This window comes from Bidens hawaiensis, unplaced genomic scaffold (assembly GCF_021521415.1).
Source record: "Bidens hawaiensis isolate Kalapana, Puna unplaced genomic scaffold, B.hawaiensis_p1.1 tig00046853_1, whole genome shotgun sequence".
Lineage (NCBI taxonomy): Eukaryota > Viridiplantae > Streptophyta > Magnoliopsida > Asterales > Asteraceae > Bidens > Bidens hawaiensis.
This window is the reverse complement of record NW_027506005.1, coordinates 21,879-93,967: the sequence shown is the minus strand read 5'-3', so window position 1 is coordinate 93,967 and position 72,089 is coordinate 21,879. Positions and strand designations below refer to the sequence as shown.

Genomic DNA, 72,089 nt, shown 5'->3' with positions numbered 1-72,089 from the left:
GAAGATCATGTAAGGACATGTTAATCATATACTCTATAATACTCACAAACACATTCCCGATCACCATTCTCCTAACACTGTTAGAAACGTTACCCCTCTTCCCCGTGGGAATTGGTTTCAACATTGGCGCAATTCATGGGACATCTTGATCACATGTCTCATTCAAAACCTTGAAGAAGAATGGCTGATCAAAACCAAGATGAAACGTCGTTGCTGTTCCCTACAAGTTCGGGGAAGAGCAACGTGGTTATCAAACCAGGAGAAACAAGTACGATGAGGCAAGATATGGGGAATCAGCAAGATGCCGATGGCCCCGTGTTGATTGAAGATGAAACTGAACAAGACGATGCTGAGAAGAATGATCCCAAAGACGAAGGAAACGAGAAAGAAGGATGGCCCGAGTTCATAAGAACTCACAAGGATGCCATAAAAGCTTTCTTGGAAGAGCAAGAGAAAAAAGAAATACCGGAGGTCCATCGGGCTCGACTCTCATTCGAAACCCCAGGGCCGGACAAGAATGCAGACGACAGAGATGCTGCAGAAAAAGGTCCTAACTCGCTACTAGAATCCTTGGTGGCTCTCCTATCCGCAGCCAAGGGAAAGGAGAAGACTCATGGGGATCTTTTAGAAGCTCACTGCTGGCCCAAAGACACATCTGACGTTTCCAAGTTCACCATACGTATAGCTAAAGCCCCGTTACCCCCAAAATTACGGTACCCATCCACGGTAGATAAGTACGACGGTACACAAAAACCGGAAGACCGCCCACATGCTTTCAGAGGAGCAGGGCTCGTAAGTGGTTGCTCCATGCTTGTATGGTGCCTCATGTTCCCCCAAACGCTGACGGGAGGAGCTCGTGTTTGGTTTAACAATCTAGAGCCAGGGAGCATTGATGGCTATGAAGAGCTACGAGAAAAGTTCCTTCGGAACTTTAGTCAACAACGAAAGGCTATGAAGAACCCTAACGAGATCTTACACATTCAAATAAGGGATAACGAAAAGGTGGAACAGTTCATGGAAAGGTATGTGGCCGAAAGTATGAACATCAAGGGGGTCCCAAAGGTGATGAAAATGAGTGGGCTTATTAACGGGGTATGGTTCTCCCAGCTCACAGAGAAACTGGGGGAAGACTTCCCTACCACGTTTGACTAGCTCATGGACAGGGTCCGAGCTTTTGTCAGGGGGGAAAGACACGGGTTCTAAACTAAGAGAGTGGGAAGGAAAGAAGGGAGTCTTCAAGCTGGGAGGAGATGGAGGGAAACATGTATGGGGAGCCCCAGTCACTCGAGGGAGATCTTCTGGGAGGGAGCAAGATTTGCTCCCTACAGGCCACCCCCATCCCCGTCGTCCACCCTCTCCTACTACCCTCCACGTTTCCCTACATATTACCGACAAGAGAAGCCCCGACACAGGCCCCTCCTGGGCGAAAGGCAGGTTCCGGGGAGATGTGATGGTAGCTGACAAAACCAAGTATGCCCCGAGACCTGCTGGACCTTCAAAGCAACCGTACAAGCCCAACCTCCAGGGGTACTGGAATTATCACAAAAGCCAGGGGCATGCCATTGAAAACTGTGTACAGCTAAAGAGGCTATGGGAAGCTGCGTTGAAAGCAGGGGCAATTGCCGCTGCCCTCCAAGGAGTCCTCCTCTGTAACCACTTGGGTTTTTCACATACAACTTATATCTATAACCATACCCGTCGTAGGTTTGGGAAATTTATCACTGGAAAGTTTCGCGTTTATCGAGGAATTTCAATACAATTTATATTTATTTATTATATTTATTTAATATATATATATATATATAACTTTGGAAAAAGTACGTTTTCAACCCAAATATAAAGTTTAAGCCCATAATATTTCCATCTTTATTCTCTAGGGATTAATTTGCAAATTCTGCATATTATGTTCATAACCCATTTACCCAGACCCGAATCCATACCCATTTAACCATACCGTGACCCGTTTATCTAGCTTGAGCCTCAATTTTCGTTATAAACAAGGAATTAAATCAGGTTTGGATTGGTTCTTGTTATCTTCGGCCTAAACGACTCTTTTAATTAGGAACCCTACAGTTGGTATTCATACAAAATACTTATAAAAATATTTAAACTTGAAAACAGTTCATTCCATTGAAACAACCCATTTCAGAGTATAATTCAGCGAAAAACATAAATAATAAAATAAGTTCCCAAAACCCGGGAATTAAGCCCAAAACCAATTTAAATGTATTTGATAAAACTTTTAAAAATAAATGTTCAATATTTAAAACTTCCATCCACGTATGCCCTTCACCGTCCAAGTAGCTTCGTGCACGTTCAAGCGGTAAGGCATCCTCCTCCTAACCTGAAACTCACACTAACATGCACACAAAGTCAGCTTGAGTTGAGTGAGTTCAAATTTTAAATAAATAACATCAATAATTAATAATCATAATAGTCATTCCAAGATTTTAAAATATAAAAGGGATACATCAGTTAGGCCATCATCATCAATAAATAATCATCCTTATATATATACACACACACACACACATACATGTATATATAAGTATCTTTATAAGTACATCCCTATATATATATATATATAAACATCCAAGTAATAACATCAGGGTCGAGCACACATACAACCCAAACACGTAACATCTCATCCAACGTATGCAAACACGAAGTAGGCATACGTAAACATCCGTAGTCGATAACGACTACTAAACATCGCCAAATATTGGCCATACAATAATACATACATACATACTATAGTATCATCTCAAGGCCTACCCTATACAAGTAAGCCCATCAAAAACAGTTTAAACATTTCATCAAGCAAAATCGCTTAGGCATGCATGCTAGCCCAAAATCTTAAAAAGAGTAAAAGGGGGCATCATGAACTCACCTGACACAAGACACGTATTCACCACGAGCTAGATAATCCTTAAGTAATCCCAAAACTCAAACACTTGTCAGATTACATACAAACATTACAATCGACATCGAAATGACTCGTTTATCCTACGAGACGTTCTAACATGGTTCGGGTTACCTAGAGTCTCGACCTCATCAAACTAAATCACAACAGCCCCCGAGGCCTCACATTCACCAAAACGACCCTTAGATACTTCCGGGAATAAAGAATTCCCAAATTACCCCCGGAAGCACTAGGTGATACTAATACGGGCGTTTAAGGGTCGTTTAGGCAATTAACACCCAACTCAGCCCCGTGTGGACCCAATGTGATACTTTCACAGCCCACAAGTCCACACGGCACCACACGAGTCAAACGGGTTGGTAACTCGCAAGTACAACGCACCAACTATTCAATAAACGCAATTGCGCGTTGTGCCGACCCGTTTAAGTAACCGACAACCAATTCAGCCCCGTAACTTATAAAAATGAATTTCCAACATCCCGTACGCCAATCCAAGTTCCCCCGAGCTGAATTGGTCATTAATCACTTCAACCCTCGCGTTAAACGCAACAATCAACAATTCTAGTCAACCGAACGCAATCTATCAAACTACAACTAGTTGACCAATCTAACGAACACCAATGAACATGATTTTTAAGTATGATATACTAGACATACCTAGGAAGATTTTGGTGCAAAAACCTCACTTAAAACAGTCCCGGAAATGCTCAATTGGACAGCCACCCGGTTAGCCTAAAACAAGCCATTAATCGATCAATACGCGTGCTATAACGACCAATTAAGGTGTAAAAGATTTGGGGAATCGAAGAATTAACCTTTAATTGATGTTTTATGCTCACACCATGGCTGGAAAGAAGAAAATCGCAGGGGGGGGGGGGCTATGAAGCTGCCGATCGGACAAGGTAATAGGATTAGGGTTTTTTTTTATTTATTGTTATAATATAAAAATGTTTCATCCTAGCCCCTCAAACTTAAGAGATATGGCAACTTAAAAGGAAAGATTAGATAACTTAACATACTGGGAAGATGGTTGGGTCAACGAAACATGCCGGATAACTCCCGATAAATATACATACTCTACATGCTTTAAATCTTTAAACCGAAAAATTAGCGGGCGTTACAGTTCTTGTTATCTTCGGCCTAAACGACTCTTTTAATTAGGAAAACGAGATCATATATGATACGAATTGATTTATGAATAACCGAAATAACCTAAAATCGATTACATAAACCAGAATTGATCACAATTCAATTCCACGCGTCTACACCCTTCTACGACATGCGCCAACTGGCCCTATATTTAATTTGATTATCGGTAGCTCGTTATACTCTGTTCGTCGTCTCCTTCGGCCGACTCTGTCAACTCACAATTAACCATTGTTTAAACAGCGATACAGGTAATAAATTATACGTATAGGTTCGTCTTGATAAGCTGTACATTTGTAACATTTCGGATTTTTCAAACCCATATTCGTTTACGTTTAACCCGACTCGGGAATAATTTGGACCTTTATTATTAATAAAAATAAATATTTAGTTTCCTAATGTTCACTTTAGGCCCTTGTACTTCAATCAATGTTCAAAACCAAATTATACCAAAAACTAGTTCAAGTAATGTTCATTTAACAAAGTACAGGGACTAAACTTGTAAAATTGAAACATACACCCAAAGAGGGCCGGGGCGCTGCACGACCACCATGGGTGGTGGCCGCCGCGTGGCGCTATGGAACAACTGTTCAGATCATTTAAGCCTTAGTTCGTTTTCTAGTTCGTTTAAGGTATAAAATCGATTATATTAGGTATGTTTGAGTGAATTAAGGTCCAAGTAAACATCCTATAACTAAAATACAAGTTCTAATTCGTTTTCCCCTACCCAAGATCAGATCTTTGTGAATAAATAGTTGATTCTTTCCTTAAAACGTATTTACTTGCTTAAACGGGCCAAAAAGCCTATAATTAGTTCGGTTTAGCTGTTCCTATATAAACAAGTCATAATTCTCTGCTGTAACCTTTAACCTAACCATAATACACCTCCTCCAGCCGTCACCTACATCTGTTCATCCTCCAACCCTTTGGTTTTTGCATATTCGTTAAAGATTCAAGACTTGTTCGTTGACTTTGCTTGCTTTAGGATCTTTGACTTCCGTTTCTCATCAATCCTTTCACTTTCCGGGTAAGTTGTAAACTGTAAAATCATTCATACATATTCCCTAGTTGATAACCTTCAATCAGTTTCTGAGATTGAAGGGCATTGACTGGTCAATTGCTCTAAAATCCGATAAAGGGTAAAATAGTCAACAAGTTTGACTTTGTGTTTGCTCATGCTTCTGGTTGGATTCAATGTTCAGTCCAGAAGACTTTTATTCTCGGAACATAATTTTAAGGCTAGTTCCCAAAACCCGGCTTTCGACTCGCTGTTCGGATTCTGGTCAGTACCAGCTCGCTTAAACGTTTAATTCAACATAACTAGAGTTCTACTCATCCTTTTGGACTGATTCCAGTGGCATTAAGCTCGTTTTTATTTATAGTCTCATATCAAAAATTTTCATATTCTGATTCGTTATCTCGTTTGACGCGTATTGGAAGACTCGCTTATTCGTTAACTCGATTATCATATTTATTAATCACTTGCCTTTAATCTAAGGTGAGTTTTATCATTCCCCTATTTTAATCAATTTTTCATAAACGTTTTTGGGACATATGCACATATAATACTATACATACATATCTATATATACATACATATCAAAAATAGCAAACGTGTAATTGTGTGTGATTAATCAAATCTACTTGTTATGTGCTTATGTGATATTGTATTCATTCGTTTGACATATCCCCTTGGAGAGGGTTCTCATTCTATTGACCACCGCTCGATTCGCTTGGCAACGGTCTTATTCTTATTTGCTCATGTTTGATTACCAGCGCCCGATTCGCTTGGCAATGGTGTAATCGACAACTTACTTGCTTATGGTTTGGTTTCATTGCCGCATTTATTACGTTTTGCTTATGTATCATATTAACAATATTTTGGTGTCAAAACTTGGTGGTAAACTCACTCAACATGTTTGTTGACAAAACTCCATTTCCTACGCATATGTAGGTTGCCTGAGTTGAAGGATGGACACTTAGAAAGACCTTAGGATTATAATGAAGACATACATGGATTTAGACTTGTTGTATTTACTTATTTGAATCGTTTGGTTGTATTTGATTATTGTATGTATTATTTGAAAAAAATAATTAATTAGATATTGTCATTTATATTTATGATATTATCTTCGAGCTGTGAACAATCGGATCACGCCCAGGCATTTCCGCCTTAGGTTGGGGTGTGACAACATTAACCCTAACATTGAGTAAACAATGAACGGATTGGACGATTGCGTAATTAGGGTTTGTGATCAGATTTGGCTTCTAAATACTTATGTATATGTTATATTGTTTCCAGACCTTAAACAACTGACACACCAGCACAGCCGGCTGGTGTGTGTGTGTTAATTCGTTAGGCCGGCTAAAGGTCGCGGGTTCGAGTCCGGCCAGCATGTTATTTTTGGTATTTTTTTTATTGATGATTTTAATTTGATTTAATTATTTATAATATATTATAATTAATATTAAATATTAATTTAACAATATTTTCTTTAAAGCGACACTCTAAAGTTAAAACGTTTCGTGTCAAAAAATCTTGTTACAAGTTTTCATACACACACACACACACACACACACACATATCTTATTAATAATAATATATCATTATTATTTTATTAAAAACCGACGCTAATATTGATGATTCTCGTTGTAAAAACGTCTTTATAAATTTACTCATATTTATTAGATATATAATATAAATATATATGTGTGTGTGTATATATACACACACACACACGTATTATTTTATTTTTAAAGCAAAACTATAATAAACGTATTTAACATATTAAAAGTGTTAACTATATTTTTACCATCAGATTTCGTTAAGATTTCCAAAATACAAATTTTATGATAATTATATAATTATGTGTTTATTATTATAGAATATCTCAAACTAATTATTTGTAAGTTCGATTATACGTTAAACAATGATTTTTATAATTAAACGATAACAATAATCCGTAGAGATCAATCGTTTAATCCATAACATACTAATCATAATTGTAACTTAATCCACATCGGAATCCTAAATTCGTTATACGTACTACATCATTATTAATTCATTCATAATATTATATTATTTAATTAGGATTCTTGTCGATAATTCTCGAAGAGCGTGATTTCCACTTTCTTGTCGTATTCATTCCCGTTTGGCTTAATCGATCAGGTGAGTTTTATCATTCCCCTATTTTACTCAATTTTCACAAACGTTTTGGGGACATATGCGTATATCATACTATACATACATATCAAAAATAGCAAACGTGTAATCGTGTGTGATTAATCAAATCTACTTGTGTGCTTATTTGTGTTTGTATGCAATCGTTTGACATATCCCCTTGGAGAGGGTTCTCATTCTATTGACCACCACCCGATTCGCTTGGCAACGGTCTTATTCTTATTTGCTCATGGTTGATTACCGGTGCCCGATTCGCTTGGCAATGGTTTAATCAACAACTTACTTGCTTATGGTTTGATTTCATTGCCGCATTTATTATGTTTTGCGTATATATTATATTAACCTTATTTTATTGCAAAACTGGTGATAAACTCACTCAACATGTGTTGTTGACAAACTCTGTTTTCTACGCATATGCAGGTTGCTTGAGTGGAAGTTTGGACACTTAGAAAGACCTTAGGGTTTATTGAAGACAAACGTGAATTTAACTTGTTATATTTATTTATTTGAATTGTTTTGTTGTATTTGAATATTGTGTACACATTTGAAATAAAATAATTAAATAGATATTATCACATTTATATTATGATAGTATCTTCAAGCTGTGAGCAATCGGATCACGCCCCGACATTTCCGCCTTAGGTTGGGGTGTTACATCCTCGAAAATCATAGAGGAAGACGAATATAAACACTTTGCGGACATGATTAGGGGGCGAGAGGATGACCGGGAGGCAAGGAGAGAGCATCCATAGTGGGGAAAATAGGGGAATTCCCATCAAATCCCTCGTGGATGAACATGCCTATATCATTTTCGGGGCTAAGTAACGAAGATGCTAGAGAAATGCCACTGAACATATCAACTAGTGTAGTTGGACATCTTATAGGCGTGGAAGCTATGTATGAGCACTGTTTCTCTAGGCTCCAAAGGGAAGTCATGAGCCAATTGGAAGAAGACTTGTGCCCATTAATAGGGTTCTTAGGGGATGTTGTGAAACCTCTGGGCTCTCTAACCCTTCCTTTCAGAGGGGGGGGGGGGCTTGAAGAGCCTACCCATGAGATAGGCCTCATAGGTAGGCTCTGACCCAACAAAGCAATGGAAGCCCAATACAGAAGCTCAACAGAGAGGACATTCTAGAAGACCACTTAGAGGGTAATGGATTTGGAGGGAAACAGCCTCTCGTGCAACTGATCCGGTTAGTGGCCCTGTAGGTCCCAACGTGGGTGGATCTAACAATAGTCTTGGATCAACCGAGCTTAGTGCTAGCGGAGATCACACTAAGCCACCTAAGCGGTCTCGGATCTTGAGATGTTATTTTCGGATGGTCTGAGAGAAAGAAAGAGAGCCGAGAGAGAGAAGATAGAGAGTTTGCAAAAGGTTTTTGTATTGATCAACTGCTAACCACACTAACCACTCCCTACTACTTCTCATGGCATGCTTCCTATTTATAGGGAAGCATGCATGAGAAGTAAGTCACATCAAATGCCCAATGGGCTTTACAACAAAATTTCTCTTGGGCCTATTACATTCAATACTAACAACCAAAGCCCAATACATATAATAACAATACAAAAGACTAAAACAAAATGGGACTAACAATCTCCCTCTAGTCTTTAGTATTGAAACCCGTCGGTGTCGTAGACCAAGCATTCGTCCTCGGATAGTGGAAGTTCAACAAGTCTACGAACGAACTTGTTGAAAGCTTCAACTATCCGGTCTATATTCTGACGTCCCAAGTCCTCGATGGTTCCTAGTGGCTTGTTGTAGAGCTTCTTCACATCCTCAATGTGTAGACCCACAAGCTCATGCTCGTCAAACACTCGAATCTCGTGCATGTCACGGCAGTGGATGACGGCCTCACCGGTTTTATTATCAAAATCCCAGTCAATGAAATCTCGGAGAGTGTTGGGAAGATAAGGCTCGCCGTGATAAATCTCGTGACAGTCTTTCGGTGCCCTGTATCTCCACATGGTGCGAGGCTCTCTAGTAGCTGGATCTATCTCCTTTGGGTTCTTGTACTTGCGACCCTTATTCGGCTCGAAATCTTTGTAGTCCACCCTTGATTGACGATGGAGATAGTCTGGGACCCAGCTTTCTAACGTACTGCACCATGGCCTAGAGCTTGCCGGAGATAATTGATGTCAAGCTCTGGTAGCGACTTCAGCTCATGGTGGTTGAGATAGATCAGATCGCCGCTATATCGTCTGATGGCCCAGACACTATTCCTCTTATCATACTTCGCATAAACGATCAGCGAATCATCATGATAAGGGTAATTGAGCAAGCGGGCACACGCACGACTTGACACAATGTGCGTCTTTCTCTTCTTCTTAGGTGGTTCTTGTGTCAAGTCGGCTGCTGGAGTTGAGACGGTATCTGTTGCAGGTGCATCTGAAGCTTGAGCAGGAGGAGTATCTGGATTTGGCGAGTAGTTGATATCGTCATCTGCTTCTTTCATTGCCTCCTCCGTTGTTGTTATAAAATCTTCAAAGCTCATACCCGCCTCAATAAAAGCATCCACCATCCCTGTAACATTACCTGCAGAAAAAACATCTTCATATAAATCGTCAATCTGCGAGTCGTGCTCCCTCACTTTATTGGCAGAGTCTGGATCAGCAGGGTCTTGAATATCATGTTGAGATTGTGGAGGTGATTGAGTGTTATCTCCACCTCCACCTCCTGCTACCCCGCCCCCCTCCATCTCCTCCATTTCCGCCATCATAATCACCGTCGTCATCCTCATCAAAACTATCATGAACGTCATCATCGTCATCATCTTCTTCATCATCATCCTCATCATCTTCATCATCACCAACATCTTCCTTATCACCTTCCTTTCCACTACCACTAGACTGGCCGCCCTGTTGTACTAACCGACCAACAGTCGCCTCACCTTCAGATGCTACAGCCTGAACTCCTCGCATAGTCACAGATGGACCTGCGGTAGGCTGTGCACCACCGGCTTGAGAAGTCTCACCAGACTTTCTCCAAGCCCCAAACACTACGTCCAGCCTATCCTCCAGACCATGAATATCATCTTCATGAATGCCCAAAAGGTCTGAGGCCGCCTGGTACTTACTCATCATGTCTTCATTCGTCTTAAGTTGAAGCTCGTTTAGACGATCCTGTTTCTTGAGCTTCTCTTGAACTGCTTCCATCTTGGCTCTGAGTGTATCGAGAGAGGCGGATGAAGCAAGTTGATTTTCCAAACTTGTAACTTGGGAGATTGTAGCTTCCTGTTCAACATTCCATTTCCTAGTGGCATCCTCGATCTTCTTATTTAAACTTGATCTGAGGGCACTAGCACTTGGTAAGTCTCTTTCAAGTGTAGCCAATCTGTCTCCAAGCCTTGAATGATCTGCTCTCAAATTTGCATTATCAGAGGCTTCACGGTTCATAAGCAATTGCAGATTCTGGATTCGGGTGTGGAAGGTGTTGGTCAATAATCTCTGATTTTCAGCAAGTGCGTCGCTTGCTTCCTTTTGCTCTTCTAACACCCTTATCCTCTCCCTTAGAGCCGCCTTCTCTTCCTCATCCTTCACCGCCTTCTGTTTCATTTCTTTAATAAACTTGAGGAGCACAATTTCTCGCTCCGCCCTCTTAGAGTTGGATTCCTCCAGTGCGACTATCCTATCGAGAATAGGATCGGCGTACACTGGAGGAGTTGAAGACTTCCCTCGGGCTATGGGTTTGGGTGAGATGATTGTTGATGGTGGTGTGATGGACACTGTGGGTGGTGAGGTTGTTTGTAAAGGTAGGGTAATGGGTTGGGTAAGGATTGGTGAAGTTGTAGTTGTGGGTGGTGTTGGTCGTTTGGCAAGTGGTGTTGTGGATTGGGATGGTGATGTTATAACTGTTTGACTCCACAAGATTGTTGTTTGGATTGGTGAGCTGAAGACGGATGTAGTGAATATGGAGGAAGTTGTAAGTTTGGTGATAGGTTGAGTAGGTGGTGTTGTAACTTGGGAGGATTCTGGTTCGGTCTGGGTTAGTTGTTGTGGTGGTGAGGGTGGTGAGGATGGTATTTGGGGCAGGAATGTTGATATGGGTTGGTCTGTTGGTGAAGGTTCGGGTGAGGATTCTGGTGAGTCATGGAGTAGGGTTTTGGTTTTCTTGGCTTTGGTTTTCTTCCTGGTCTTTGGCTTCTTATAGGCAGGGATTTGGATTTTGGTTACATCTAATGCTTTGAGGGCTTGGGCTAGGGCTTCTTTGGTGATTTTAGGTTGGTCAGATGGTTTGTCTTGTGAGGGAATCTTGACAAGAAACTTGGTTGACTTCTGAGAGTCCCCAAGTTTCCTCAAACGCTTCAAAGGTGGCCGGTCTTCTTCTTCCTCCTCAAGCTTTATAACTCCTTGCCCTTCTCAGCCTTCTTCCCTTTTAAATCGTGTTTGGCTTTTGTGCGGTCCTCAGCCGGCTCGTCACTAGAATCGGCCTCAATCTCAGCATCCAACTCCTCAATCTCTTCACTTTCGACATCTTCATCACCCGCAGTCTCAGTTTCCTCAAATAACCCGAATTTAGGATCCGGTCTTGGTCCTTGATACTGATGTCCCCTGCCTTTGGTGCTGAGCAACACACCAAAGATTGATGTCTTGATTTCATGCACATGATATGGCTCGGGAAATGATTTCTTGTCTTTAGCTTTCTTTGACCTCGGCCTTGGAACATCTGGGATCAGATCATCCAGGAGCATTTGTATGAATCTCAGGTACATAAGCCATGTAGCTCCACTCCTGATATTCCCCAACATGCATAGGAATATCCTTCGAGAGTAATTGAACTTCTCTCGAGTCGTCAATGCAAACATAATGCGGACCCAGTCAGCACTCATGCTATCAAGCCCCCCACGTATATCTGCAAAGCAATGAATCACTATGTGAAAGAGAAATCTACAGTATGGTGGGAGATGCTTCTTCTCAAGGCTCTTCCACTCAGTATCATATCCCATACTTGCCACAAAGTCTTCCAACTTCTTCCTGTCTCCCTTTTCATACTTATAATCTGGCTCGTCAGCTATCTTCAATACCCGTCTAATATCAGCTTCAGTAATGATTAATTCCTTCCCGGCAACCTTTGTAGAAAAGGACAGAGAATCATCAGCAATCTTCCCAAATGCCCATAAATTCAAAATCCACTTGTAATATATAGCTGGGTCAGCTGAGATGGCATGTGCAAGGGGTGAAAGCTTGAGCCCCTTTACCATAGATGTGAATACTTTGTCCTTCTTAGCCTTTGGCAACTCGAGAGCACAGAACAGATTGTGACCCTGAAATTTAAACCATATGATCATGAGAATCATCATTAAGACACGAACAAAACAAATAAGTTATATATATATATATATATATAAGCTTTACATGTTACGTATTTTAATTAATTACTAGTAGCTGGTTAATTATATACATTTTAGATTTAATAAGTAGAAAAGTTAATTTAACATATAAGTTGCGTAGTCCAAAATGTACAAATATTAGGTCCAAAACAGTCCAAGTGTCCAAACAATCTAATTTTCTAAAACAGTCCAGTAGCTGTCATTGTTAAGGTTTTGAAAATTCTCCAAGTGTGACCTTTTCGCATGAAAATTTCGCATGGGGTCCAGTTTCGCTTAGCATGGTCATGCGAAGCTAAAGAGAGATCGTTTCGCTTCGCATGGACAAGCGAAGCAATACAGAGATCATTTCGCTTCGCATGGACAAGCGAAGCGAAAAAGAGATCATTTCGCTTCGCATGGACAAGCGAAGCGAAACAGAGATCATTTCGCTTCGTATGTTCATGCGAAGCGAAAACCTCTTATGCGAAAAAGTTCAACTTATCAATTTTTTGTTTCTTTTTCATCCATTGGTGTCGCCTAGCCCTGAATTGGGTTTCTGGAAAGTTTGAACCAGAAACCCCTTAGATTTACATGGTCAATTGAACCCTTGAACACATGAACAAGCCTAGATCTACAAACTGTACAACAAACAAACCTAAAACTAACAATTTTAATGATGATAAACCCGATCTAAGGTCCTAATATCATAATCTAAGCATGATAGCAACACTAATTATGAAGATCTATCCTAGATCTAGCCGACGGTTCATTTGAACCGCCGTCTTGATCCGTGAGAACCCAGAAACAAGGATGAATCGATGAACGGTGATGTTTATGAAGTTATACCGAGGGAGGATAATCAGGATTCAACGGCATATTTGATAATGGAAGGATGGATCGTTGAAGATTTGAAGAGAATTTAGGGTTTGAAGGTTTGAAGATGAGAGAGAAGAGAGAGAGAGTGAAAAGTAAAAATGTTTGGTGAATAGTGAAAGATATTTTGGTTTCCCATATATATAGGGTCAGTCTATCTCGCGATAAGGTCAAAACATCGTGAGTATTCATCGAAAATACACTCTCGATCCTCGGTCTTTAAAAATATTTGCTTTTTCAAACCCTGAAAAACATTTACCCATCGAATCCGAGCACTTGTTTACTTTTTATGATTTTCTTTTGTCAGTCTGTTACTGTTAAACTTTGCACTAACGATCTCTTGAACATATGCATAAAAATAAAATAAATAAAAGATAAAAATTAAAATTAAAAATAAAAATTTAAAATAAAAATAAAAATATTATATTATACAGGTACTGAATATTTTAGAAAACAAAAAAAAACAAAGTAAAATAAACTAAAATAAAAGAAAATTTAAAACATTTTGTAGTTAAAAGTATAATATTTAATTAATTTACATAGATCTATTCTTTAGTTAATTTACAAAGAACGATCGCGCAATGGAATCATATTGATTTGCAAGGCCCTAGATCGCGTTTCTATTTTGAAATTATTGTGATACAAGTTCATCATTGACTGCAGATATTGTCCTCCTTTTAACTTGACAAGTGTTTTGATGCCAGAGTGATACATTTGATGTTCGATTAGGCACGGTGCTTATGTGGTCCCCATTTAATCAGACATGTTACTGATTCCATCATATCTCAGGCTTACTTTGTGTTAACATATCACCTCAAATTGACTTAAACATTTCTTAGTTGATCACAGTATCCTTATTAACATACTTGACTTATTGTACACTGTACACATGACACTTTGTGCTTTGTACACTTGACTCGATCTAGAAAGATTAAAATAAAGCAGAAGTTCAAGCCATAACAATCAGGTCGGATAATACCATATTATCGTGCAGAGAAAGTCCAAGGCTTGAACAAAAGAAAGAAAATAAAACAAAGCAGAAGACTCAGGGCCTTAACAATCAGATCTTGTATGACTACAAACGTAGAAAGTCCAAAGCTTGAGTCGAAAATAAATGAAGAAATAAAGCAGAAGTTAAAATTCCTAAGACTGACTCCTTATCTGACTCTTTTTCTTTTGTTTTTCTGACTCTTTTGTTTCTTTTTCTTGCTTTTCTTGACTTTTTACTTGACTCTTTTCTTGACTCAATGAAAATTAAAATTGACACTGACTTTCATAAGACTACTGTGATTAGGTAAAGAGAGGCTTGGGTATGACATGTATAGTCACATTTTTGCCTTTATGAATATGACTTCACGGAATCATGCAACCGCTTCTTAAACGTATAGCCACTGGCAACGGCATTAGTTTAAGTTTATATCACCCGACACTTACTTGTTTGTCAAGCCTACCTACACATCTATGAATGATCTTGTAACCTTTTGTTCTACTCTTTTAATGCGCTAGAATCATTACATACCAACGTACTATCACTTTCCAAAGGGTCGGATCAAAATCTTAATTGAAAATTTTAAAATAACCGACTCCCTCTATGAAGGAGATCCCTCTAAGCGGGACAACACTTTTAAAGTTTTCTTAAGATTTTCTTAAATGGGAGTAAGGATGAAATTAATATTATATATAAAAATTAAAATCTTTTTGTTAATTCAAGTGACTTGATTTTTGTTTTACTAAAAGTAAATTTAAAACCTTTTTGGTGAGTTAAAGTTAACTCATTTTCTCCTTCTAAAATTGTGATATATTTGAAAAATATTTACAGTTTTAAAACCTAAAAGATAAGATTTATTCAAAAGAAATCATGCCCAATGACTCAACGAGAAACAAAAATCGAGCACGACTAAAAGCTTTGGTAAAGAGATCTGCAAAGTTATAGTCAGTATGGACCCTTTTTATATCGACAAGCTTACGATCATAACAATCACGAATAAAGTGTATTCGGATGTCAATGTGCTTGGTCTTTGAGTGCTGGACCGAGTTTTTAACAATTGCAACGGCCGCCTCATTATCACATTTAATCATGGATCCATAGAAATTCAAACCGTAATCCAGCAGCTGATGCTGGATCCAAATCACTTGAGAGCAGCAGCTGGATGCAGCAATGTACTTGGCTTCTGCTGTGGAGGTGGACACGGTGAATTGTTTCTTGCACTGCCATGAGATCAACCGATCTCTCAGGAATTGACATCCACCAGATGTTGACTTTCTGTCCAAGTTGCATCCCCCATAATCACTGTCGGTGTAAGCATGAAGTTCCAAGGGAGATTCCTTTGGATACCAAAGACCCAAACATGGTCTACCCTTCAAGTATCTGAAAATACGCTTGACAGCCGTCATGTGGAATTCTCTCGGGTCAAACTGATATCTGGCACACTGACAAACAGGGAACATGATGTTCGGTCTGCTTGCAGTGAGATACATCAAGGAACCAATCATTGACCTGTAAAGGTGTTGATCGACTGGTTTTCCCAATGGATCAGGAGCTAGAACAGGTCGCGTGGCGATTGGTGTCATGAAAGATGATGAGTCCTTGAAACCAAATTTCTGAACAATGTCTTGAACGTACTTTTCTTGGTGAATCAAAGTCCCGTCCTTCTTTTGCATAACCTTAGAGAACTCTTTGCACAGATCCTCATTCGTGGACCCGAAGATGATGTTATCGACATAAACTTGTACCAAAATCAAATCACCGTTGACCTTCTTGACAAAGAGAGTTTGATCGACGATTCCTCTCTTGTAACCATTCTTCACTAAATGATCAGCCAGTGTGGCATACCATGCACGAGGTGCTTGGTGAAGACCATAAAGTACTTTGTCAAGGCGGTAAACATAATCAGGATGAGTTGGATCTTCAAAGCCTGGAGGTTGACTGACATAGATTTCTTCTTTTACTTTCTCGTACAAGAAAGCAGTTTTCATGTCCATTTGATACACTTTGAAGTTCATGTACGAGGCGTATGCCAGAAAGATGCGAATTGCTTCTAGTATGGCTACCGGTGCATAGACTTCATCGTAATCAAGACCTTCACATTGCCAAAATCCTTATACAACAAGCCAGGCTTTATTTCTAATGATCACCCCCTTGTCATCCTTTTTATGTCGGAACACCCATTTCGTTCCGATCGGTTTTTTATTTTCTGGTTTCTTCGCTAGCCTCCAAACATTTAGCTTCTTGAACTGTAGCAGCTCTTCTTGCATGGCTTCTACCCAGGAATTATCTTTCAGTGCAACTTTGTAGTCCTTGAGTTCCACCTGTGAAATAAAACAAGCAAAAAGACATCTGTTAATGGTACCAGAGGTGCTGCGTGTTTGGATCCCAGCGGACGGATCACCAATGATGTTCTCAGTCGAATGTCGACGATGAATCGGTAACTGTGGAATTTTCTCGACATGCTCGACTGGTGTTGCTTCAAGTTGAATGGTCAGGCTCTCTATGGGATGGAAGACAGTGGTCGCAGGGACAGAAGCACTTGGTTGAGGATCAGTTTCATCTTCTTCTTGACGGACCAAGTGTTCTGGAGCAATGGGACCTTCCCATAGGTTGTCATAAAATGGGACAACAATGACTGGAACAGAAGTTGTGTTGGTGTTATCAGAAGTCTCATTCGGACTTGGTTCAACCTGCACATTTGACGCATCGACCTCCATTGCAGGACCTTGATTGTCTTTTTCTGAGGGAGGTGTGAGGACAAATTCCACCACACTTGGTTCTACAGGAGGTGGTTCTGCTTGATAGATTTGAACGATTTGATTGTTGTCAGCTGACACATATGAATCAGAATCTGAATCAGTCATGTCTTCAACAACTGGCATTTCAGTGGTGTCAGCAGAGGGCTGCTCATCATTGATCGGGGCTGGTTGATTAGCCACGGATTGTTCGTTGATTATGGGAGTGGCAGCAGCTATGTCAACATGTTCAAAATATTTCAAAACAGCATGAATCAGGATAGACTAATCATCAGCAGGTTGAACCGGTGGTGAAACAACGGGGGAAACCATTGGTACAGCGGGAGTCATGTACATTTCACGAAATTGCTTGAACAAACTTTCATAATCAAACATCCAGTCCGGACCATTGTGTGCATCAGTAGGGTTCAATTCTTGCCAATCAATGTTGAAAGACTCCAAGATTACTCTAGTTTTCTTGTTGTAGACCCGATAAGCACACTTGTCGGCGGCATAACCAACAAAATAGCACTCATCCGCCTTTTCAACAAACTTGGAGGTTGTTCCATTATGTGTTTGGAGTATGGTACAGGGAAATCGAAACGTTCTGAAGAAATTTACCCTTGGCTTTGTTCCATTGAAGACTTCATACGAAGTCTTGTTCAGTCTTTTGTTCAGAAGCACACGATTCTGGGTAAAGCAAGCAGCGTTGATAGCTTCACCCCAGAAAATCAATGGTAGTTTGGAATATGAGAGCATTGTTCTAGCGGCTTCAACCAACGTACGGTTCTTTCTTTCAGCCACCCCATTTTGTTCGGGAGTGTAAGGTGCGCTGAGTTGATGAACAATTCCCTTATTGTGACAGAATTCATTCACCACCTTGTTGCAGAACTCTATGCCGTTGTCACTTCTGATACACTTCACCTTCTTGTCAGTTTGATTCTCAACCAACACAATAAACCTGAGCAGAAACTGTGACGTCTCGTCCTTGTGCCTTAATAGAAATGTCCAACTGAAACGCGAAAAGTCATCAGTAATAACCAGACAATAGGCTTTTCGACCTATTGCCACTGGTTGAATTGGACTGAAAAGATCCATGTGCAACAACTGAAGAGTGGAATTTACCAAATTAACGGTTTTGGGTTTATGTGGGAGTTTGTGCTGTTTGCATTTAGAGCAAGATAAACATTTTTCAGCACAGTGAAAAGATTTTACTGGTAAACCCCTCACATGATCACCTTTAACCAACTTATTCAAGTTCTTAAAGTTGACGTGACCCAAACGTCGATGCCATAAGGATGAATCATTCTCCGAGGCCTTGGACATCAAGCAAGAAGCAGAACGCATGGAATAATTGCTTCTCATGTCCAGAATGTAGGCATCGTTGTGCCTCGGAGTACGCATCATAATCCACTCTTCAGGGACTTTAAAACCTGGTTTCAAAATGAGACATTCATTTTCTGTAAATAGGGTAGAGAATTTCTTATCACAGATCTGAGACACGCTGAGCAGGTTGTGGTTGAGCTGTTCCACCAGATTGACTTCGTCGAATGTCAAAGTACCATTCGAGACCTTCCCTTGTTTGGTTATCTCTCCTCCAATGTCACCGGCAAAAGAAACGTGACCACCGTTGAATGGTTTGATGTCGAACAACAGCGACTCGTCTCCTGTCATATGTCGGGTGCAGCCACTGTCTAAGTACCAAATACTGTTAACAGGCCGTCCAGGCTAACCCTACACATAGGAAGAATCAGTTAGTGGAGAGTTTCCTGAGACACACTTGTCTCGGGAAAGTTAAACACAAAATCACCAAGTTTAATTTTATGATTTCTGAAAATGTAATCCTTTGGTGAGTCAGAATCTGAAGAGCAATCCCTCGAGGAACTTGAATTACGATTTCCTCGGTTTTGGAAAGGTTTTCTGGATTGCCTTCGCTTAGGTTTGGACTTAACAACAAAGTCCTCGGTGTATTTCTTGTTGAAAACATTTGAAGGGCTCTTTGGCTTTTTAGCTTCCAAACCCTTTGCTAACCTTTTTCTTTCTCTTTGGGTTAGCCAAAATGGTTTCTTTGGTTTCTCACTTCTTTTGGATTTGAAATCCGGCTCACTGGCAGTGGAGTGAGTTTGGTTAGACATCTTCTTAGGTTGAGGGTCAACCTTAGGAAATGTCTGACCAAACTTACTATTTAAATCCTTTTGTTGTTTGTGCCAGTTCTTGCAATGTCTTTCAAGATGAGACGGATTTCTATAGACAAAGCAACACTTTCTTTGGTTGCATTTATGGACATCTTGCTCACTGAGATATGTGGGATAAGGTGATGTAATTGGGTTAACATGTTGGTGACCTCTGTCTGACTGATAATTGTAAGTATTTGAATGATGAGTTGCAAAATAATTTGATTGCCTAGGTTTCTGTCGAGAGTAGTAATAAGTACTATCAAATTGATCATAATATTGAGAACTATTGTTATAATTTGTATTTTGAGAAAATGAAGTTTTCTTAGGTGGTATATATTTACAGGAGGTGCTTGGTTTTTCATTTTCAAATTTTGATTTCTCTTTTGATAAGTTCTCAACATTATGATCAGTTGACGAACAACTCTTACTAGTCTGTTCATTAACCTTGACTTCAATGGTTTCATCAAAAACATTTTCGCATTCTGAATCAGAAGAAGAACTTTCACTTTCATTACAAATATTTGTACAACAGTTATCACTAGATGATTCACAAAACACAGCTTTTGATCCCGACATCAAGCTTCCTAACATTGATTCACACACTTTATTACAGACAGGATTGTTAATCGTTTTTGTTAGACCCACACAAGATACAAAGTGGGGTTCTAACTCTTCTTTTGGTTTACAACCCTGGTTAACCTTCCCACAATCACCACTTACATCACCTGCTACACAAGACACGTTGACGTTAGACTTATCAGATGATGGAATTTGAGCTTTTGATGGAGAGGCAGCATAAACAAATTTCACTGGTTTTGGTAGTTTACCAATACTATAGGCCATCTCTTCATCAGGAGAAGTATTATAGCTAAAATGGGGTAGGCAAGTGTAATTATCATTCATTGGTGGAGGCACCGCTGAATAATCATAACCTAGCCCCGTTTTGACTTTAGTACTTCTCTGAGCTCCGATAAGATCATCTAATTGTTCAGATGATGCTTCAAATCTTTCAACTTGTTTTTCTTTTTCCTTTTTGTCAGAAACTTCAAGTTTTAACTTTTCAATTTTATCTTTTAATTTATTTATTATGTCCTTGTAATAGATGACATTGTGCTCTCCTTGAAAGATTTTAAGCTTAAGATTTGCACCGTCATCGTGATGTGTTTTAATCTTTTCAACATATATCTTGTCAGCCTTTATATATTCAGCATTTAGTTGACGAAGTTTTGCATTTTCTTTCAAAACTTCGTCCTGAAGATATCTATAATATGTAACTTTATTCACGCAAGCTTGAGAGCAAAGATTTTTATTTACCTCATCAGAGGGAGATTCATCAGAACTTGCAGCAGTGGATGAGGATGCTCCTTCGTTTGTTATGAAAGCCATAACTGCCATGTTAAGAGGGTTCTGCAGCTCTTGAAATTGATCATCCCAATCCACACCAACTTGGACCTCCGATTGGGATACAAGGGCCTTTGAGTTTGAGCTTGAGTTGCCCTTGTGTGGATGACCTCCAATTCTTTGAGATGAGATGCTTGGCTTCTGCACCTCATGCTTTTTTCCTGCAGCCTTGCTGTTCTCTTCCTCTGTCACCTCAGTTACACGAATATCATTGGCAGGTTTTGACGGATTCGTGCATTCTCGAGAAAAATGACCCATCTCACCACAGTTGTAGCATCGTAGGTTTGACTTATCGAACCCGATCCTTTTTCTATCAAAATCATTGAAGCTATCCTTCCCATACGTCTTCATAAAGTTTGTGGCTCTTTGCATAGCCATTGCCATTTGATATTTGATATCCATCTTTTCAAGATCCTTTTGGTTGATATCTCTCAAATCTCCAGCCTCAAACTGTGGTGGCAACAAATTTCCTTGCATCAATTCTTCGTGACTTGACAGAAAAGCATGAACTATTGCGATGTTTGAGTCGTTCAGCAAGGGAAGAGCTTCACAGTAACTTGAAGGTTTGCTTGGTTGAGGTTTCGAGGATGAGGAAATCCCTTGAGGTTTTAATGCTTGGGCGACTGCCTTTTGAAATGAACTTGTACTTGAAGAGTCTGATGGATTGCTGGTTGAGATAAAAGCAGTTGGTTGTGCAGGCACACTCGGGGAGTACTTAGGAGTGGTCACGGGATAAACATTCTGTTGAGTCTTGCTTATGAAAGCAGTTGGCATTGAGGAAGCAGTACTCACTCCAACTTGACTCAGAGAACTTAGATGATTGTTCATTCTCATCTGCTCATCCATTTCAAATGACTTGATGGTGGATATCAAGTCAGTGTTTGACATCGTATTTAGATTAGTGGTTCTCTTAATTGTGACTGTATTGGTACTCCAGCTATATGGCAATGAATTCATCAACTTGTGGTTGACCTCAGCATTTGCAATGTTGACACTTGCAGCCCTAATTCTCACCATCAACTTCTCAAATCTCTTAACCAAATCCAAAACAGCTTCACCTTAACGATGATTAAACATATTGAACCCTTCCTTTAATAGGGCCTTCTTGTTTTCCCTAATTTCAGCACTGCCCTCAACTTTCTCAACAAGTGCTTCCCACAGACCCTTGGCACTTGTGTGTTCATGAAGAGTTTCAGTGATCTCATTTGAAAGGAAAACAGTTAAAATGAGATAGGCTTTCTTGTCTTGTGCTACCAGGTCCCTGTCAGCTTGATCATAGTTTTCAGGAGTCTTAAGTTGTTCCCCAGCATCAGTGCGAGTCACGAGAACATGAGGACCTTGTTCAAAACATCTCATCAAATCAGTCTCAGTCAATGAGATATAGTTCATGAATCTCCATTTGAAGTCTGCAAAGTTATCATCCAAGGTCATATACGTTGGTGGCTTTGTAAGTGTTCCCACTTGGTTTTCCAACAACAAATACCCCTTCAACAGCTCAGAATTCGTGCTTGTCATGATTTCAGTAATCTCAAACACTTAACAAACTTTAAACAACTTCAAATTTTAAGACAATTAACTTTTTCGCGCGAAACACCTTTTCAAGCGAAGCGAAAAAGTGGTTAGAAGCGAAGCGAAAAAAGTAAGCAAGCGAAGCGAAAAAGAAAAAAAAAATTATGCAAGCGAAGCGAAAAAGAAAAAAAAATATGCAAGCGAAGCGAAAAAGGTGTGAACAGCGAAGCGAAGCGAAAAAGTGAACAGTAAAGCGAAGAGAAAAAGTTCTATGCGAAGCGAAAAAGTTTCCAAGCGAAGCGAAAAAAATGAACAGTGATGCGAAGCGAAAAAGATTCTATGCGAAGCGAAAATGGTTCAAGCGAAGCGAAAAACTTTTAAGCTTCCAGAAGCAATCGTTCTTGGGATATGTTCCCCCTAACTTGTCAGTACAAGGTCAAAGGTTGGTACGCTGATTTTGATGCCATGAGAAGCGAAAATTTTAACTTGTTAATTTTAACACTTTTCAACAACCCGTAACACCAAAACTAATCACTTTTAAGCCTAAAACCTTTTAGATCTAAAACTTGAATACTTGTTATCTTCACCAAGAACACTTTCTAAGACTTTTATGAAGATTTTGCCCGATTCTTTTTGTATTTTTCTTGTTTTGTGGTTTTTGTGAACTTTCTTGTCAAGAACACTTGTTTTCTTCTTCTCAAGATCAAAACCCAAGGTTGTGATCCAAAACCCTCAACTAGTGAGCCGAAGCTCTGATACCAATTGTAGGTCCCAACGTGGGTGGATCTAACAATAGTCTTGGATCAACCGAGCTTAGTGCTAGCGGAAATCACACTAAGCCACCTAAGCGGTCTCGGATCTTGAGATGTTATTTTCGGATGGTTTGAGAGAAAGAAAGAGAGCCGAGAGAGAGAAGATAGAGAGTTTGCAAAAGGTTTTTGTATTGATCAACTGCTAACCACTCCCTACTACTTCTCATGGCATGCTTCCTATTTATAGAAAAGCATGCATGAGAAGTAAGTTACATCAAATGCCCAATGGGCTTTACAACTAAATTTCTCTTGGGCTTATTACATTCAATACTAACAACCAAATCCCAATACATATAATTACAATACAAAAGACTAAAACAAAATAAGACTAACAGGCCCAAGACGTGATTGTTTCAAGAAGAGGCGTGATCCAAGGGATAAAGATCCAAGAAACCGCGAGACCAGAGAAAGAAGAGATAAACCGACGGAAATTTGAAATGTTAATGTAACCACTATGAAAAATATGTAACCCTTTCTCTCTATATAAGGGAAGGGGAAGATCATGTAAGGACATGTTAATCAAATACTCTACAATACTCATAAACACATTCCCGATCACCATTCTCCTAGAAGTGTTAGAAACGTCACCCCCTCGTGGGAATAGGTTTTAACATCTAGCAAGCAAATTGTTGTCATACAAATTAATTAATTAAAATTTATGTTTTATAAAAAAGTTATAATCATCATTTATAAAGGCATATTTATAGGAATACATATACTCGTGTAGATATACAATTATGCACATGAACACGTATATATGTGCACATAAAACACGTGTGATATAAATTGGTTAAAATATTTAGTACATGAGCTATTAGAGCTCTTGTCATAACTACTCTTGTTTCAAAATACAGAATCGTAACATTAAACCATCAATTGAGTGAATGTTTTTTAGTCTATGGTGTATACAATTAACATAGGTTAAAATGACATGACATTTTAAATATGTATTAAAACACTCCCCACGAGTGTTAAGTTTGTTAAAAAGACCCATTTTTTTTCGAACGGTAGGTTTTATAAACAAACCAACGAAAAGAAGCACACCCCTCTCCACAAGCCGGAGAGGAGCCCCAAAAAACAAGCAATTACTTAAACTTGAAAGAACACCACTTAGACTAATTTATCGATTATTTAAAATTAGATCTATGTTTAAACCATAAAAAGTCTAGAGACTTAATTTCTCCAATTATGTCTTCGACCTTTATACTTTTGCCTTCAAACAACCTCTCGTTCCTAGCTTTCAAAATACTCGAACAAGTGATGATCACAATACCGTAAAAAAAGTTCTTTTCCAACCCCCCCCCCCACCCCCACCCCCACCCGAGTTATGGTGTGCCTCTAACAAATCTTTAATCGAGAAGGAAAACACCTGAGGAGTTTTACACCACGAACTCATGAACCCCCAAACCGCTGAAGCCACCTCACAACCAATGAAAATATGATCCGCAGTTTCAATCTATGGGTCACAAAGGCCACATAACCGAAAAGGAACATGAACATTTCGTCTTTGCTAGAAAGTCCCATGGATTATGCTTTCCACGGATTAAAATGAACAATATGCATTATTATGTATTAATTACTAATTGATTTGTTAAAAAATAATATGAGTGAGATTGAGTTAAATGGATTAAACTATTTCCTTTGGATGAGATAGAGTGAAAGAGAGAAAAATGAATGATGTGGAGCTTATGTGGAATTAAGATAGGTTAGAGTATACCCCATGGCCTAAGGTCATGGGGTATACTCTAACTCGAACATAACTTAAGATGAAATGACGCTTTAAAGATGGATTAAACCACTCCTCACTTGTGTTATATTTGTTATAAAGGGGTATATTAAATTAACAATTAATAGGGGTGAGATGGAGTTAAAAGGAATAAACAATTCATTTTGGTGAGATGGAGTGAAAGAGAAAAAAAATGAGTGATGTGGCGCTTATGTGAAGTTAAGAAGGGTTAGAGTAAAAAATGAGTGACCTGGGTTCGATCCCTGATGCCGACTGGATTTTCCCTAATGCATAAAGCCTGTCGTGCCTTCGGGCGGGGTGAGCGGGGGTTTTACCGGGAATGCCAAATGATCCTTAGGTTCCAGTGTGGGTCCCGATAATGTCAACATAGTCTGGATCGAGGGTGATGGGGCCGTGAATGCAGTCGCGTTATCACTTAACTGAGAAAATCGCCGTTCAAAAAAAAAGAGGGGTTAGAGTACACCCTATAGCCTTAGAATTTTCAAGTTTAACGAAAAAGTTACGTGAATATGATAGATAATAGTTCCTTTAAAAAAACAAAACAAATCATATATTTATTTGCAATTATTTATAGCATGAAGTTCATTTTAGGGTAGTCCAAACCATTTGCCACTCGTTTGGAAATTGCTCGGAAAATACTCGTTCGTTTTTCACTCGATTGTAAACGAGCCGCTCTGCTAAGTTCGGTTTGTAAACGAGCTAAGCAACAAGCAAATGTCTGCTCGGTTCGGTTCGGCTCGAATATTTTTAATTTATTTTTATATAATTATGTATGAACTAATATATAAATATAGTTTCATGATCAAATACAAATTATTCTTAACATGAAAACAGTGCGAACTAATTTACTGTTGTTACTAGGTTTCTTTTATAAGTGTTTGCTGTTATTTTGTGTTCGTGTTTGCTGATTTCCAATTTGAGACGTTATAAGTATTTGTTGATTTACATTTTATTGTTATTATTAGTTTTTTTTCCTTATGTTGTTATAAATATTTGTTATTATTTTGTTGCTAATTTTGATTCTTTTGTTGTTATTATTAGGGTTTTTTATTTGTTATTATAAAACTTTGCTTATGTAGATCGGTGTTGTAGTTGATATTGTTTCCTACGTTCTCATTTTTGGTATATTAGTATTTTGTTTCCTACGTTCTCATGTTAAGATCATTTTGTACATGAACTTTCTCCTATAAATATATAGACAACACACATAAAATATTAGTATACAATTGTTTAAACCCTTTTTTAATTTCCTATTCCGTCAATTTTATAGTTTATTACTTCGATTCAAGTTTTCAGAATACTAGAAGTTTGTTTGCATGTTAATTATATCCTACTTCAAATTTTTTTTCTCCTAAAATTTAGGACTTATTACACGTTTGTCTAAAAACTACTAATTTGTTTACAAAATATATTATTTACAGCATTTAAACTTGTTTCTTATTGAAATTTTTAGAGTGAAAAAAAATAATGCTCGAAAATCGCTCGACGTTCGATCGAAAAATGCCCGATTCAATTTTCGCTCGGTTCAAATTTCAGTCGTTCAGTTCGGTTGTAAACGTGCCAAGCAACAAGCAAGTTTTCGCTCGACTCGGCTCGTGAACAGCCCTAGTTCATTTGCTGGATTTTTTTTTTTATTTTACATATCTACTCCTTATTTAGTTGTCTTGTAAGGATTTGATGATCAAAGTGACAGCCACCAATAACTTTTTAAATTTTATCATATTTAAAAATATTTTAGAAATTCGATAAACATTTTAATAAAAAGTTTCTAATTGTTAATCAACGTTCACGTTTATGTGTACACAAAATCGAGAATTTACAAAAGAACTTCCAGGTTCCAACTACAGTAGAAACTCGATAAATTAATACTCGATTATTTAATAAACTCTCTAAGATAATATGTTTTGCCGGTCCCGACTCGGGGATAGGGTGCTAAATTAATAATTCGCTAAAATTATAAGATAATACATTTTTGATCATTTCTTTAGACCCCATATAAAATATAAATTAATAATTCCTTATATATAGCATATTACATAAATGATTTATGAAGGTTTCTTGAAAAATAACTCAATTGTCTTATGTTTTTTGTTGAAATCAATTTCCCCTTAAATCTCGTCTCTAATTTTCTTTAGCATGGTAAGAACTTCTGGTGTTGTTTTCTCATAGCTCAACAAGAAATTGTTCAATGTGATTGCCGCTTTAATAGTTTCGTTTCGCGAAGGGGGCTCCATTGTAGAACTTTCATCATCTTCTTCATCGATATCATCTTTATTAATTCCAATAACGCTTTTAATAATTTCTTGGATCATTTTTCAATTCAACTTGGGAGATTGAAGGTTTCTTTCAAATTGGGCCGTTCATTTGATATACATGCATTGTATACAATAATTAAGTGAAAGCTTGAAAGGTGTTTGTAAACTAAGTATTCTACTATAAATTAATAAAATATTAATTAATATATAAATTAATAATTATTAATTTATCGATTAATTAATAACTTTTTTAATTAATAAATTTTGATGATCCTAAATGTATTATTTTATAGAGTTTCTACTGTAAATTGTTATGCATAGCACTTCAGTTCTCCTGTTACATATGCAAGAGTACTATATTTTACTATTGAGACTTAAGGCACGTATAAAACACATTTATTTATTCTACACTTACAATATGCTTTTTACGAAATAAAATAAAATTAAAGCATATGATCATATTATTATCATAATTTTTTCTAAAATCAAAACCACAGAAAGAAGTTAATAATTTTGTGATAATCTGCTATTTTCTTTCCCAATTGGATTAAGGATCATAATATAATTAAAAAAAACACTTAATTGTTATGTTTCATACTACAATTGATAAGCGTTTGACTCGATCCGACCACGTTCTTCAGTGAGGGAACAAATACGGCACTACCCATTAACTCCAAGGACCAAATAATAAAAACCAAACCCATGTCTTCAACCGAGAGAAAAACGGGGGAACATGGACGATAACCGTCACTACGAACACATTACACACACACACTTCTAATACCATATTAAACATTAATCCACAACACAACATACATACATAATAATTGCACTGCGTGTGTGCGTTAGTGCAAATTTTATGGAAATGAGAAGACGATCATCAGCGTACGATGAAATGGGAGAGATAAAGAAAGGCCCATGGAAGACTGAAGAAGACGAGGTTTTAATCCAACATGTTGATAGATACGGACCCCGTGATTGGAGCTCCATTCGATCCAAAGGTCTTCTGCAACGCACCGGCAAGTCCTGTCGTCTTCGTTGGGTCAATAAACTTAGACCCAATTTGAAAAAGTAATTATGCTTTTCTCTCTTTATTTTGTGTTTTTTGATTCACCCATAAAGTGCTTGTGTTAATGCTTCTGTCAATGTTGTTTTAGTGGCGTCAAGTTTTCGGTGGACGAGGAGCGAACGGTGATCGATCTCCAGGGGCAATTCGGAAACAAGTGGGCCTGAATTGCCACGTTTTTACCCGGGAGGACTGATAATGATGTCAAGAATTTTTGGAGTAGTAGACAGAAGAGACTCGCTCGGGTTCTAAAGTCGCCGCCACCACCACCGCCACCGCCGCCACAACCACCCCAAAAGTCACACAATAAGGTTAGCAAATATTTTTATTTTTTATTTTTTTTCAAAAAAAATTATAATAATAATTGTTTTTTTTAATGCAATTTTAGGCACCAAAACGTAGTTCTTCAGGAGAGTCATCAGTGACTTCACCAAAAACAATATCTTGTTCATCATCTTATTGTGAGCCTATTAAGATGATGCCATTGCCTTTGCCTTTGCCACTGCCTGAACTTATGAACCCTGTCAATACCGCCACTGCGGAGGCTACTACGGGCTGGGTTAGCCAGGATCATAACCCGCCACCGTGCCCGTTTGACTACACCGCTATCCCCTTAGAGGAAAACTCATGCAACCAGCCACCTTTGCTACAAGATTTTACTCATAATATTCCGCCACCTCCACCACCCTTTGACACCCATGACATTTTCAACCAGCTAGCGGATCCTAATTTCTTTGCGGTGTTCGGTCAAGGTGGGTCGTCTGATATGGTCGAGTTTCCTTATGTGACACCAGGTATGCATCATGCATGCATGAAGTTATATATATGTAGATATATATGTAGATAAATGTGTGTGTGTGTAATTTGTTTGTTTGTGTGTTAATTTAGGTGGTGAAGGAGAAAGTGGGAGTTGTGGAAGGGAGGAGAGTAATGATCCAATGATGATGGAGCCGGATACGTTCATGGATGATTTTCCGATGGATATGTTTGATCAAATCGAGCCGCTACCAAGCCCGTCTGAGTGGTGAAGTGTGAGTTGGCTAGGGGTAGTGTTTAGTTCTCGGTGTTATGGACAAGTTTTACTTCCTTGGAAGTATGGTGTTGGGTTGGTTATGGTAGAATGTTTATGCAATTTGAACTCATTTTACATTTATTTGCATCATATTATTCGGTTATGTGACGCTTGATTTTCTTTAAAAGGTTGGAATAATTGTTGTGCCAGGTATTCGTTCAATATGTGAAATTAAATAGGTCAATCCACCAACATGTTTAACCATTTATTACAACCAATATAGGTTCTTTGCATCGGAGACTCAAAAATTATTTATTTGATGATTGTATTTTGAGGTAAATGACATAATTACCTATAGACTTTTATGTTTTTATATTCTGGAAAGGAAAAAAAATTACAAATAGTATATTCAATGAAATGAAGGATAAAATAGTATATTCATAACTGCTAAAAGAGAAATTAACGGATTTATGGCAAATATACACATTAATTAATAAGCACAAGATTTAACATAAATAATATCAATGAAGGGAAGAGTAGGCCACTGTTTTCTCTTCAATGAGCTCTCTTTCTAAAGCATCCATTTTTTCCCTTGCAAACTCATCAATCTTTAATCCTGCACCATTACAAAATAATAATCAAACTTAATCTCTAAACAATTTATCAAGCTCACATAAAAAATATGTGAAATTTATAACTTGTTGAAGGAAAATATACCTTGAACGATCGACCATTTGCTTTTCTCACAAGTGACCGGAAAAGAATAAATCAATGGAGACTCAAGTTCAATTCCCTTATTTCCTTATGAGAAAGACGATTGTTTAGGGTATGTTAACAAGTTTATATATTTCACATATTTGTTATGTGAGATTGATAAACTGTTTGGTGATTAAATTTGATTATTATTTTGTAATGGTGCAGGATTAAAGATTGATGAGTTTACAAGGGAAAAGATAGATGCTTTAGAAAGAGAGCTCATTGAAGTGCTCCTGTTCCTATGTGCCTTTCTCACAACCATCCAGGTACCCTAAATTCCTATGTGCTCCTGTTACCCCATCTACACTAAGCGATAACTTCAAATAAAATCTTTCTATGTGATCTCGATTTTTTCATGTGTGCAACAAAGGGGCAATTTAAGTGTTGTAAACAGTATTGTAAAAATTGCTATGTGCTAGTCAAGCGGTGATATAAGAACTGATAATTATTCGAGATTAATATGAATTAATTGGATTGGACTTTATATATAATTTTTCAAATGTACATATATGTACCAAGTTTTATATATATATTTTTAATTTTGACCGATTTTGACCAAATGACGATTAATTATTCGAGATTAATGTGGATTAATTGGATTGGACTTTATATATAATTTTTCAAATATACATATATGTACCAAGTTTTATATATAATTTTTTAATTTTGACCGTTTTTGACCAAATAATGATTAATCAGCCACTAGTCAGTCGGATATTGACTTGAGATTAATTTGGGATTAATTGAATTGCAGGCGGAATTTTTACAACCATGATTTTAAAGATCAAAATAAATTAAAAAAAAAGCCCACTCTGATTCTAGTAGGGCTATTCACGAGCCGAGCAAGCGCATGCTCGTTGCTTGGCTCAAACCGAACTGGGAGGAGCGCTCGTTGACAATCAAACGAAAAAACGATGGAGCAATTTCCAAACGAGCAACAGGCGGTTTGAACAATCGTAGATTTTCTTATGGGTCACACTTAAAAACGAAACGGTTTATGGCACTTTTGAATGTTGATCGATCCAAACGGGGTGTGGCTTTGTCCCTTTGCCCCCATTGCTCATCGTTCTACGTCCCATCATTACTGAAATCCGATTATAAATCCACAAATATTAATTAAGCTTTCTGGTCTGTTTCTTATCTAATCCTTTTAATTGCAAATTTAATTCCATCAATTCTATCTAATTTGTAAAAGTCATAAAACCTAGGTTAAATTATAGGTCAAGTATTCGTAAGAGTTATTTTAGGGCTTTCGTTTTGTGAAGCCATTGCTTGATTGCTTTAGTGGTGGTTGATTTATATGTAGGTGCCGAGTGTTATTTTCAAGCTTTTTGCTACTCAATATATTGAAGTTTGTTCATGCATAATAATAATAATAATAATAATAATGGCTTCACAAATGTTGAGATGTGATAGCTTTGGGTGGTTGATAATAGCTGTTGTAATTGTATTTGATATACTGGCCAAAAGAAAATGAAGCACGTGATCCGGTCAACCGGGCTGCAGCTGGAACATTTATTCCTATTCCTTCGAAGCCCCTTTGTAAAATGTGTTTATTGTAACAATAATGCGGTTTTTTGGCAATCAACAAATATTAACAGCAAATATTTTATTTTGGAGGGCACACACAAACTTAACGTACGTCACAGTCGAGACTGCATGGAGAAGGGAATGGGTAAGGATCGGGCAAAAGTGGGGGAACATGACGTGGAAGCAGAAAACGCAGAAGCCATCATCGCAAGGATCGAAAACAAATCTCGAAAGATCGAAACCTTAATCAAACAGTCAGTTAATTACTCTTGATCTATCTCCCATTTTCCTCAATTAAATCGTGGTCAATTGATCATCAGGTACAAACCGGTAGATGCACTCATGACTGCTCTTGAAGGATCTCCTCTCAAAACTAAAGATGATAGATGCAAGGTTTAATCCCTAAATGCGAGTTATTTTGACTTTTGTGATTCATAGTCATAATTCATATGGGCAATTGATTGGGGAAAAGATTTTGTAGGGTAGTTAGAAGTCAAAACACATATATTATAACATTAGGTTAGAACATTGTATATTATATACGAGTTGAATAATTCTAAGTTGTAAACCGGCGTTTGTGAGGATTTGTATGTCGGATGTAATCAACACTGTTGAAAGAAGGAATAATAGAGATTTAAGAATTATAACGACAAATAACTAAGATTTAAGAATTATAAAATTAATTACTATAGGCTAAAATATAATTGAAATTATCTTATGCTTTAGTAAGTTTTAAATTAAATGATATATTAGAATAAACTAGCTTTTCAACCCGTGTATTACATGGGATTTGCTAAATAATAAAAATAAATAAAGTACATTTTTCTTTTTGAAAAAAATGAACAAAATTAAAGGTAAGAAGAAAATAAAATATATACTACAAATAGTAGGAAGTCTATAATCTCAAATTTAGAAATTAGAATGAGATGAACCATTACAAGTTTACAACAATATACAACATTTGTTAAAGTTGTTTTGACTAATTACTCATGAATAACTATAATGAATGAGATGAGAGATTAGAAAATTAGAAGGGAAATTATAACCCATTTGTCAAAATAGTTTTGACCCATGACCCATGGATATGTAGGATAAATAAGATGAGGAATTAGAAAATTATAACCCTTTTGTCAAAATTATTTTGACCCATGAATAGAGATATGAATGAGATGAAAGATTATAAAGGAAATTATAACCCATTTAACAAAATGGTTTTGCCCATAACCTATAGATAGGTAGAATGAATGAGAAGAAAGATTAGACCAAGAATGAATGTGGGATTGCCACATCATACTCAGTATTTTCTTTTATTGGTAAAGTTAGATTTGGCCTATCAGAGTCCTCTAGCAGCCGTTTGCACTAAATTCGTTAAAAAAGAGTTATTTGAATTCATTATTATTTATTTATAGAAGAAAGAGTTATTTAATAGAAGATAGAAGCGGGGAAAAAATCAGACTTTTTGTTATAATAAGATGTCCGGATTTCCTTTCTTGTGATTGTAAATTTGTAACTGCATCTGGTACTTAAATAGCTTTTTAATCCTAAAAAATTAGCAATTTTATATGAAAGATGTGTTTTGAGTGTGTGGTTTTTGTGTAGTCTGCAAACTGGCTTGTGGTGCGTAGGGCATTAATGGCAATAAAAGGTATGGATCTAATGTTTTCTTCTTTGGACCGTGAGTACTATGATATCCTCATGAAGTTAGTTCCTTGTTTCCATTTTTAAGAGGTCGTGAATGAAATTAACTGTGGCACCTACAAGTTATAATTTAAAACTTTTTTGAGTAAATTTGGCAGGTATTTGTAAAGAGGATTGTCTACAGGCGATTACCCAATATGTGAGCAATGCTTAAAGATTCATGAGAAACTACACAGAAAGCCGGTCTGGGGTGCATTCTTCGAGCACTTAGCGATACTGTAAATACGGTTTAGTTTCTACATTATCCATCATTATAAACCATGATATTCTCAAATAAATCGGCTTCTATTGTTCATCGTCATTTTTAAATGTTTAAGAATTTGAGAAAAGGCATTTTACATGTTCCATCAGGTTACAAATGTTCCAATAATAATGTGCATTTTATGATCAACATATACATATAATGGTAATTAAATAATGTTTTGTTGTTAATATAGTAAGAAATCTTTAGACAAGCTTGTGTCAATTTTAAGCTCATATCATATTTGAGCTTATTTAATAAATGAGTTCGAGTTTGAAACTTTGAGCTCGAGCTTCACAGTCAAACTTATTTAGTAAGCTTGATTACATGCACTCTTGACTTATGAGTTTAATAGAATATTGGTTTTTATTTGAGAAAATAATCATTAAACACATATGTAATAATTTGTTACATAATTATTTTTGTATTAAATGTAATAACACACCTATTACTTATGATTAAAAAACCAAAACAAAGTAAAACAAATAAAGACAATTTCTTACTTAAAATTAAACCATTCTAACTAACAAAAACTATATATATATAAGGGTGGGTTAAAATAAAAAGAGATAGTTTTCTAGGAAGACTATGAGTAAATCATAGCCATTGGATCATGTTAATCAATTGTTGAGATTTAAAATTACCAAAAACAGACATAGTTTCCTAGAATTATTCTTTTACCATAGGTTTTAATGCCAAATGTAAAAATACTATTAGTTCTTATCATTCCTAGGAAACTCTTTATTCCTATTTAAACCCTTTCATATATATATATATATATATATATATATATATATATATATATATATATATATATATATATATATGTGTGTGTGTGTGTGTGTGTGTGTGTATGTATGTATAGGATGTTTCATTAGAGAAATGAGATTACTGCGAGAAATGAATACGGGCCACTAGCTAGTTTTATTTTAGGTTTTAAATGCTTAAAGATAAATGAGCAAAGTATTAATGCATGCTCTCTCTGTAATTAATATAACTAATAAATATAATAGTTATCTATTCAATTAATATAACTAATCAAATTATTATAATTGAAAAATATTAAGAATTCGTTTATTTTTATAACTTATTTTTTCTCTTTTGAATTTTTATCCTACACAAGCATAATTTATTCATACATTAAAATTTCTTTCTATCCAAAACCAATTTATTCCAACTCAATATATTAATATCCATCAACAAGTAGTTACATTGTGATGAATAGTACAAAAAACTATCTTACACATGTTTGCATTAAATATCAACAAAAAAGTACACAACCTACACAAAAACATATAACCTACACTTGTTCTAAGAATAAGAAAACATATAACCTACACATGAAAAACATATAACCGACACATTAAATCCAATATCAATAAACTACACACGCACATGAAAATGTATAACCTATACACGAAAAACATATAACCTACACTCGAAAATTTTATCCTACACAAATACAATTTATTCATACTTTAATTTTTTTTCTATCCAAAACCAATTTCTTCCAACTCAATATATCAATATCCATTAACACGTAAGTACATTATGATGAATAATACAAAAAACCATCTTACAAATGTCAGCATTGAATGTCAATTAAAAATATACAACCTACACAAAAACATATAGCATACACTTGTTCTAAGAATAAGAAAACATATAACCTACACACGAAAAACATATAACCTACACACGTATAGGATATGTGTGTATTTGTCTAGTTTGTATAATTGTTGATGTTGAATTACATATGTAAGTTGTATACTATTTTGTATGTTGTACGTTTTTATTGCTCAAAAAAAGTGTAGGTTATATAATTTTGTGTATGTTGTATATTTGTTGTTTATATTTAATGGGCACATTTGTATGATATTTTTTATTATTACTTATCACAATAATTTTTCTAAGTATATCAATTGAAAAAAAATATATTATGTTTTGATATTTATTGTTAAAAATTACGTGTTTATATATGCTAATAAATTGAGTGAAAATAAATTGTTATTTTTAATAACAAGAAATAATGTTGTATGAATAAATTGCACTTTTATTGGATAAATGAATAGGGGGTAAATAAATTATATACAAAACTAAATTAGTGGCTTTATCTTTTTAATTATTAAATTAGTTAGGTATATTAATTAGAGAGTGATTTGTTATGGTTATATTAGTTGTACTAGGTTATAACCCGTGTGACACACGAGTTGGTCAAAAGTATAATAAAACAAAATAAAAAAAACATATATATACATAATGATATAGGTAATGGGTTCATATTATAGAAACAATTATACTACTTTAAGTAAAAATATAAATTACAATTCTCTAAATGTTTCCTTGAATTTGGTTTACAGTCATCGCAACATATGTATCAGAAAATTTTAATGTATATTAATTAATTTTTAATAAAACTACTTACAATTATTTTGAACTAAACATGAACCCAAGCCGATCATTTAAAATTACTTACAATTACCTGTATGATAAGGGTGATATAAAGTTGCATTATGATGTGCAGACTGGTAAGATATTTGGGATGCGTTCTTCTTTTTGCTATCACAAACCATTTTTCTTATCCTACGGTTTTCCTTTAAAAAAGCTAAACATTAATATATATATATATATATATATATATATATATATATATATATATATATATATATATAAAATAGTGATAGTAACATGGCCACTTAAAGAAACTTACAATTTGTGGTCAATCTTTATTGTGTTATTTGTTGTGTAAAGGCTAAATTCTCATTGGTGATACCTATATAAAAAAATAAAAAATTAAAGACATACTAAATAAATAAATAACTATTATGTAATCAGTAACAAAATAGAGTTTAAAGAAATATACCATCATTAATATTAAATAGAGATATTCGCAAGGTAGTATTGCTAAATGTAGAACACACAATCTCCTTAAAAACAATAAAAAGTCTGTAGTTCTTCAAAAACAATCAACTAAGAATAAAAGTAATTCAAACTTTGCATATTCGAAGACACTTACTCGTTAATCTATTAAATATTGAATCTTGTACTATATCAACTTGCTTTTTGGATATTTTATTGTGTGTTTTTAAATATTTAAAAACAATAAAAAGTTCATTGTTCTTCAAAAACAATCAACTAAGAATAAAAGTAATTCAAACGTTGCATATTCGAAGATATTTACTCGTTAATCTATTAAACATTGAATCTTGTACTATATCAACTTGCTTTTTGGATATTTTAATGTGTGTTTTTAAATATAATATGTATTTATTTAAATAATACTTATCGATAACTGATGACATACTTTATTTTGTTTGTAATATATCTCTAAGTAAAAAAGTGGTGTTATATAATGATCATAGAATTAGGGTTTCAATTGAAAGACAACGGATTACATATAAACCAACTACATGAATCAGATTACATGATTCGGATTAAATGAATCACATTAAGAAAATTGATCGATTGAACCTATGAATTGATTGAATTCGATTGAATATGTGTAGGTGAATCGATTAACTCCGATTGAGGATGTTAACCCGATTGAATATGTGAAGGTGAAACAATTGAATATGTGAATTAGATTACAAATGTTTGATAGTTACCTTGAATACTGATGAATTTTAGTGTAATAGGTAGATAGTGGTTGCTAGAGTTAACATGTGAATTGGGATGAAAAAAATTTTGAATTTGATAGGCATTGCAATTTTGATTGTGAAATTGAATTAAAGTAATTAAAAATAAGTAAGAAATGTCATGTGGTACTTTGAAAAAATTTGGTGAAAAATAAAAGAAGAATTAGGTGGAAAAAAACCCACTTGTCATGTGGCACTTTGAAGATTCCTTGTTAATTTAACATAAAAGGAAAGATATTGAGTTTTGAATTTAAAATAATTAAAAAATAAAAGGAATTGTCATGTGGCACTTTGAAGCCTCCTTATTAATTATAAAAAAAGAAAAGTTTCTTAAAAACCCACTCTTTTATTATATAGGTAGATTAATTTAAGAGAGAGAATGCATTTAATGTTGCATTTACATTTTTTTCATTTATTTTTAAGCATTTAAAAACTAAAATAAAACTAGTGGCCCATATTCATTTCTCGCAGTAATCTCATTTCTCTCATGAACTTAAACATATATATATATATATATATATATATATATATTACTTATATTTATCTGTTTATATTACTTATATTACTTAGGGATAAAAGTTTTCTAACATAAAACTTGAAATCAGCCGTTGACTATAAGATCCCAAATTATCCATGCATCTCTTGTAGATTCTGTCAAATCTTTCAAGCGCTGACGATGCTCGTCCACCTAGACACTATTTGATCCCTTGTACGGTCGATTAAAAAACCCATTACCTCATCAAATTCGTCACTAGCGTGATCCCAAAAGTCAGTAGTTAATAATTAGATGAACACTTACACTTCACCCTAAGAATATCCACGACGGTTATTTTGTACGTATTGGTTCTTTTATAAGAATATCCACGACGGTCGAATTAATAGCCGTTGCCAATAGATTATACCCAAACCGAAACCGATTTTGATTTTTGTTTACCAAACCGAACCGGTTTATAGTTTTCAGCCGGTTTGTGCACATATAGTGTTCATAATTGAATTTATATAAACCGAGTATTTATAAAGAAGGTCCAACTAAATTAGTAATGCTTGATTTAAATAATCTCAACTTTTACTTGTTGACCGACAAGTGGCAACAATAATAACTAACAAAATGTATCGTGACAATCTTGTCTTTTTCAACCTATATTTTCTCAGCAATCATTTAGTGACAGAATCTTAACGTCATTGGTCTTTTGATGATGTGAATTGTGGAATGCAAGCTTGTGTGTCGAGACGTGTTTATATGGCAAAAACATTTAGGACGTGTATTCAGGCATGAGGACGAGTATGAGATTATCTATCTATACTATATAACTAGGTTATTGACCCGTGCACGACACAGGAGGAAATATAGAAATTGTCAAGTAAAAACATATATAATTTTAAAAGAAAAGTTATTTTTTAATATATTTTTTGAGACAACAACATGATTTCTAATTGCAATTTATATTCGTATGCAAACAAAGTACTAAAATATATAAACTTACAAACAATAACTTTAAATAGTCTAATATTTACGAAGAAAATTTAAAACTTTAAAACATAAACTTTATAAACTGTAAAAAATAATATTACCAGAAAACAAACAAATTTCACTAACATTAGTCTGGAAAGCAAGCAAATTAGAAAACAAGCATCTAGAAAAGATTCCCGATAAGCAACCAAGAATGATTCGGGCTACTTTACTTCCTGGACTGGAAACACGGTTGATGACATAAACATTCATACACCAATCTAACAAACATAGTAACTAACTGACTATGAAAACTGTTTTTACATTTTATGTGAAAAGTCTTGCACCCTAATAAACCGAAGCACGTCCAATGCGCATTTAAGAACATAACAAAATCAAAACCTTTTTAAAATGACATGTTTTGCCAAGAATCAAATCGTTACATTTTGAGAATTACCCATTTTAAACCGAACCAAATCGATATCTTCTAAAATTGACCCGTTATGACCCGAACCAAATCAATACGAATTTAAAAAGACCCGTTGAAACCCGGACGAAATCTATACCTTTTTATATTGACTCGTTGACCAGAACTATACTGATACCCTTTTAAAATGACTCATTTTGACCCGAGCCAAAGTAAATCGAAACATTTCTAAAACCACCCAAACAATTGAAGACTAAGAAGAAAATGATGGGTGATACATACAACGTTCTTAGCTTTTCAAATCCTTTATACCAAATGCGAATTCATTATTATTGATTATGAAGACCCAAGAAAAATATGAAGCTTCTATATGGATGGGCTGTTTAGTAGCCTCTTAATAGTTTGTAACATCTTAATGGTTAAGAGGTAGCCTCTTAATCATCCAGGCTTAAGATTACCTCTTAACTATTAAGAGGCTGTTTGGTAGCCTCTTAATGACCATTAAGAGGCTACCAAACAGCCTCGTAGTTTTACATTAAAGAGTATAGATAGAAATAGATAAAATAAATGTGATACATAATAATAAATATTATATATTACAAATTATAATATTTAAATTGGCTCGAAAGGGCCTCGAAAGTTCACTTTTGTTTTAGGCCTCCAGAATGGTTGGGTTTACCCTTTACTCTTAAGCTAACCCATTTCTTTTACCCGATTTATTTTTTGCCCCGCATAGTAAAATTTTTTGATTCACCTCTGGCTAGGTTGCAACTTTCATTAATGGGGTTAACGACAATTGATTAATGTGAATTAGATTTTTTTAAATGGCTAATTTGGATCAATGATAGGCCACTGGCCCACCCCATTATCTTCATTTCGTGAGTACTAGAGAGTAGAGACCACCCTCAAGAAAAATCTATCATGGGTGAGAAAACCCCTAACCAAACCTAGATACTCTTACTTTTTGTCACATGTGAGACTTAAATCCAAGACCTCTCCTTTTTTAAATTGAAGTTTTTGAATGTTTCGCCTCAACCACTTAGGATAGAGATAATTCACATTAATGTTAGTTAGATGTATGTGCGTGAATAAAATAAGCGAACGCTAGTTGTTAGTTATTTAAACCATTAAAATGGTTGGTATTTTTGAAGTGAACGTGGAAGATATAATTGAGGGCCACGCTAACATTAGGGTTGTGGTAATATCTGAGCAGTTAATGCGGAAAAATATCGGATATCGGTCGAGGCACTACTACACAAAAAGGTATTTGCTATGGCCAAAATCATAGCAATTTCGTAGCTAATAGATTGTTTGCTACGGAATTACTACATATTTGGTTCGTAGGTATAAGACTCGTAGCTAACTTATTTGCTACAGATTTTTTCTACAAATTCAGAGTTTTGCAACGATTTTAGCTACCAAAAGAGACGTCGTTATTCTAGCTACATTAGCAATGGATTTTTGCCACAAAAATGTTTGCTACGGATTTTTGACTACGAATTGTTAGCAACAGAATTTAACTACGTTTTTTAGCCACAAACTTTTAGCTACTGAAGTTTGCTACGATTTTACAAGTGCGTAATTTTGCTACGGATTTTTTAGCTACATAGTTTGCTACTGAATTTCACCTACAACTTTAGCTACAATTTTTGGACAATTTTTGCTACAAATGTAGCTACAGAAATTCACATGATTTTGCTACATATCATGTAAAGTTTTAGCTACATATTTAGCTTTAAATTTGAACAATTTTTTTTTAATAGGGAATTTCTACCACTTTTTCCGTGTAAACATTATATTCAAACTTTATAAAATATCATAATAAAGATAAATATTCAAACCAAATATTATAAATTATCCAAATGCAATACAAGAAAGAACCAAATCATCCAAAAAGTAATACAATAAAAACTAAAACTTAGTTATCATCATAAACACATATATCTTAACATGGTGGAAAGTTTTGTAGCTGGTTTTGTGACGATAATTACAATTTTTCATTTATTTCAGCATACAAACTTACATTTTCTTCAATTTTCTCCAACATAGCTTGTTTCACCACTTTTCCTCGTTCCAACTCTACTATTTTTTCCCATTCCAACTCAGCTATTTTTTCCTCCAAATGTTGCACCTGTAAAAATATTATATTCACGCATCATTCTTAATAACAAATCAAAGTTTAATAGACGGACCCATGTGTAGTTGGTCCAGTTATGGGTTGTATCAGGTGCACACTCCTAATTTGGGGGAAAAAAAGACCAAACTATATGTTTCTTTCTAAAAGAATACAAACTTTATCACTTTTCCCTGATGTGAAGGAACTACTAGTACGCGCCTCTAATGGTGCACCTGTTAGCACGACATATGGGTAGGTGATGTTGCTAATCCCATACAGCTAACATTTTTTCATCCCCCCTGCAATGCTTGGCCATAATTTCATATCAAATTCTGCGTGTAAGGTAGTGTCATCTCCATACTTTTTTACAATCAGTTTCTTATATGGTTCCTAAGATGGAAACATAAAAAATTAGTACATTAACATTATATAATCAAACAGTAAATAAAAAAATATTTACAAAGTAACGAGACTTACATAAGTTTCAGTCGCCCTCGTGTCGACCCAATTGACATTTTGCTCTCGCATAATGTCTTCCACATCATCAACTTCTCCAATATCAACATCCGCTAACACGCTAGAAACTAGCAGCTTATCTAGGGGTTTTGAACCTTTCTTTGCATGTGTTTGTAATCAAAATTCACCAAACTTAGCATGCCGCTTCAATGTGTTGTCCTACCAAGTATGTATTTATAAGTTAGCAACAGAATAATATTAGTGATGTATTAAATAAATACAAATATATACATATTTATATTATATTTCAAATTCTAAGCTGTTAAACTAAGCCGTTAACAACGATTCGGTTTGGATTCAAATTCAACGTATCGACTCCGGTTTTTTATGTTCAAAAACCATTAAACGAACCATGAACACACCTAATATTAAAGTTGATAAATGAACATTTCTTACCATCTCTTCTCTAATTGTAACAAAGCTCTTTGAGCCAACCGCACCTGCACTAGGATCGGGCTCCAGAGGCTCGATGCCATGATCACTGCGTCTTCGTACAACTTGCCTTGTTTTTCCACCACGAAGACTATTATCAGTGCCATGAGAACCACCACTACGTACCAAGAATATCTTTACTATCATTCATAATGTATTCACCCTACTTACAAATAAAATTATATGTATGTCAGCTATAAGTTAAAACTATAGTATATATATTAACATATAAAGATCAACATATATGTATCCCTAAATACCAATAACATAAACACTCAAATCACAAAATTTTTTAGGTAGCTCATCAGCAAAAAAAACATAAAGATGGAAAACTCAGCAAATTAAGGATGATAAAATACAAAGATACAACATATCATCACCATCAGAAAATATGTAAACTTTGTGATAAAAAAAGAAAAAGAAAAGAAAAAAAGCACACAACAATTGCAATATTGTTTGGTCTTGCATTCAAGTCCATATTACCTAAAAAGGTATATAAATACACAATATGCACATAAGATCATGACATTCTCAAAAAGGCATTTATAAACACACAATATGCAACAGTGTTTGTTTTTCTTTTTAGGAAAATTGGATTCTAATAATCCAAATTATTGATCATTGGCCAATAACAATCCCAACTAACAATATAACCGGTGATAATTCCAACTTTCAGTTTGTTACCGACAACAGTCCCAGTCTAACAAATAGTTAACCTAGTTAAGTTTTGTTGATTTGGCGTATGACGTGGCAATTACATGACAATTGTTTTTTTAGCGATGTGGATTTGGAATACATATTGTTTTACTAAAATAATTATATCTAAAGAAATATTAAAATAAAATGGTACCCACCTACCACTAACTTCATCTTCAACCTCCATCCATCTATCAACATTTTCAACCTCCTCCACTCTCCATCAATCATAATCATCGCCACCGATTATCCTTGCCGGTAAAAATCGTGGCCGCTCATACTTTGTTGAAGAAACCCTTCTTCTACGCTAAACCGATGGTGTTCTCCGATTAAATCACCGGAAATCGGATATGCCGTCACCACCACTACACCACTCCGGCCAACCTCGAACTCACCGGAAATCTGAAACCCGTCTTCATCGTTGGTTCGTTTTTCAGATCTAGACATCTCCATCCACCTCCAACCCGTCTTCATCGTTGATTCGATTTTCAAATCTGAACATCTCCGGCCATCTCGTTTTTCAGATTTTCGGCAAGTTCAAGGTTGGCCGGAGTGGTGACGGCATATCCGATTTCCGGCGAGTTTGTCGGAGAACACCATCGGTTTAGCGGGAAAGAAGGGTTTTGTTCTACAAAGAATGAGCGGCCCCGATTTTTACCAAAAAGAATGATCGGTGGTGGTGATGGTGGTTGATGAAGAGTGGAGGATGTTGAAGATGATGGTAGATGGATGGATGTTAGTGGTAGGTGGGTCCAACTTTATTTTAATATTTCTTTAAATATAATTATTTTAGTAAAAACAATATGTATTCCAATGCCACATCACTAAAAAAACCATTGACACGTAACCGCCATGTCATACGCCAAATCAACAAACTTAACGAGGTTAACTGTTTATTAGACTAGGACTGTTGTGAGTAACAAAACTGAAAGTTGGGTTTATCACCAGTTACATTGTTAGTTGGGATTATTATTGGTCAATGATCAATAGTTTGGATTATTAGAATCCAATTTTCCTTCTTTTAATTCTTTGTTAAAATGATGTTTGTTTAATTAACACACCACTTTTAGTTTTTTCTCACAAACCATTCATATGCAATACATGTCAAGCAATTTCTCTTTTATTTTCCCGTTTCTTTATTCTTCCTCTTTAATTCTCAATTTCAAACCACTTGAAGATTATTCTGATATACGATAGGTTGAATTTCTCATGTAGTTAATCGATCATCTCATAACGGAGTTATATATGACAAGCAATGTTAACGCACGACCCGCATTGGATATATAGTATATTTACCTTCATTTAGAATAATTGTTCCATTATCATAGATTCTATTGTAAATACGACTATTCGACTATGTGATATATCTAAATACGCACACTGTTTTAATAGATATTCCGATACTCTAAAATATGCAATGCTAACCATCTTGGATTTTTAAGTTTGAAGTAAAATTAATTATCTTTTAATTTGACCCTCGTGATATTATATGGTTATGTTGGTAAACCCAAATTGATATACTCCAAAGTCATATATTTCTTGTTTTATTATCCGATAATAGTTGAGTTGTATATGAAATATCCAATGCAACTCAAGGGGCTATAATGCAAATCTTGAATCAGGGTTTAACCTAGTTTCGGTACTATATATACGCATGTTACATTCATTCGTCTCTGAATCATTTCATATATCGCCGCTGTGCCATAATCGCTGCTCTAACCCATTTTCATTTCCTGAAGATCGGCCGATGAGATATCTGTCCATATGTAAGCGTAAGCAATATTCGTCTTCCAGAATGTAGATTTAAATTCAAATGACATGAGATATAATTTTTGCTTTGAGGATTTTGTGTTCTGACGATCTTGTAAGTTTGTGTTTTGATAACAGCCTATTTGGATCGGATGGGATCGCAACATAGCATGCTGATTGTTCATAGCACTGGCTGCAGATCCCGGGAGGTACGTATGCATTTGTTGTTGTAAAATCAAGTTGTTGAACGTTACACGAAATTTCAAAACCAAGAACTAATTTGTCCATTTCTTTTGAAAATATATAACAACTTTGAAAAATAGATACTTGGAAACAACTCTAAGGCCTTCTGAGTTTTGGTTATTTGAGAAAATGATAAAAGAGTTGTAAAGACTAATTGATTCAAACAATTCAACAGCTTATTCCTTTTCCATTGAACCCCGGTCCTGGAACCACTTACTCATGTGTTAGCTTCCAGATTAATAGAATCGTTGATGTTGAATTCACAAACTGATAAAAATTACAGAACTGAAATTTTTTTAATGTGTTTCATTCAAATCTAACTAGTTGCAATTTTAGGGAAAACAACAGCACATACAAGATAACACAACTTTGTCTTTCAACGCAATTTTTAAAGTTCAGCTTAACGCAGGCCAACGAGGCAAAGTTTGGATTGTTTGTACTATAATCTTTGGAGGAAGAATACCGACTCCTAAAGATGCTCCAGAATCTTTTCGGTTGTTCGTTCGAGAACTACGATCTTTAGCTCTGGAACTGAATCATTTTCTTGTATCTGAGAAGACTTTCCGGCTTAATAGGAAGGAAGCTTAATCGAAATGAAGCAGAAGTTTTCTTCTATGATCGATCGATATACACATCAAGAACTCCGAATTGGATTAGTTTCTCCTCAACAAATAAGTGCTTGGTCCAAAAAAATCCGTTGCTACTTCAAAAAAAGAGCCAGCAGGTTGGTGGATCATTACCCTGATGATATAAGATAATAAAAGGTTTCTCTCTTTTTCATGATGAGGGGAAGATAAAAGAAAGATTCCAGGAAATCCCCAACGAAAGATACACACTATTCCGTCTTTTATATCAAATCGATCATAACCACTACCTACATTCCACGAAATTGTGCACCACAAATAGGAGCTAATAAAAAGACCCGCGATCCCATAGAAAGACATCACAATTCCTTGTGGAAAAAAAACGATTTTTTTGGAGGATTCCCAATAAATTCTTCGATTTCTTCAGGAAGCATATGATTAATCATCTGCTTCTCACGTTCCGTGAATAGCCGGGATCCAAATTTTTTTTTTCGGTTCATTTTAATTAATTATTTTTATATTATTTTAACACCTAAGTTCCACCTCACAATTTATGAAGGGGGATACCATGTCACATTTATAATTAATTATTACTAGTTTTTCAGTCTCTTTTAAATTTTTATGTTTTAAATAAGTAATTTGTTTTTATGTTCTAATTTGAGTAAAATTGTGTGTTAGATCATGAATCAAGAGGCACCTAGTCAAGAAATAGAGGCCTTGATCAGCATGGCACCATGTGGAGATTTAAGCATAGGCCTTTGATCTGCATGGCACCATGTGGAGATTTAAGCATATTTTTAGGGGTCAACCAAAAAGGCGTCGGTTTACAACAGGATGGAGTAACTTTGTTACTCAAAAGAAATTAGTGACCGGGGATGCACTTGTATTCTTAAGGTATTGTTATTTAGTTATTGGTTGTTAAGTTTGTACATTTTATATGACTTAAAACTGTGTTTAATTATAGGAGTGAAAATGGTCATTCTTGTGTTGGCATTAGACGTCAAGCTCGTGAGTTGTAATGTGGAAAGAACAGTCAGCGCGTGAGTTGTAATGTGGAAACAAGTTCAACTTGAATGCTGTAATTGTGAGTTTAAGAGGTAGATAAAAAAAAGTCAACGAATGAGTTGTAGTTAATGTGGAAACAAGTTGAACTTGAAAGTTGTAATAGTTAGTTTAAGAGGTAGATGAAAAGAACAGTTTACGAATGAGTTGTAATGTGGAAACAAGTTGTACTTTAAAGTTGTAATGGTGAGTTTAAGAGGTTATGAGTTTGCAGTTTTATCGTCTTTATGTTCTTTTAGGTGTCAGGGCGTGTGTATAAAACTTGTGGGTTTGGTTTATTGTCTTTGCGGATTCATAAGGCATTGATTACATATAAAAATAATTATAAAAATGTGTGTGACTTGTTTCAGTGTTGATTGTAATGAATAATTTACAGTTTTATTGTTTTTATGTTCTTCATTCTAGGTGTTAGGGTGTGTGTTTAAAACTTGTGGGATTGGTTTATTGTCTTTGTGATTCATATGACATTGATTATATATTAAAAATAATTATACAAATTTGTGACTTGTTTTACTGTTGATTGTAATGAATAAGTTTTGCCAAATTTAGAGTGTTTTAGATACCCCAACATGTGTGCATTCTAAATCATGGTGGCCATTCCTATTTTGTTTTCTTTTCTTGGGACACCTTGAAGCAACAACATCACGATCTATTCGTATCACTAACCAGAGTGAGGAATCCAGTGATTCGTGTGTACATGTATTTTGTAAATCAAAACAGGATCATGAGAACAATAAGATGAATATGAATATCAATCTATCCATCTCATATAACAGTTCAAAAAGGCAATCTCGCTAAAAGGGTAATCTGGAAAAAAAATGACTTTTTCATTGAAAACAAGTGAACTGCTAAATCTTTCATGTGAGATCGAACCGTTAAATGCGTTAATCCATCATAACAGCTCAATTTGCAAACTAAATTGTTACACATTGAATAACTTTACTAACCAAACGAACATATTGCTACACATTGAATTAATCAAGTGTAAAAACATACATCAAGTGAGATAAGATAAAAAAATTTAGGGCAAAACAGTATTTTATTTTATTTTATTTATTTACTTTTTTAAAAATCGGATTTCTACACTCAAATCCAACAAAATAATTAAAGTAGCTGAGTTATACATGCAAATTTGAAATCGCAATGGCACGGGGCCTAGAGCGGAACTGAGGAAGGGGGTAGCAGAGATTACGCAACTACCAAATATAAGTTGTAAAATGGGAAATGAGGATGTAAGGTTTAAGATTTAAATGAGAAATTACCATAAAATAAGTATATTCATAACTGCTAAAGAGAAATTAACGGATTTATGGCAAATATACACATTAATTTATAAGCACAAGATTTAACATAAATAACATCAATGAAGGGAAGAGTAGGCCACTGTTTTCTCTTCAATGAGCTCTCTTTCTAAAGCATCCATCTTTTCCCTTGCAAACTCATCAATCTTTAATCCTGCGCCATTACAAAGTAACAATCAAATTTAATCTCCAAACAATTTATCAAGCTCACATAAAAAATATGTGAAATTTATAACCTGTTCAAGGAAAACATACCCTGAATGATCGACCATTCGCCTTTCTCACAAGTGACCGGAAAAGAATAAATCAAGCCTGGTTGAATGCCATAAGACCCGTCGGAATAAACTCCCATTGACACCCACGTTCCCTGACTCACGAAATAGGAAAACAAGATTATAATGTAAATAAAAAATAATATATTTACTATAATAATAAGACGAAACCAGACCTTTGGAGTACCAAGAATCCAATCCCGCATATGATCGCACACAGCAGTTGCAGCAGAAAACGCACAAGACAGCCTTCGAGCTTGGATTATAGTTTGACCTCTTGTTTGTACATTCGAGATGAAATCTGTGTTCAACCTGAATCATGAGTTCATAATTAATATCATCAAAAATGATCCAAATTTGGATAAAGATATAAAACTTAAAAGAGTTACCAATGATCATCAGAAATAAGTTCTTTTGCGGATTTGTATCCAACTCCAGTATTAACTGTAGCATGATTGGCATCTGGATATAGATTTGAGTAGTGATTCCCCCAAATTATAACGTTTCTTACATCACCAACATGAACATTTAGATTTTCTGATATCTGGTTTAATGCACGGTTATGATCTAATCTTGTGAGCGATGTAATATTCTCTTCTGGGATGGAAGGTGCAAATTCTTTCAAGATTAAGGCATTTGTATTTGCTGGATTTGCAACCACAAGCACCTGCCAAAATTCATTTAATTTTGCAGTTGTTTCCTCTCAAATAAAAAATAAACAATAAACAAAAACCTTGCAATATATTTTTCAGTGAACCATTCGGCGGGAAGTTCGTTTATTTAATACACAAACGAACATGAACAGAACTTTTGTTCATTTAGTTAAATGAATGAACAAGAGCATATGTCCCGCTTGCTCATTTATGTTCGTGACCGCTCGTTTACGATCATTCATATATGCTCATCAGTTTATGTTCATATATGCTTGTCAGTTCACATTTGTTTAAGTTCGTTTGTTTACGCCCGTTAATATATTCATTTCAGTTATTTAGTCCCATCATAATATATTCTAGTTTTAGCAACTTTTTAAGCCAACAGACTGTTGTTCACATTTACTTTTAATTGGTTTAGCTCAGTTATGTTCGGGCATCCATTTAAACTTATGTTTGTTCATTTACTTTCGTGAACCATTCATTTATACTATTAATGAGCGAACATAAACGAACACGAACAAGAAAACCTCGTTCTTTTAATTGTTTGTGTTCAATCATTTGTTCAATTCAAGTTAAATGAACAAACAAAAACATGCTACATTCATGTTCATTCGCTTCATTTACAAGCCTCTATATATCGACAGACAACACAAACCTTGCAATTCGAATCAGCATGTTGTTCCAAAGCCGAAGCTTGAGCCTTGTAAATGCCAACATTCTTAAATATTAAGCCTTTATTATCATCTTTCATACGCGGGAATCCACCGAGCATTATTGCAATATCAACACCTTTACACGCTTCAATAACATCGGTTGTGCAAATAACACCTACAAGATACATTATAAAATCCAAAAAGTTCAAGAAAACTCACTTTTTATAAGCTTTAGTACAAGATTACATGAACATCAGTCTGCTTTAAAAACTAACCTTTAAGAAGAGGGAATGCTCCATCCATTAATTCCATTTTTACCCCTTTCAAGATTTCAGCAGTCGGCTCAATATCAAGCATGTGAATGATCATGGGTTGATCCGGACCCAACATTGCCCCCCGTGCAATCATCGGAAGTAAGGCATAGCCTATTTGGCCTGAAACATAAGTTGATTGTTAACTACTTAATCAACAACAATTATATGAATTGAAGGTAGACTTAATAGTTGGTTAAAAGCATGCCTGCAGCCCCAGTAACGAGGACAATAAGCGGATCTTTTTCAACATCCACAAAGCTCCATAAGTATCTAATGATCCTCCATGACAGGTACAAACAAACCGAAACGATTACGAGTTTTTGAATCAAATCCAAAGTTTCCATTTGTAACCCGATTCTCGTATTTAATCAAAACAAACAGTTAGCATACAATGGAATGAAACCCTTTAATCCCTGTATCAAAGCAACATGAATTTATAATCCAATTCTCAGTGAGGGAATTTATCAAACACCTGGTGTGCAAGGTAAAGAAACCCCAATTGAGGTGTTCCAAATACAAAGATAACTTTATAATAAAGGAAAGCATGAGATGATGTAGTTCCCGTGACACAACCCGGATTGGATTCATGGGTATGAGTCTGAAACTGGAAACTTATGAATGGTGAATGCATTGATTTTGGAAAGTGAAAGAAATTGGTGGGAAAGGGGTTACACGGGTTTTAAACTTTAAGGAGCAACGTGGACTTCATCAAATGATTTGTCACCGTCTTCTTTAACTTTATACCGTGTGTGTTCCCGAGTTCTGCTTAACGAAGGAAACGAAAGAAAATAAACGAAAAGAATGATATAGCGTTGGGACACTTGTTCATGTTTAATGTTTATTACGAGCACCTTTAGATTAAAAAAGGCAAAGTAGTTTGTTTATAAAAAATAAAGCATTGTCAATGTCGATGCAACAAATTTTTTTAATCACTAAGTAGTGAAGCGCTTCCACTTTCCACATGCCATGGTACCTTCATTAAGCTTAAACACTATTACGAAGGTTTCGAGAAGGTAGCGTTACCTCTTGGGGCTTATTTGTGGTGACGACATTTTTCAACATTGTTTTTCAACTAATCACTATCACCCATATTATTTATTACTTAATTTCTAATATAATTTAAATATTATTTTATTATATAGGATGGTTGAAACCTTTATGCGCCTTTTTAGTATGACGCTTTCACATATATGATGGTGGCATTTTAAAACGTTTTTCAATTTTTTTATAAAACTATTATGGATGCCCTTACTATTTTACTCACTAAAAAGTTCGGATCATCCGTTAGCCATATAGGTTTTATTATTTAAATTATATTTGAACATTAAAAGTTACGCTCATCAAAGGGTACAACCATCAAATGCTTGTAATGCTATCCAGGTTGAAGTTCAGGGCCATCTCCAAGAATTTATATGCCTCGGTCAAACCGAAATAAAAAGACCCGTAGACCCTAAAGAGTAACGAAATATAAGCAAAAAAAAAATTTAGGCCTTATATAAATGGTTATTTGTTTGGTTTAAACAATTAATTTTTAAATGGCTTACATTGTTATGATTTAGTTTGTGTAAAAAACTTTTTGTATAAAAATAAGCTTAAAATGTCTTAAGTGAAAATATTCGTTTCATGTAACATTTGTTAATTTCTATTTTTATTCGAATTTGATTTTGCATTTGCATTCGTTAAACAGACCCGATTTGTCGTTTCAATGTATTCCTGTTTATTGTGCATCCTTAATATTTCAATCTTGATGATTTACATTTATCGATAGTTCATTTTCTATTCGTTTTTCCAATTCACGAAACTCCGGAATTTAATTTCTTAATTAAACGATCTTCAAACAATACGAGTATAATATAAAAAAATATCCGAGTTTATAACTTATTACATTTTTCTAATATTTCAAAGTGCAAGGTTCAAATTGTAATTTTACTTTAATTTTTTTTTAAAACAACTTGATTTTACAAGGGCCTTAAGTGTAAAACATTTAAAATAATATATAATATTTGTTTTTTACCCAACCCACCCCGTCACCCCTACCTCCATTTTCCGGCGAGAAAAATCCGGCAAACATCAAAAACGCCTTAGAACATATGTTATAAATCAATTAAATTGTAACATCCGTATTACGAGATTACTAAATAAAAGAAAATTATTGTTTCGTGTGAGTCGCTCATTTAAATGTGTGCGTGTTTATATTTGGATAAGGATTATGATTGGTGAAGGAAGTGGGTGGTGGGGTCCATAGCTCTCTATATAAGGCCATCCCCCCATCCCTTCACCATTTCTTCCCACAACACACACATACTCTCTCTTAAGACCCGAATCCTATTCCGGGCTAAAGTAAGGAAGATCTTGGTGATCAAGTGTCTTCAAACAACAAGAATCATGTCCAGATCCTCGAGTTGTCCAGATCCGAACCAAACCCGAAGCCAAAGGTGAGTTTTAGCCAACAATGTTAAGTTTTGTGGTTGAGTTCAACATGCAAATCGATATCTTAGTAGATCGGGTTGTAGGATGCAAGAAAAACATAAACTTGGTGAGTCTTAGCCTCACGAGTATGAAATAGGACAAAAAGGTGATGTTCGGACCTCATAAAACACGGGTATACAAAGTTGGTACGACCCAAACCCATAAAAAGGGTAAAACAGGGTCCTAAGGAGGAAACAAGGAGAAAAATGGCTTTAAAATGGTAACAACGAAGAAAAATGTTGTTTCGCATCGCACGGCCATGCGAAGCGAAAAAGGTTGTTTCGCATCGCACGGCCATGAGAAGCGAAAAAGGTTGTTTCACATTGCACAGCCATGCGAAGCGAAAAAGTTCTATGCGAAGCGAAAAAGCATGCGAAGCAAAATTCCCATGCGAAATTTCATGAAATTAATTTTCTGATGCGTTTTTGTTAAAGGACCGTTAATGAAAATAAAAATTTTCCGAGCTAACCTGGCAGCTCAGGGGCTCTGCCCCTTGGACCCTGCTAGGGGCTGCCACCCCTAGACCCCACTACCAGGGGCGCTGCCCCCGGACCCCCGTTAGTTAAGGGTTTCATTAACTTAGATGTAAAAAGCAGTAGTAATGGTTAATTGACGCGCGTAATGTATTGTACAGTTAGCCGTGCGCAGCTAAGGAAGGGTATTACCATTAACGGCGAGAGAAATCGTTTCCAGGTGAGTTCTAGCCCCATTTCTCTTTGAGATGGTTTCGGGGCTATGTGCATACTTGTAAGAATAGTAACCTATATACTTATGTGCTTAACGTGAATGATTAATGCAAGAAATATATATATCTATGTGATTAACTCAAATGATTAATGTAAGAATGAAAGAAAGAGGTTAGAACTTGTATATGTTAGTTGTTTAACTTAACATGTTTGTAAGAATCTAGAAGGAATGTGAAGTAAGAGTCAAGGTGGCAGGCCCTTCTAATACCTGGGCAAGAATAGTAAGAGTCAGGGTGGCAGGCCCTTCTAATACCAGGGCAAAAATAGTAAGAGTCAGAGTGGCAGGCCCTTCTAATACCTGGGCAAGTATAGAGTGGCCGACTCTACGATATCGGTGCAAGAAGTTGGGTGGCAGACCCTTAAAATATCTGTGCAAGAATGTATGAATAGTTGTATGTTTGTAAGAATGTGAAAGAATAATCCTGTAAATTGTTAAACTAGAACTCACTCAGCATAACTGACCTTTAGTATGCATGCAGGCAAATAGGCTAAGGCAGCTGGCGTGAGGTGGGACACATGGCAGGGATTGGAGAGACTGGCATCTTGGAATAGAAGTGTTTATGAAATGTGGTGTTATGTTAAGACAAGAATTATTGTTTTTGTAACGTGATGGTGAATGTTTAATATTATGTATTCCGCAAAAAGTTTTTAATTAACTCTGATTTTAAGAACTATGTTTATGAGTAAATTCAACGTCAAAGTAGGGATTCCGGGAACGGGGCCTTACATAAATCTCGTAAAACACTTAGAATATACCAGAGAAACATTAATCATTGTTCATTACGCATTATAACAACATATTATGTGCGTTTCGATCCCGAACCCGTTGGAATTTTTATAAAATCGCAATAATGATTTTTAAGCGTTATACGTTTCAATTAATTTTGTGCCCTTGAAAATTAAGTGCCCTGGCCGGTCGCCCACATTGCCCTATGCCCCGGCCGGCTCTGTTGAAGTTGAACATATTTGAATCGTATCTAAATATGTAGTTTGTCATAATTTACTCTTTATTTCTCGTATATTATTTTGAGTTAAAGTTTTGTCATGATACAAAGATCAAAACACTAAGGTTCTGTTTATTTTTGCTTAAAAGGTCTGCAAGATACTTACGTCTGGAGGCGCGCAGACATAAGTTTCTGAAGACTGTTTGTTTTTTTTAGGAAAAAAGTTCTGAAAACTGCTTTTATGGTCTTAAAAAATAAGCTATTGTTCAACTTCTTCACATATATTCACACTTCTTCACATCCTACCAACACCCAATGTCCAACACTACCACCACCACCGTCCACCACCCACCACCACCACCACCCACCGTCCGCCGCCGCCTCCACCCACCACCATTGTCCGCCACCACCACCGTCCACCACCACCCACCACCACTGTCTGCCACCACCACCACGGTCCACCACCACCCCATCGTTGGCCACAACCACTGTCCACCACCACCGTCCATCACCACCACCGCCCCGCCACCACCACCGTCCATCACCACCACCACCCACCGTCGGCCACAACCATCATCCACTACCACCACCCACCCACCGTCGGCCACCACCGTCCACACAAACCGTCCATCACCGCCACCCCACCGTCCACCACCACAGTTCAGCTTATACAGATGATATCCAGTTTATAGGAAACTAATTTTCAACTTATGCAGACGATATCCAGTATATAAAACAAACAGTATTATATTTTTAGATTGCATAGCTTTAGACCACATCTTCAATTGCAGACATGAAATTAGATGAAATAAGATTGCAGACAGTTTTTGTCTTCAAAAACAAACAACACCTAATTCTCAATCAAGCTTCTTGTTTGACATTTCATTTTCATATTGTTGGGGATTTTTGAAATTGCGACCTGGATAATTTAGAAAGTCGTGTGATAACTTTTAAATTAAAAGTTATTTCGGTGGTTCTTCAAAAATACTCTAATCGGATGAAACTCTAAATTTAGACAAGAATTTTGTATGATTTCGTGAGGAAGATGAACCAGAGAGAATTGACAAATGAAATCAATGACATGTTAATCTTCAAGGCAGTTAGGGTTTCCAGAAAACTACCTTAGGTAGTTTTTAATTCAAAATTCGAATTTAATTAAAAATGCCTTCAAAATACTTATGATTATGTGTGATATAATCATAAAATTCATTTTCCTAACAATTTTTTAATGAAGCAATATTAACAAAAATAAAAATTTTCGACTCTGCATCTGCCTCTGCCTTTGCCCCTTGGACCCCGCTAGGGGCTTTACCCCTAACATCATAACAAACTAAAGTAAGCTTGCACTCCACACATTCCTAACTTACCTAATGTTTATTATGATCACGTTGTTGACCAGTTATTCCAAATACTGACACATATATCAAGTGTGGATGAACTACTTGACTAAACTAGTCGTATCAGCTTCAAACTTGTTATCCCACTAGTATAACTCTATTAACACCCCTAATTCTATGCACTCCTTCAACCCCGTCTACACGTTGGTGATCCAACACTAAGCAACAATTTCAAATAAAATATTTCTATTTGATCTATATTCTTTTTTTTATTCAATAAATGTTAATTATAACTATTTTAAAGGTCGTAAATATTTCAAAACCGGGTATTAATACCCTGGTCATATCCGTACACATACCTGGTTTTAATACCCAGTTATACCCGAATCCGATCATACCCTACCCAGGTACATAGGGTTGAGTTTTTTTCCTCAATACCCTACTCAAACCCTACCTGATTTCTCTCAATACCCAATTTTCCAATACTCGATCATACCCGGAACTGGGTATAAGAGAAAAAACCCGATTTGTGCACCTGGGTAACGTTTTATATGTTATGGGCTTCACACTTTAAAGACGAAAAGGGTTGACGGGCCCAATGGGCCACTTTTGAATGTTGATAATAAGCTATGTCGGATCCAAATTGGGTTGTGTGACCTCGCCTCTTTGCCCCATTGTTCATTGTTCTGTTCTGCTCGAGTAATCGTCCTCATCTTCAAAATATTGAGTTTTCAGGTCTGTTTCTTATTTTAGCTTAGCTTCACATTGAATTCGGTCAGTCTTATTTAATTAATTTGTTAAGGCATAAAATCTAGGTCAAAGGCTTCAACTTTGATTCTTTTAGTTGATTTCAGTATCGTAGGATTAACTTGGTGGATGTAGGTTTAGATATGTTATTTTTAAGCTTTAAGCAGAATTAATTAATTGATCTATTTGTATGCGATAATAATTATGGCTTAGTTAAATCCACAAATGTTAACAGATGTCATAGCTTTTAGTGGTATATTTTATTATAACTCTTGTCTCTTGTAATTGCATTTGATATACTTACTGGTCAAAACAATATGAAACACATACCGGACTGTATATAAGCAGCTAGAACATTCATTCCTATTCCTGCTGCTGCAAGTAGATTTTTGGTATGGCTTTTAGTTGGATGATCTTTCAATGCTTCTAATTATATGCTCTTTTGCTTCATCTTTATGCATTCTTATGCCTACATAAATATTACATTTGCCTCGGGTTTTAGCCTCAAAAGCTTATATAATCTGAAAGCTTTCTGCATTTTAATGTTTCCTGTATTTGTTCGGGTCAATAACTACGGTATTGAACTTTTCATTGATAAATGAAACACGTAATGGTGATTCAAATAAAATCTTTTCTTCACTCTTTTTTATTCATGTGTGTAGTTTAGGTACTTGGTTAAAGTTAGCAGAAACTGGTTGTCGGCCCAATGGGCCACTTTAAAACTGCTGATAGGTTATGACGGGTCAAATAGATTGTGCAACTCTGTCTCTTTGCTCCTTCACGCATCTTTGTGCAGAGGTTATTTGTTTTCATGGGCTGCTTTTTTTACCTAATGTAGACAGAAGCTTAAACTAAAGTTAGGTTGTTACAAGGCCCTTGTTTTGGTCAAGATATTGATTTTTTACGTAAATGCTTCAGTGGTTGTAGATTAGCCACTGTAATTTATAGGTACAGAGTGTTATTTGCAAGTTTTAATCAGAAGAATTGAAGGTTGTTTAGATCTTTTTGTTGCTCAATAATAAAGAGAAGTTGGTTTATGTATAACTATGCAAATAATAGTCATGCCTTAGTTAAATCTACAAATGTTGAGATGTTTTAACTTTTACTTTTTAGCAGTTTATAATAGCTGTCATAGTTGCATTTGATGTACTGGTTGTTTATAAAGTATAAACAAAATGAGACACGCTAATGGTTGAATCAGATCGTATGTTGAACTTGTGTATTAAGAACCGATATGGTTATTTGTTACTGAGGGTTTCTGTCAAACAGATTAAAAATGGACGATACAATGAAGCAATTTCAAGAAAAACTTATTGAAATCGAGATTGATGCAGAACATCTTCTACTTGCAAGACACGAGGTAACAAACTTTCCTTCACTTTATATAAACATCTTCTCATATTTTACGAACTTATGAGTTTGTGATGACAGTTAGTAGAGAATGATAGAATGAGAAACGGGAACAGGGAAGCGTTAACTGCATTAAGGAAGCGGGCCCGGACCACACAAACAAGCGTCCCTTCACCTTTTGAGTTGGTGATGAAAGAAATCGATGAATCAAGGCCTTTGGTTAAGGAGGTTTGTGCATCCTGTGGGAATCATGATTCTAAGGAAAAAACATGGATGATGTTTCCTGGAACGGATATATTTGCAAGGGTCCCGTTTCACGCAGCCCATACCATCTTGGAGAAAGGTAACTTGGTTACTATATGCTATGAAAGCGATTTAAGTACTTTTGTATGTTATTTTGTTTTGAACTGTAGATCAAACGAAGCTAGATTATGATGTTAAGAAGCTGCAAAGCTATGTAAAAGAGAAGTCTTTTTTGATATCGGAACAAGGTGCGCTTGCTGACAAGATCGGTCCGGGAGTTTTGAAGTCAATGGTTGCATTGCAAGACAAACCAAAGTGAATGTTTTCTGGTATTCTAGAATTGTTTTGGATGTAAAACACAAGTTGGTGTTTATGATCTTACATATTTTATCATTAGTCAAACATTTTGATTAAAGTATTGTTTTATGTTCTTGTTTTCGTTCAAGTACAAGTACACCATTGACTTTTGTTGGGAAGACGATGAGCATAATTGTGCCACCCTTGGTCGTGGTCATGGATAGTTCAAATTGTGGGGAGGATGAGTGATAGAGCCGATTCGAGATGGCTAATTTTCCAATTGATAGAGACCCTTTGAGCGGGTTAGAACTCCAAAGAAATAGAGAGAAGCAACACATACAATTTACTTCAATTTTCTTCTTACTCTGTTACTCATGATAGCCGAAAGACATATAATGTATATATGTGTGAACTCTCGGGTGGGCAAAAGTGAAATTGCACTAATTTTGACGTTATTTTACTAATCTCGTGAAGATAACGTTAAAAGTGGCGGAAGGTTAATCAAGCATTATGTGGTGGCGTTGATAGCCGAAAGACAAGGGTACATGCACCAATCGACCGGTGTGCTGATGGTTGAGTGTTATGTGCCTTATGTCCAAGGCTTAATGCAAAACTACTATCGAGCTGGGGGTCTCACCGGAAGCAGCTTCTCTATTCCTACGGGGTAGAGGTAAGGCTGTCTACATCTTACCCTCCTCAGACTCTACCATATCTTTGCTATTTGTGGGATATACTGAGTACGATGATGATGATGATGCTCATGATAAAGCCCTTAAATAGGGGATACAAAGATGCAAAATTTTAAACGTGCAGATGCAACTAATTAGGAGAGCATAGTTGTAATGCACATAATAAACTAACCACTAACATAATTAAAAACAAAACCAACAAAATAAATTGATAACGATAATAAATGTGGCTGATTCTCTAGTTATTCATGATGGCTAACATAGACACGTATCAATGAGTATGTCCTGCCTAGGGGTGGCAATCTTGATCCAAACCATTTCAAATGGGTCATGGGTTGTTTTAAAAATCATATGGGTTGGTTTGAGTCATAGATTTTAATAAGATGGGTCAAAATGGGTTACTTGAAATTCCACCTTATTTTCGGGTCAAAATGGGTCGACAAATTTAAAGAAATGGGTCGATGTGGGGTTAGTGTCTTAAGGAAAAGTGGCAAGCTCGGGTTGAAACGGGTTTTGGATTGAAACGTGTTCGGTTTAGGTTTCGAGCCGACACGAGTTTTCGCACTAGACGGGTTGGGTTTCGGTTTCCTTTGTTTCTTTTTGGTCGGTTTCGAAGCACTGGACGGGTTGGGTTTCGGTTTCTTTTGTTTGCTTTTGGTCGGTTTCGGATTCGTTTTCGGCATTTTGTTTCGTTGTGTTTGTTTTTTCACTTTCATTTCTGTTCGGTTTCAGTTTTTTAGTTTCTTTTTTATCAATTTTTTCGGTTTCGATCAATTCGGTTCAGTTTTGGTTTATGTTTCGTTTTCGTCGACTTTCGGTTTCAGTTCATTTCTCGTTTTTTTTTTCTTATTTTAAGAACGAGGGCAAAGGCGGAAACGTTTTGGTTTTTTTACATTTTTCGTTTTTGATTTATAAAAATGAAAAAAATCTAAAAAACCAAAACGTTTCCTCTGTTGTCCTTGTTCTTAAAAAAATACACCCGATCTGAAACCCGTTTTGACCCATTCCGACCTTGACCCATTCTGACCCGAACCCGTTCTAACCCGAACTTTTTGAACCTAACCCGATCTGACCCAAGCCAAAGCAACCCCTTTTTTAGTTGACCCTTCCGACCCTAACCCATTTCGATCCTAACCCGTTCCGACCATCACCCATTTCGACCCAACCAACCCATTTGCCACCCTTAGACTCATGCCATAGGCACAATCGTGCCCACTTAGCCAAGAACCGATTACTTCTCTTGTGGAAAGCACCCATATATAGTGTTTTAAAAGCGATCGCGGTGCTAGTGGAGAGTGACCACGCTTGGACCAGTTTAAGCAAAAATTATTTTCTTTTTATCAAAAAAAAGGAGTTTTTAATGAAGCAAATTCTTGGTTTATGAATCTAATATGATTGGCGGTTGAGATGCTAGTTCAATTAGCAATGAGCTCCATTATTTAAGATTTTTGTAACATTAGTGAGCCACAATTGAATCTGGAAGCTGTGATTCTTTCACGATTACATTCTTTTTTATATGTTTTTGGAATATAAATGAACACAAAATGGTTTCATAATAACCAGCTTTCTTTGTAAGAGTGTTATATTATCATTAAGTTGCATTGATAACTTAGGACATGCAGGCATTGCAACTAGAGGTGCACAAATCGGTTTTTTTAAAAAAACCGGTTCGGTTATTAACCGGACCGGTTTTTTTTTGGCCCGAAAAAAAACCGGTTTGGTTAATAACCGGACCGGTTAATAACCGGTTTTTGCATGTCAAAACCCTAACCGGTCTAACCGGTTAGGACCGGTTTAGAAACCGGTTAGAACCGGTTAACCGGTTTTTTTTTAAAATAACCGGTTAATAACCGGTTTTTTTCATAATAACCGGTTTTAAAAAAAACCGGTTTTTCCATTAACCGGTTTGTTAACCGGTTTTGGCTCTAAAACTTGTAACCGAAATACGAACCGGCGGTTTGTAAACCGGTCAAACCGGTTTTTAAAAAACCGGTTTTCGTAAAAACCGGTTTCCGGTTTAAACCGGCAAACCGGTTCCCGGACCGGTTTTTTTGACCATCTCTAATTGCAACTATATGAAAAATGTCTTCGACTCGTGGTTCTGGCCTAAAAGAAGGGGGGGGGGTTTATCAAATATTTATGTGTAATTACATTCTTAAGTTTTTTATTTAAGGGTTTGAAAAAGAAAAGATAGGAAAATTTTTCTTTTTTCATTCTTGAGTTTTTTCATTAAAAAAAAAGAAAGAGAATAAAAAGAAAAGTTAGGACTTTTTTCCTCCAAAACTTTCCAGCCAAATATGGCCTGATTCGGAAGGAAAGTTTATAGCCATGTACAATATTACTAATTTACCCTATCTTTTCCTACCTATCTAACTCAATAATGAGGACATGATTGTAAAGTTACAAATTTTTTACTATCTTTTCCTTCCTATGTAACTCAAGAATGTAATTAACACTTTCTTTTCTTTTATTTTAGCTTGAGAATGTCTTTTAAATATATAATTTCTTTTCCTTTCTTCCCTTATCCAATCTTATCATTTCTTTTCCTTGTATTTTAAACCCGAGAATGCAGTGTAAGTGTGATCACGAAATGAGATTTGGCTTGTAGTGCACTTTTATGAATACGCTAAAACTTAGTGTTTGATGAGTCGGTATGTGGTGTATTCACTGGCTTTACGCTAACATATGATTTTGAGTGTATGTTTTCAGAATTCGATAAGTGAAGACAGTTTGGATCGGTAGGTGGTGGATAAGAGGCTAGACTTTTGGTTGAACTAAACGTATATCGGGACATAATGAAGCCCATGTTGTTTATATAGTAGAAACTCGATAAATTAATACTCGATTATTTAATAAACTCTCTAAGATAGTATTTTTTGCCGGTCCCGACTCGGGGATAAGGTGCTAAATTAATAATTCGCTAAAATTATAAGATAATACATTTTTGATAATTTCTTTAGACCCCATATAAAATATAAATTAATAATTCCTTATATATAGCATATTATATGAATGATTTATGAAGGTTTCTTGAAAAATGACTTAATTGTCTTTTGTTTTTTGTTGAAATCAATTTCCCCTTGAATCTCGTCTATAATTTTCCTTAGCATGGTAAGAACTTCTGGTGTTGTTTTCTCATAGCTCAACAAGAAATTGTTCAATGTAATTGCCGATTTAATAGCTTCGTTTCGCGAAGGGGGCTCCATTGTAGAACTTTCATCATCTTCTTCATCGATATCATCTTTATTAACTACAATAACGCTTTCAATAATTTCTTCATCAGTCAACATCGCCTCTTTCGGGAGCAAGTGAGAGATACTCTAAAGACCGCTTAACTGTATTCGATATTGTCTTGACTCACCTGCAAACCATAGTTACTATGAACCCATTCTTGCAATTGCTTTTGAGTGAGACTTGGATTATCCTTGTTGTGCTTGCATAATGCTCTTCGAATCTCGTCTGTCATTGTTGTTTTTTTCACACCTTTAAGATGGGAAGCCATGTTGTGTGTATGATTTGTTTGTGTTAACCTATTTTGATCTTGTATTTATATAGAAAATATTTTTAATGTTCATAAAGTGATACATTGAACACAAGAAGCATAATAAGGTGGAAGATTGAAGGTTTCTTTCAAATTGGGCCGTTCATTTGATATACATGCATTGTATACAATAATTAAGTGGAAGCTTGAAAGATGTTTGTAAACTAAGTATTCTACTATAAATTAATAAAATATTAATTAATATATAAATTAATAATTATTAATTTATCGATTAATTAATAACTCTTTTAATTAATAAATTTTGATGGTCCCAAGTGTATTATTTTATAGAGTTTCTACTATACTTTGAATCTTAAGTTAGGATGTAAATGGATCCTCCCTTTGTTATGAGAAAAGCCATGTAGTTAGACATTAAGGCATCTCTTGGCCAATTTTAAAATTGTTATTTTAATTAAAATTTATGATAAGTAAATGTAAACAAAGCAAAACTAAAATAATTTGCATCTCTTAGTGTAAATATGAGGGAAAATTCTGAAAATGATCCAAAAAGAGAGAGAGGTTCCCATAATAGTCCTTGAAAATCTAATATTTCAGAAATAGTCCATCGAAATCAATCGGAGCCGATATATTTGTAACAAATCCGATGGTTTTTGCCAGCCAATATAAAACTGCCAAGTGTCCCACTACCCACCTACCCCTGATGGTTTTCCAATGAAATCCGTCTGGACCAATAATTTTGAAATGAAAATCATCTTCCCATAAATACCATCTCAAAAAATCATGAAAATCCATGTTTTTTTTTAAATTCATCTAAACCAATAAAAATGAATTTCGTTTTCAAAGATAATGTTGGTGCATAGATGTCAGTAGTTCATATGTATAAAGTCTGTAATCGAGTCTGTAATATTGTTTATGTAATTGTTTGTGTAATAGCGAAGTTGTTGACAAGTTCGCTTAGGCGAACTTGTTAACCAAGCGAAGTTGTTGACAAGTTCGCCTAGGCGAACTTGTTCAACGAGCGAAGTTATTGACAACTTCGCCTGAGGCGAAGTTGTCGTGTATTTAAGTAACCTACGAGTTACTGTTTCAGTGTTGGTCATTTTAGGTTTTGGTTGATCGAGTTCAGTTACGTGTGAGTCTATTGACGTGAGTCTGTAAGCATCTCGGTTTGAGTTATCAATATAACGTGTGGTTGTTCGTATTGTGTGTACGTGTGTTCGTGAGCTAATATTCTACATCCGTAACGATCTACACAGGGATTCCGCACCTGTGTATATCGGGATATCTCGTGTAAGATCCATCCAGGAACCTACAATTGGTATCAGAGCTTTTGCTCGATTGTGAGGTTCGGGATATTCACGCGGGTGTAGATTTCGTTTCATTTCGGGTGTTACCGGGATGAGTTTGTGGTGTTTCTGCTCATTCTAGCTTCCTACCAGTGTGTTTAAGCCTTCAAATCATCAAAATAGTCGTTAAAATCCGTTTTTTCAGATCTGCAGAAAGTTCAAGTTCGTCAGGCGAAGTTGCTGTTCATCAGACGAAGTTGCCGTCAGGATTCGTAGGGTTTCAGCGAAGATATAAGGAGAAGCGAAGTTATTCATAACTTCGCCTACCTCCTCAACTTCGCCTAACTCAGCGAAGTTCTTCTCAAGTTCGCCTTGTTCAGCGAAGTTCTCTTCAAGTTCACTTACTTTCTAAGTTCGCTTATCCTAAGCGAAGTTATTCTCAACTTCGCCCATTTATGCGAATTTACAAAGGATCCAGCGAAGTTTTTACTTAAGCGAAGTTATACTTAACTTCGCCTACAGTACTGTTTCGAAGAAATTTTTCTAACTTCGCCCATTTCAGAATTTTTCGAGTTTCTTAGTCTTCAAGAAGGATGTCGTCAATCAACATCTCAGAGCTTGTCAAGATGGAAGTTGAAGCGGGGGTCAGCCACAAAGGCCCCAAGATTGCTAAAAGGAACCGACTTTGTTGCGTGGAAGGATCGGTTCATACAGTATGTTAAGTACCAGGATGCAAAAATGTGGGTATGCATCCAAGATGGATATATTCCACCAATCATGCAGTATGAGGGTCGAGACCAAATAAAGAAATACAGTAAAATGGAAGAGGAGGAGAAGAAGATGTACGAAGCCGAAAGCAAGGCTCATGCGGCAATCACAATGGCTCTTCCGCAGGAGATCCTACATACATTCAGAAAGTATACATCGGCTAGAGAGCTTTGGGAAGCTCTTGAGAGCAGATTCGAAGGAAATGTAGGCATTCGGGCCTCAAAGATAAAGCTGCTTAAAACTCAATTTTCAGTCTTTAAGTACTTAAAGAACGAATCTCTTGATGATATTATCACTCGATATTATCATCTCATGGCTGAATTGAGTAACTACTCCATTTCCTACCGAGAAGAAGAGATTGTAGAAAAACTTCTCGATGCTCTCCCACCAAAATGGGAGATGTATACTGTATTAATGAGAGAAGACAAGGACTTCTCTACTTATGATCTTGAAACCGCTGTCAACAAGCTCAGAACTTTTGAGCTTAATATGGTAAGGAAAGAAACATCTATGGATCAGGTTCAAGATCCAAGCATGTATGGTGCGAAAGTGAACTCCAATACAAGTTCTAAAACTGACTCTGCCGCCTACTACTCGAAAAGTGAGTCGGGTGCCAATTCTTCACAGGAGGGGCATGTGTCAGTAAATTCAAATGGGGATGTTTGCTTTGTTGCGGGTGGATTAAGTGGTACTCAACAGACAGCAAGCCAAAGTGGTGGATCTTCAAGTTCCGCAAGCAATAATTACTCAAAGATGCCAATGAGCGTCAAATCTGCTGAAGAGCAGTTTGGCCTCTATGCTTCATTTATTGCTTCTTATGAAAATTATATTCAAGGAAAGGTAGTTGATCCGGCGATGCTAGATGAAGACTACGACCAGATCGATGCTGATGATCTGGAGGAGATGGATTTACAATGGCAGATGGCCATGATAGTGAGACGAGTGAAGAAGTTCATGAGGAAGACGGGGAGAAAGTTTGTTGGTGGCAGGCCAGGGTTCGACAAGTCCAAGGTAAAGTGCTATAACTGTCAACAAAACGGGCACTTTGCCAAAGATTGCAGAAACGAGAGAGTTGAGCGTGGTCAGGGCCGGTCCCCACAGCACACTGGAAGTACTAAAGAAGTCAATGCCATGCTGTCCAGAGAAGCAGGTGAATACAACTGGAACCTGCATTTGAATGAAAATAATGAACAGGCAAATATGGCTAAGGTTGAGAATGAAGAACGTGAGAAGACTACCGAAGAAGAGAAAGCTGCTGGTAAGGAAAAAGCTTTCATGGCAGATAACAATGATCAACGCTCCGAGGTAAGTTCTAAATCTATTTGTACTAATTGTGAGAATTTGTCTGAGCAACTTGCTACCATGACTGATCAGTATGTTCGTTTAGATGCTGAATTTAAAACTCTTAAAGAAGATCATCACTACACAAAAGCAAGAGAAAACAGTTACAAAGTTAAAATTAAAGCATGTGAAAAAGATGTGAAAAGCTTAAAAACTAAACTTGCTGAGAAAATTGAAGTTATTGATCTTAGTTATGAGGTTTTAGAAGAAAAGACTAAACTGATTGCTGAACGTGAAAAGCAGATTGCTGACCACCAGGTAAAAGTGGTGGAACTGAACCGAAAACTGGAGCAGTTCCGAAATTCCTCAGCTATTCTTGATCACCTTGTTAGTGATCAAGGTACCTCTACAAAGAGAGGAGGAATTGGTTATCACGAGGTTCCACCACCGTATAACTATAATTACACTTTTAACCCTAGTGTACAGAAATCTGCTGATTTTGAAGTTCCTCAGACAGTTCCTATCAAGGTTACAAGTAAAGATTCAAGTGTGAGTAGTGGCGAAACGAGTTCGCCTGTTTCAAGTGTAAATATTTCTGTTATGAGTCCGGTCTCATCGGATTCGGATAAGTTGTCCGAATCTGGTAAGACAAAAGAGAAGGTAGTGTTACCCACTGGTGGAGATAAAGATAAAACTTCTAAAAAGAGTACTCCACTCAACCCGTACGTCCCACCTTATGTGAGACGAAAGGCTGGTAACACTGCCTCTACATCCAAAACAACATTTGAAAAGAAAATGGAGTATAGGTGTTGTTTTCGGTGTAATAAGGTAGGACATCTTGTTGCAGATTGTCCTCTGACGCCGAAATTCAGAGGCGTGAGGCCTATTAAAACTGAGCATAGGTCTACTGGTAACTTTAATACTGTTAAAAATGAAAACCCTTTAAAGTGTCAAAATGTAACTAATTCAGGTTTTCATAGAAACAAACCTCACTGTTACAATGCTAATCACCAAACCGTAAGATATAATACTTTCAATACACATAGGTTTGGAAGGCCTCACATTCAATCTCCAATGAGATTTCCTACCAGGACTGACAGGAATTATTCAAATGCTAACTTCGGAAAGCAGAATTACGGGATGTATAGATCCAAGACCAATTGGTCTTGGGTCCCTAGATTCTAATCATTTGCTTTATTGTGCAGGAACAGTTGAACAGGGCTGCCCACAGTCTTTGGATTGTAGATAGCGGCTGTTCCCGGCACATGACGGGCAACAAATACTTGTTGCACGACTTAAAACCTGTTCAGGGAGCCAGAGTTAGTTTTGCTGGTGCAAGTGGAGGAAGAATTACTGGGAGAGGTACGGTGTCCAATGGGAAGATGACACTTGAGAATGTGAATTTTGTGGAAGAGCTGAAGCACAATCTGCTGAGTGTGTCGTAGATTTGTGATAAGGAGTATACTGTTCACTTCACGAAGAATGAGGCGATCGTATTGAAGCCTGGTTTTCAGATACCAGAAGAGTGGATAGTGATGACAGCTCCACGTGATACAAATACGTATGTGATGGATATGAGGTCTACTGAAATGGCCTTGGGAGAATCATGTTTGTTGACGAAAGCAAGCGAATCAGAATCCGAACTATGGCACAGAAGAATGGGGCACATTCATCTTCGGAAGATGAACCACATTGTCAAAAATGGGCTTGTGACGGGCGTTCCCTTGAAAAGTTTTAACTTTGAAGACAAATGTATTGCATGCAAGAAGGGAAAGCAACACAAGAAATCCCATCTCACCAAGAAGGTCAACTCAATTGCCAGTACTCTAGAACTGCTTCACATGGATCTCTTCGGTCCAGTGAATGTAAAAAGTCTAGGAGGTACTTCTTACTGCTTGGTGATCACTGATGACTACTCGCGATACTCGTGGGTATATTTTCTGAAATCGAAAGATGAGACGGCTCAAATGGTGAAGAGTTTGATTACTAAAGTTGAGAACGTCATGAGTAAAACAGTTAAGTTCATCAGAAGTGACAATGGGACAGAGTTCAAGAATTTTGAAATGGAGATCTTCTGTCTTCAGAAAGGAATTGAACATCAATACAGCGCTCCGTATACTCCGCAACAGAATGGAGTGCCTGAAAGGAAGAACCGAACTCTAATTGAAGGAGCCAGGACTATGCTGGCATATTCGAAGCTTCCTGTGATGTTCTGGGCTGAAGCAGTCGCTACAGCCTGCTATGTTTTGAATAGAGTGTTAACCGTTAAGAGACTTGGTAAAACTTGCTACGAGCTTATGCATGGAAGGAAGCCCAACTTGAGTGGTCTTGAACCATTCGGGTCTCCTTGTTCGATCTTGAAGACAAATTCGAAATTTGGAGAAGTAGCCGATGAAGGAATCTTAGTCGGTTATGTTGTTGGGACTCCCAACAGGCGTGTCTTCAATACTTCGACTTGCAAGGTGGAGGTGGTATGTAACACTGACATCACAAGTTACCAACCACCAAAACCAAGCAATGGACCTGCTGAGCTTTTCGACTATGTTAAGCTTTTTAAGTCGTTTAACGTACCGGATTTGGAGATTTCTGAAGAAGAAGAAAGAGCTGCGACGAAGATGATGCTCGATGAGGAAGAAAATCTATTGCAAAGACAGCTGATTGAAAAATGTCAACCTTCCTCATCAAACACTATTGATACCCCTACTGCCTCAACTGAAGAAGAATTTATCAATCCTTTTCACTCTCAGCATGAAACAACCATTGATGAGATCTCTTCTAATTTGGAAGATAATTTGCATGTCGGTTCTGTTCCGACCACGAGAATTCATAAAGATCACCCTTTAGATAATGTGATTGGTGATGTGTCCTCGGGTGTACAAACGAGAAGCAGCTTGAATGAACACACCTGTGTTTATACAAGCATTAAGGAGACAAGAATAATCGATGAATGCCTGTATACCTGCTTTATAAGCCAGATTGAACCGAAAAATTATCAAATGGCTTTAAAGGACAGCTCGTGGGTCGAGGCCATGCAAGAAGAGTTGGCTCAATTCGAGAAGATGGAAGTCTGGACTTTGGTTGAAAAACCAAGGAATGTGCATGCAATTGGCACAAAATGGGTGTTCAAGTGCAAGAGAGATGAAAAGGGGATCATTATAAGAAACAAGGCGAGGCTGGTCGTTAAAGGATTTAATCAGCAAGAGGGGATAGACTATAATGAGGTGTTCGCTCCGGTGGCTAGGTTGGAAGCGATACGATTGTTTTTGGCGTTTGCTGCGTTCAAGAAGATGAAAGTGTTTCAGTTGGACGTGAAGAGTGCGTTCCTCAATGGGAAAGTGGATGAGGTTGTGTATGTTGAGCAACCTCCGGGTTTTCCTGACCCAGACTTTCCTGATCACGTATACAAGTTGAGCAAGGCGCTGTATGGATTACATCAGGCACCTCGTGCCTGGTATTCAACGTTATCGGACTACTTGCTAGAAAATGGTTTTGAAAGGGGTTTGATCGACAGTACTTTGTTTGTGAAGAGAGAAGGAAGTGACTTCCTGCTAGTTCAAGTCTACGTGGATGACATCATATTTGCTGCATCAAGAGTCTCCATGTGTCAAGAATTTGAGGCCGTTATGAAGAAAAGATTCAAGATGAGTGCTATGGGTGAACTAACGTTCTTTTTAGGATTGCAGGTTGATCAAAAGAAGGATGGGATGTTCATTCATCAAACAAAATATGTTCATGATGTCCTCAAGCGTTTCAAGATGGAGGACTCTTCTCCATTTGACACTCCAATTTGCGTCAACCACAGGTTGGGAGCTGAAATTGACGGTGACGCAGATGTGGACCCAACTCAGTATCGGGCTATAATAGGTTCTTTGATGTATTTAACTGCTTCTAGGCCTGATATAATGTTTGCTGTTTGTCTTTGTGCTCGTTTTCAGGCAAACCCAAAGGAATCTCACATGAAGGGTGTGAAGAGGATTTTGCGGTATCTCAAAGGCAAGCCGAAGCTAGGGTTGTGGTACCCGAAGGGAGGAGACGTAGAACTGGTAGCATACACAGATTCTGATTATGAAGGATGCAATCAGAGTCGGAAGTCGACAACAGGAGGTTGTCAGTTTCTCGGAGGAAGATTAGTTTCATGGCAGTGCAAGAAACAGACGTCAGTTGCAATCTCAACGTGCGAAGCTGAATATATGGCAGCATCCAACTGCTGTTCTCAGGTTTTGTGGATTCAGCAACAATTGCGCGACTATGGTCTGAATTTCTTACTCACTCCTATTTTAATTGATAACACTGCTGCCATCTCAGTAATTAACAATCCCGTGAAGCATAGTAAAACTAAACATATTGACATTCGTCATCACTTCATACGGGATTGTGCTGAGAAGAAACTGATCAAGGTCGAAAAGGTCGATACGCTGGAAAATTTCGCTGATTTATTTACAAAAGCGTTTGATAAATCCAGATTTCAAAACCTAATTGAGCTGAACGGGATGATCAATCCCGAGTAACCATGTTTTTGTGTTTATTTAAGTATGTTAAAAAAAAAAAAAAAAAAAAAACATCACTATTGCTTAAAATTAGTCGGTTACCTCAGTTTGATGGACATATCCTTGGATATGTTTTGGTCCTCGTTTCTACTTAGAGAATGAGGGTCGCCATTAACCAGATGACTGAAAGTGACCGGGGCGATTATGATGTGTTTTCTTTCTGTCGCTGAAAATTAGTCGGTCATTCTTAGTGAGAAGGACACATACTTGTATGTGGTCGGTCCAGTTGATCCATTGGATCTTCGGGATTGCCGTTTACCTGAAGACTTTGACGTGATCGGGGTGACTGAAGTCAAAATTTTTTCTGGGAAATGAAATTACTTTTCAAGTCTAATACTTCGTAAGAAGTTCTTTGCTATGTTTAACAGAAAATTGATCCAACCGTGGAAAATGATATATATACTAACTGTGTGTGCTTAACTGGTGAAGTTATTAGGCTTAAAAGGCTTTAGGACAATCATTGTATGTCATGGTGACTTTTTATGGTGCGTAAAAGTAGATGTGATACATATTAAAGTTTACTTAATTTTACGTGGAAACTCCTTAAGAGTTTTGCGTGTCTTCATGTATATCTTTCCGAATGATAAGCAGAAAAGTGATTACCCAGTCATACACGAGCCCGTAAGTGTTCTGATTCCCGTGAAGAAAGCGTTTCAAGACACTGCAGTGATCCAGATTCGGGACTTGCAGTTAATTATTACTCTGAAGTCTATAAGTATGTTTGAATTAAAAAAAAAAAATACTTATGAAGTTATTGTAACATTAGAGAATTCAAGATATCGAGACTTCTCAATCATGGAGTAAGAATGAATACGGGATCCAGACATAGAATACTTACAAGTTAATCAGACACTATGGGTCGAAGTCAATTCGGGGTGACTTGGGGAAAGCCAAATACGCTTTGAGGATAGATAGGAGGCATCAATATTTCTGAGTTGTTGCCCACTTAAATTTTAAGAATTAATTGAACCTAACTCATATCACAGAAACGATGAAAACCATCTTAAGTATATTACCTGCTTACAACCTGTCTCTATATGTCATAATACAGCTAAACACGGATCTATGTAACAGTCACGTAGTTAGTATGATTCCTGTTAGGATCTTTTCTAAAACGTGGTGTCCCTGACTAGACTGAAATTTGATCCCTTATTTGTTAAATTTTTATAAGTTTTCCTATTTTTGTAGTTGTATTATTTTATAACTGGTTACTTAGACATGATCATATTTGTTTAACTTTTTTTGGAAGTTTAAAATGATAATTGCAAAATGTTCAAACTTAAAGGTTTGATTTTGAAATCATAGGCGAAGTTGTTGAATCAGGCGAACTTGTGCTTAACTTCGCCTAGGCGAAGTTATCCGTAACTTCGCCTGAACTACACTGACCCTATATAAGGATTTTTTAAACAGTAAAAATCATTATTTTCAATTAAACCGGCGAACTTAACCTCAGCATCTCCGGCGAATTTACCATCTTTTTCGAATTCGATCTTCGTTTCCAGTTTCTATTATCAATTGAGGGTACGTGTTGTCGATATACCTCACAAACATGTTCTTTTCATGGTCGTTTTTACCCGGTTCGAGACCTCGGGTCGTCGGACCTTCAAAACCGAGTTTTTCAAACTTGTGTTACGTGTTCATGGACGAACTTTTCGTCTTAATAACATTAATATGTTGTGTTCTTCTCTCCTGGATCGTCAAATCGTGCGAAATCATCGGAGTTTTGGCCGTTTGAATCTGAACAGGCGCCGATTCAGATGAAGGCGAAGTTAGGGTTTAGGCGAAGTTATCCGCAACTTCGCCTGGGGCTTAATTTCGCTTGAGGCGAAGTTATCCACAACTTCGCCTGAAGCTTAATTTCGCCTAACTCTTATCTTCGCCTAGGCGATGTTGTGATAAAGCGAAGTTAACATCAACTTTGCCTTGATCATTTTACTTAAATTTAATTAGACGAACTTACAGATGAAGCGAAGTTGTTCCCAACTTCGCCTCACCTTTAAGTTCGCCTATACATGTTTGATCACAACTTCGCTCATGGTATAAAGCGAACTTGTGAGTTGCTTAACGGTTATCTAACTTAGTTCGTTTAGTGCAGATATGGCTGCTGTTGGAGGAGCTGGTGGTGATGACGGTGACGATCAGAGGCTATTCTTTCCGGCTCATAACCAGTTCATCACTCTAGATCCAGATGCAAAAGGCGTGGAGGACTACAGGGAGATAATCACCTTTCTCCTGCGCTCAAGAATTTTTCACGCTATCACCACTACCCTGCCTATTTCACTGCCGAATATTGAAGACTTTTGGCAGACGGTAGAGTATGATTGCCGGGTTGAGCCACCGGTGATGCGAGCCACCGTTAATGGTCAAGTTGTTCAGTTTTCCTCTGAACACATACGGGTGGCGTTGCAATTTGGAGAAGAA

General features: G+C 36.4%; 2 protein-coding genes and 2 pseudogenes across 2 annotated transcripts; 3 read left to right on the top strand and 1 right to left on the bottom strand.

The window, feature by feature from the left end:
- Positions 1 to 27,921: 27,921 nt before the first annotated feature.
- LOC143616353 (transcription factor DUO1-like) lies at positions 27,922 to 29,150 on the top strand (annotated as a pseudogene).
- A 1,817-nt stretch (positions 29,151 to 30,967) lies between these two features.
- Positions 30,968 to 57,639, top strand: LOC143616349 (uncharacterized). The gene is made up of 4 exons (XM_077089202.1): positions 30,968 to 31,018; positions 56,975 to 57,065; positions 57,137 to 57,398; positions 57,469 to 57,639. The coding sequence occupies exons 2-4, from the start codon at positions 56,982 to 56,984 to the stop codon at positions 57,615 to 57,617; spliced, it is 495 nt and encodes a 164-aa protein (XP_076945317.1). The 5' UTR covers positions 30,968 to 31,018; positions 56,975 to 56,981; the 3' UTR covers positions 57,618 to 57,639.
- LOC143616352 (actin-related protein 2/3 complex subunit 5A-like) lies at positions 31,550 to 33,351 on the top strand (annotated as a pseudogene).
- Positions 47,585 to 49,806, bottom strand: LOC143616350 (malate dehydrogenase, cytoplasmic-like). Its single transcript, XM_077089203.1, has 7 exons — positions 49,668 to 49,806; positions 49,424 to 49,582; positions 49,151 to 49,323; positions 48,232 to 48,509; positions 48,019 to 48,154; positions 47,826 to 47,937; positions 47,585 to 47,724 (listed from the first exon to the last, which is right to left on the bottom strand). Exons 1-7 carry the CDS (start codon positions 49,804 to 49,806, stop codon positions 47,630 to 47,632), a joined length of 1,092 nt encoding a protein of 363 aa, XP_076945318.1. The 3' UTR covers positions 47,585 to 47,629.
- Positions 57,640 to 72,089: the final 14,450 nt, after the last annotated feature.

Coding starts and splice junctions, on each gene's coding strand:
- LOC143616349 (XM_077089202.1), top strand. CDS start 56,982: ATGGACGATACAATGAAGCAATTTCAAGAAAAACTTATTGAAATCGAG. Junction 57,066..57,136: donor TTCTACTTGCAAGACACGAG/GTAACAAACTTT, acceptor TTGTGATGACAG/TTAGTAGAGAATGATAGAAT. Junction 57,399..57,468: donor CCATACCATCTTGGAGAAAG/GTAACTTGGTTA, acceptor TTTGAACTGTAG/ATCAAACGAAGCTAGATTAT.
- LOC143616350 (XM_077089203.1), bottom strand. CDS start 49,806: ATGGAAACTTTGGATTTGATTCAAAAACTCGTAATCGTTTCGGTTTGT. Junction 49,583..49,667: donor CCTCGTTACTGGGGCTGCAG/GCATGCTTTTAA, acceptor CTTATGTTTCAG/GCCAAATAGGCTATGCCTTA. Junction 48,510..49,150: donor ATGCTGATTCGAATTGCAAG/GTTTGTGTTGTC, acceptor GAATTTTGGCAG/GTGCTTGTGGTTGCAAATCC.